Genomic DNA, 72,089 nt, shown 5'->3' with positions numbered 1-72,089 from the left:
TATTTTCAGCATTTCCAAATGAATCTAATAGGAGACCTTGCACATGAACTTGACTTTTCTCCATCGTTTATCCCAAATGAAAACCTACAAATAAAAATTATAGGTTGTGACCATGGAGGCTCACCTCCCAACCTAGGCTTACAAGAAGCCACCCCCGAGCTAGGAGAACCAAGGCTAAACGGGTTACAAACAAACTCAACCACAAAAGCAAGAAGAACTCAAACAACACATGAACTCCCAACCCAAGGATTTACATTGTCACCATGTGACTAATTTTGTGGGGTGAAGGTGGACCAAGTACCTAGAGGAGATTTGCAAGAAAGAGGAACAAATGTCTTCACAAGGCTACTAAAATATAAGCAACTCAAGTCACATACTTGACCCAAAACAAACCTTATGTCCCCCATGGCTTACAAGCCCATATCTCCTCTTATGACCCCCTTTGCATAAGCATAAAAATAATGCAGCAAGGGTCCCATAACCCTTGTGTATCTCTCTTTTCCAAGAAGAGAGTCTCTACACTCATAGGCTATCAAGCAACCCTTCACCCCCAAGGTTACTCTACCCTCACAAGGGTGAGTATGGCCTTGAAAAACCCATAACACAAATAATCATACAACTCAAAAACAAATACAAAGAAGGGACTTCCACATTCAACTCCACAAATCACATAAACAACAAAGCTAAAATACACAAACAATTTTTCTTTCATTTTAACAATGGTATTCAATATGCATGGAAGAACACTACCAACCTTTGATCCTGCAATTGGTATGAGGAATGGTTGAAGGAGAGCTGTCCAATCCAATAGTCTTTTCTTCCCAAAACTTAAAATTTAACTTCTAAAACCAATTTTCCAACAACAACTCTAAGTCTCCAAGATTGGAGAGTGGGTGATCAAAATCCTAAGTTTGAATCCCTTCCCTAAGCAGACTCTTCTCACACTTTCCAACCTCTTGGAAAATATGTGAGATCTCATATGTTGGTCTTCCCAAGCTCTTACATTCTTTCTAAAAATGGAAATTGAAAAAGGTAAGAGAAAGTGGGGAACAACAACTATCACTCAAATGGAAGGTTGTCTAATCAAGGAGAAATCCTCAAAAGTTGAATTTCGTCCATCTTGGAAAACTCAACTTTTGAGGTGACTTGACAGTCACATGTGAGTGGTCACATGGTTAAAATTGACCTTTACCCATAGGTATAACATATGGGTCTTCAAAAATACCCTAAACCTAACCTTAGGAGTTAGTTTGTCCCTCTAGAAGCTGACCTAAAGTTTACCTACGGGTCAAACTTGAGTTGACCATTCTAATGGCTCTCTAACCAAGGCTCTATTGGGACCACACTAAGATATTTTGAATAATCCATTGGTTATACAAATTCCCTCCAAGGGACATGTTATTGCCAACTCACTTCACAACACAAGTGTCAAGTGACACCATAAAAATACACAATACTTTAATACACATGACAATGTCCCTTTTTGGAATTAATAAGTTTAACAAATACAAATTAAACACACATTCAAGCATTCACATTTACAAATAAAACACATTACACACGAGGTATTGTCTCTCCAAATAGACAACCCTTGGCTTCACAAACGCACATAGGTTTAGCTTGATTCTCTGAATAGTTTCCATGGTCACATGGATTAGTTTTCCTGCACATCTCATTTCGCACATTAGTAATCTCAAATAATCACATGCAATATTATTATATGAAAGGAATACAAATTAGACACTTTGCATACAATTTAAGTCATAATAATCAAATTATCAATTATCCAATAGAATTCACATGAAATAATTTATTCAATGGCATCATCATAATCATCATGAAATTCAATCATTCATAAGGCATGCATCCATGATTTCTAACATCATAATGAATTACTGCAAATTCAAAGATAAATGACATACATCATATCAAGGTTATCCAATCACTGGATCATATAGAATCTATATCCATAACGCATCAAAATGTGCACTGAAGGGTAAAATGATTCCATAACATGGTTCAATTACTTTTCTCACTAATTTATCTGTCTAACATAGCCCATCCTATTGAATTATAGCATCTTTACATAGTGTACCAATCATCCATGCAAACTATTAATAAGGTCAACCATGGTCAAACTAAGTTAACCAGGGCTTGATCAGGGAGGGGCTCTACAATGGCGCGGTCACCTTTCTAAAATATTTTTGTCAGGATGAAACTGTCATATCACTTAATTTATTGGTTTTGAACTATTTCAATATGATGGAGAGCCTCTTTTCTAATTTCATCAAGAGCATTGAGTTACATTATTCATTCTTTTTTATGTTAATCATAATTCCATATCTAATTAGAGTGTTGTTCTTTATGTCGTGTATTCAAATTCAATGAGAAGGACAAATGTCATGCTAGAAACCATCTTATAGGTGTAAAATTTGTTTCAGTTTTTTAAGTTGTTCTATATGCCCAAATTACCTCAAGAAGATAATTTGCCCAATCCTTGTGATGGAGGGGAACTATCTTTATCAGAATTGATTCAATGTCCTTAATTGTAACATTTGCCTACTCATTAGATTGTGCATGGCATGGGGTGGACTTTTTCTACCTAATATTATACTTGTTGACTAGTGCTCCAATCAAAGTTAATGTAAATTAGGGACCCTGATGTATAAAAATATCCCTAAGCACTTCATATCAAGTGAAGATTTCCTCATATAATAATTCAACAACCTTATTATCTCAAGCATGTTCCATAGCATGAAATTCCACCCACTTGGTTAGATAATTAGTGCAATCCAATATATATTCCCTCCAATTTGAAGGAGGATCAGTGGGCCCTATAAAGTAAATCCCCAATAATCAAAAGGTGAGATGATCAGTTATGACTGTAGGGGCATCTCATCGTTGCATGTGGGATGACTCATCCTTTGGCATATGTGACATCTTCTAGTGTACTTGACTACATATTTATGTAGTGTAGGTTAGTGATAACCTATAATTAATATCTTTAAGGTCATTCACTTAACAATAAAATGTTCATTATAGGGTTCATCATGACAGGCATGTAGAATATTGAACTCTTCATCTTCTCTAATACACCATTAAATATAATTGTTTAGTCTAGTACAAAAATAGTTTGATTATCAAGCATTGACCCAGTTAGGTTTTTCTTTGTTGGTCAATGGACACCATCTTTAATTATACCAAACACTATTGGATAAAGAATATTGCATGAAACAATACACATCTATAGTATGAAGACATGTAGTGTATGGGGAAGAGCTTCACTACTTGAAACTTGATGCCTTACAAATATGATTTCTTTCTTATATTGTAAAAACACACATAAATTCCTTTAGTACAAACTATTATATGCATTATCTTGATAATCATTTATCCAAGGGACCTGTACCCACTGTACATGCAATCACTTGTTGAGGGATGTATTTCTACCATACATGTCATTCATCGTGGACCTTTTCATAACATGCCATGTTGTTGCCTTCCATTAGGCTATAGGAACCACAAATTAAGTTAAAATAAGGTGCACATTGAACCAATTTGTTAATTGCCAATTTATCATACTATGATCTTAAATGATCAAATTGCTTTCCAATTTTCTGAAAAGTAGGCTAGATTGATTATTTTTAGTATTTGGCATGATGTAATGAAGAGATATCCCAATAGTTCTCTTGAAAATTGTTAACAATGTTTCCATGGTAAAAATATGTGTGTGCTTGAAAAGTCGCCATAGTTAAAATCAGAAGACTACCTATAGCAAGGAAGGAGTTTCTAACACATGTTGATGCAATCATAACACATAATGAGTTCATTTTACCTACCTTGAAGATGGGTGCATGTAGATGTTTATATAATGAAATGATTAACTTGTGAGGGTAGGCATGTTGTTATACAATGCACACTTCAAATTGTTAGACATATAAATATTATAATTTTCTTTGCGATTTTTTATCCCATATATTATTGCTGCATTTTAAAAAGGCAAAGCAACTTACATTGTCACATCATGGTTTGATATAGTTATTGGTAAAATGAAGTTTAAATACTTAAATTTTGGATTTGTCCTGGCAAATCCTGTGGCACTAAAAAGGGTGAGTGCTAGGTCTTGCGGTCAACCATTGAGGTTTAGATAGACTACGAAAAGGAGCATTTGGATTGATTTATTCAAGGATACATCTACTAATTCTAACAATGTAACATCTCCTTCGATGCCCACCAATGTCGGGACGCTTCCCAGTCCCCTTTAACTTTCCTTTCTTGCTTCATTTTGGTCTCTTTGGCTCTCTCTTGCATCATCTGGCATTCAAAAACCTCTCTTGAACTAGCATTCTTTCTACTCTAATAGTTTCTTCCATTTTTGTTGGTTTATCTCTCCACCATTGTTTATCATAGTAAAGCTTCATCAACTTGCGAGATCTACGCTTTTCCTCACCCAACAAGCTTCTAATTTTCGGTGGTGAAGGAAACTTTCTCCTCTCTAGTTTATTAAATTATTCATTTCATCATCTCTAATTTAACAATTGTTTGCTGCATATTCTTCTTAATTTTCATTATTGTTTTATCAAATCTATCTATCTAGCTATTTATGGAGGTGGAAATACCAAAACGGGGTTTGGTTGTGGAAAATCTCCAAATCACAGTTGGCCAACATTTTTTCCTTGCTTGTACATGTGTAGGTTTGACAAGGAAGAACATAGTGTACACTCATTTGTTGGACCATTTGTAAGTATTCCTATTTTTTTCTTGTATTTTCATCAACCTTCTAAGTTCTGTTAGTTTCTAGTTTACTATTTTTATAGCATCCATAGTAGAAAAGGAAATACTAGTTATTTTGTACTTTTTTGTACAAATTTTAGTACCTCATTCGTATGATATGCTTTCTTTCCGTATTGTCATCCCCAACCTATGCCTACATCCCAGGAAAAGAGTATATGGACTTGTCCAAGCAATCTCAGTAGTCTATACCTTCATCATCTATAGTTAAAATATTTTTACCTATCGACATCACATAGTTTTTCACACTTTTCCATCCCAATGAACGAACTTAGAGGTTGTGGAATCCCAAATGTTTTCTTAGAGTGGAGAGAAGGATATTGAGTCCTCATTGGGTCTTACCACTCTTCACAGTGGTTTGATTTTTCTCCTCTACATAAGGGAACCTAAAATCTCTCCTAAGCTCACAACTTCTCTTGTTTATGCAACCACTTTCAAGCATGTGGCATCCCTTGAACCTGTAGCTCCTTCTAAATCTTCAACCTCCCCTTATGACTCAGGTCTTCTATTCAAAGTCCTTTTTCGGTTTATGTCATCAACCCATCCACATGCAAAAACCTCCAAACAAGCAAAACCCTCTATTCATGATAATCCTTCCAAACATTTACCTTTAATTGATGTTTCTTGTAGACTTAAAGCTACAACCACACTTGCAACAAAGAAATAGAAGGTAGCCCCATCATCTAATAAGAAAAAAAGAAACAAAAGGCTATCTTGAAACATCCAAGACAAAGAATTTGGTTTTAGTAGAATCAAACACTAGCTTTGAGCAATAAGATATATTTCTCAATTGGTACCAATCATGCCCACTCATGTCTTCCCTTGAGTCTAGTCATGATGGTACAAGAGGCCTTGGATATAATAACATAGCTAGTAAAAATCTAATCACGTTCACAACAAGAGTGTGGATTGGGGTAATTAGTATAGATGGAAGTTATTGAAACAAGGGAGGAAGTTAGACCAGTTCAGTAGAGTTACATACAATCAATTTTATGTATCTTGTCATGGCCAGCCATAAGGAAGGAGGTGCTGAAGATTAAAGGTCAGTGTACTACGATTGTGGAAGCAAGTGCAACAAGCCAAATTATAGGAAAATAAGTGGAAGGAAGAAAATGATCCAATGCAAAAAAAAAAGAATCTAAAATAAATAAGAAAGACATGGAAATAGAAACATTGAAAACCAAAGTGGAACAGTTGGCTACCATCACACCTAAAATGGTTAATTGCAGACCACCTACAAGGGTCTACTCACAATTTTGAGAGAAAAACTCTAAAGATTCCAATTTATGCAAACATTTGGTGATTTTCCATTCTTTATGGCTACTCTTTAAGAATTCTTTGAATTTTTTTAGAACTCTACTCTAAAATTGTAAATCAATTGTGTGAAATTTATCTCCATGAATATGACCTATCATACAATGCAAAGTGGAATACACTACTTTGTATAGGGGATTTACAGTTGAGAGAATTTACAATGATAACAATAGGGGGAAACATATGCAAAAATATACGAAAATGGAGAAGTCAATGTTCTTGAAACTTAGATTAGAATCTGGAAACCTAGACAAAATGCTAGATGAATGGTTCACAATCATTAGTAGACCTAAAATTCAATGAAATATTATGACATAAAGGTAGACAAATTATAAGATGTTTGGACAGTTGGCCTAGACTATAGAGAGGTAAGCCCCAAGATTTATTGCACCTAGATGGTATGAATTAACAAATGAGCTAAAAAAGGATCCACTCTCTCTTCATAATTATCAATAAGCAATCAAAAGAGATCATAAGTATATTTATTTTGTAGGAGAGTATGGGATACTTTAGTTTCTCTCAATGTTTCATCCATCATTGATTTGGTACCATATTACACATTGGTAGGAAGGAATGCCCTTTAATGAAGACAAAAAAATGCCAAATGAACTAGATTGGAAAGGTAAGCATGACATTACTAGAGATAACATGAAGAAATAACAACTCTAGATGACTTTAGAGTACTAGTGATGATGTATAATCAATGACCACCTCCTTCTTGAGGAGAAGTAAGGATAAAGTTGAGAAGAGTGATGTGCCTTTAGTTTGTCATTTTTTACCTTAGGATATTTACATGACATTTGTTGATATTCTTATAACTTTATATTAAATTTAAAAGCATTAAAATTAATCATTGATACTCTAATAAATGTTTGCATGTACATTTGATTATCACTAAAATGTGATGATATGTAATGATAATTGTGATGGATAAGTATTTCCTGAGAAGAATTAATCTTCCATGTAACCAAAAGGGAGAAAAAAATTATGGAATGTTTTCAACTTGCAATTGGCTATGGGAGTTGATTATTAGCCAAATGATTGCCAACTTGCAACAATGAGGATGAACACTTGTGGCAGAATTATTACATCCAAAAGAATCAAAGAATGCAAGATGGAATTTTGGTACTAGCAAATAATTATTACCATGAGAAATAAGGAATTTTAGATATCAATCAATTGTGATATCCTTCCCTTGCATGATTTTGCACTTGCCCATACATACTTCTATGATTTGATTATTCATTAAAAATTAAAAAATTACATTAGAATTTTATTTTTGAGTTTCTGTTTCTTGTCCTTCTAAGGAATAATTTTCTTCCTACTTTAAAAGAATGAGTTGATATATTTAGTCATGAGTCTAAATTGTTTAGATTTAGTCTACATTTCTTGTCACATGATTTTTAGCTTTTTTGGGCAACTACCCCAAGCAAGAGCCTATTTGAAGTAACTACCACTCTATTCTTTTAATTTAGTAATTAGTCTTATATCGAAAATCTTAATTGGTAATTTAATCATTTTGGTAGAAGTCGCTGGATAGTACTAATAATAAAACATGTAGCTGAATTTGTAGTACTAACCCATAGGCATAGGACTGTACCATTATCATGGCAAAATTCTTCAATTTTTTTCTTAATTTTCCTATTACTTAACTTTTTAGGTATCCTAAAATACACACAGTATTGGTTTCATCTCAAGAGAAAGTCCTTGTTGATAATTAAATGTAACCTTTTAGGATTGATAATTTATTGATAAGGGGTAATTTTATCCATCAAGTAGATGTGCATGACTTAGCTACTCCATATCATTAGTCATTAAAAGGAGATATACACAATTGTTCTTAGAATGTATGACACCTGGGAATGTGTTTACACCTTTAGGTGAATGTCAAGCTTGTATTTAACAATCCATCTAAGTTTTTATCAACTTCAAATTATTTGACCATGTTGATAGAAAATGCATTATTAAAAAAGCCTCATTTGCATTTAATGTAAGTGTGTCAAGGAGTCTTTTTTTTTATTTTTTACCTCATCAAACCAAACCAATGGCGCAAAAATTGTGGGTGGTCAAATTCTAGTAGAGGTTTCATTTCATTTCCGAATGGTTTTAATCGTTTTGGGTTACGTGGATCCAACAATGTCTCTTAAAAGATTTAAGAGCAAAAGAATGTCAAACTTTCATGGAATAATTCTTAATATTTGATGGACCTGGTAATGTTCCATTTGCACTTGTAAGTGGATGTTTGGTTTATCTATGATAACCTATCTCAATTTATTTTAACTCCAAATCATTTAACCATGTTGACAAGGGATGCATTCTTGCGAAATATTTTATTTGTGTTTAGTGTAAGGGTGCTAAGAGTCATATTTTTTGTTTTATGCACCATGGGAATGAATTGATGATGCTAAAAAGTTAAATTGGGTGGGTGAATGTTACTAGGAGCCTCTTTCATTTACAAACGACTTCAATCCTTATGGCTGGATGAATTTAGTAAAATCTCTTAAGAGACCCGAGAGTGAACAATTGTCAAATTTTGATGTTATAATTCTTAAAATTTATGGCACCTATATGGGTGCATTTTTGGTCCATCTATAATAACCTATCTTATTTTTTTAACTCCAAACCATTTGACCATTCTGGAAATGATGAATTCTTGAAATGGCCAAATTTATATTCAATGTAAGGTTATCAAGGGTCATATAATTTTTTTTACACCTTATGGTATTTAATTAATGATACCAAAACGTCAAGGTGGTTGGTTGAATGCTAGTGGAGGCCTGATTTTTTTACCCAAAGCTCTTGATCCCTTTGAGCTACACAAATCTAAAAAATGCTCTCAATAGACTTAAGAGGAAAAAAAAGAAAAAAAAGGAAAAAAGATAACTCAATTTATGTGATCTCCAAATGGTTTGACCATGCTAGTAATGAATGCATTCTTACAAAATAATATATTTACATTAAATTTTAGGTTGGTACTCCTTTTTTGGTTCTACACCTTGTGTGATCGAGCATAAAATACCAACATGTTAGGATGGGCATGTGAATGCTAGTGAAGGCCTCATTCTATTGTACAAGGGTTCCAATCCTTCTAGGCTACATGGATCCTACAATGTCTCCTAAGAGACCTAAGAGGAAAAAAAATCTGAAAATTTGACACGATGACTCTCAAATGTTGTGGCACCTAAAAAATATTCTAATTGTACCTATAGGTGGGTGTTAGGTCTATCTATAGTAACCAACTCATTTTTTATCACTCAAAAGTGTTTGACCTTACTACAAAAAATGTATTCTTACAAATGGCCTCATTTGCATTCAATGTAGGGGTACGAAGAGTCATATTTTTGTCTTACATCATGTGGGCCGAAATTTACAATTCAAAAACATTGGGTTGGGTAGGTGGATGCAATTGGAGGTTTCATTTCATTTCCTAAATATCCCTATCCTTTTCAACTACACTAATTCGATAAAATCTCATAAGAGACTTGAGAGAAAAAAGTTTCAAACTAACACAATTATTCTTGATATTTGTAGCACCTAATTTTTTTGTTTGAGCCTTTAGGTGAGCATTAGATTTTTATATAATAACATCATTTTTTGTCAACTCCAAACCATTTGACTATGTCAACAACAAATATATTATTGTAGAATGTCTTATTTATTTTTGGTGTAAGGATGCTAGGAGACATTTTTTATTCTAAACCTCATGGTACTTAAAACATAACACCAACAAATTGGGATGGGAAGATGAATGCAACTAGAGGTATAGTTTCATTTTCGAAGGGTCCTAGTCCTTCTAATCTATAGAAATTTTCTAAAGTCTATAGAAATTTTCTAAAGTCTCTTAGTAGATCTAAGAGAAAAAAAAATGTTTCAAATCTTGACAAATATTCTCAAAATATTTGGCATTAAGGACAAGGAGATGTGTGTAAGAATTGAATAAATTGAAAGAGAAAGAATTGATTAAATTATTTATTTTAAATAATATTATGAATTAGAATGAAATATTAGTCTCAATGAAGATACCAGAATTGAGTGCGTCAAATCCATAATAGAGAATAATCAATTTTTATTATAGTTGTTTCACTCCATCTCCGCTTCGCAAAGGTCAAGATAACACAATAGGCAGTGCAATAAGAAGTGTTATACTCAGAGAAGTAGAAGGAACATGTATCACACATGCTAAATTTCACAATATATCAAACAAATATTCCATAATAATAGGTATTGAAGAATCAATACATGAAATTTTGATGAATCTGAAAGAAATTGTACTTCAAAGTGATGCATATGGAATTTGAGAAGGATCTATTAATTTTGTCAGATGAAAAAAAGTAACAACTCAAAATATCATGTTGCCACCTTCAGTGAGAATAACTGATACTACACAACATATAGCTAACATAAACAAATCAATTACCTTAGATATATCATTACAAATTGAAAAAGGCTACATATTTATTATCCAAAATTCAAATAATTACAATCCTAAGGATGACATTTCTACTATAGGTGTTGCCTTTACCCCTATTCAAAATGTAAATTATAGTATTCACTCGTATTGGAGCAAAAATGGAAAGGAAGAGAGCAATGATGGGACAAACAATCTAAGTTACGATATTACTCCTTCCTTACCTATTCTTCATATATCAACTGACACAAAGAGAATAACTTATAATCAAATGTATATTGACCAGTTAAACTTATCTACTAGGATATATAATTGTCTCAAAAAGGCTAATAAAATACAATATTGGACCTTTTGAATTACAGTTGAGAAGATTTAATGAAAATAAAACATCTTGGGGAACAATTTGTTAAAGAAATCTTGGAATTTATGCGAATATTCAAATTGATTCATCAAGGAATCTGATTTAGATTTATAAGAGTTCTATTGAATCTCCCCATTCATTCCCTTCTTCTCAATTCTTCTGGAATAAATCTTTGACCATTTTGTAACAATATTAGAAAATATTTGATAAAAAAATATATCTAGGGAGAGACCCTATATCTTAAAGCAATAACTCTATAGATATATAAACAAAATATTTCCCTCCTCTCCTATATTAAGATATTCTAAATTATATAAAATTGGAAAAGACCTAAAGTTAAAGATTCATTGATAGGTAGAGTTGCCCCAATACCTAACCAAAGAGCTACTGTGGTATCGATTAAGAATATTGTTACATAGCTACTGGATGAAGAAATGGATTTTGAAATTGATTCACATTCTCCAAGAAAGGGATTGTAAATAGTCTTGTATATACTGAAGCCATTAAAAGGACACCTAATAATTTATTAGGTATTGTATGAAGTATTTGAAATACAGGGAAAAAATACCATTTGGGTAATATTTCTAAAGGAGTTACAAATGGATTTATCGGTTCACCAATCATTGATGGCTAAAACTATGATACATGCAATAGTACCAAAAATAACTACTAGAAAAATAAATAAGAGATCATTGGGCCAAGGGGGCTTGCCATAATAATTATGTCCCATGCCTTTAGCTAATTTAGCCCTTAATACAAGATCATTAAAGTTAGGTTTCTTTGTTATTGGAATAAGTAGATTTTTATGAATCCGTCTATCCCTCGAAAGAACCAGTCATGTCAATTTTTATCATCCGGCTCGAGCAATAGTTGAAATAGAATGATGAATGACATATCGTTAGAATAAGTATAACTAAGAAGATCTATAGTTAATTCATCATTTTCTTTTTTCATATGCTTATAACCCAAGTAAGCTCACAAATTCAATCATGATCAATATGCCTTTTGGATCATTTATTCCTTGCAATTTGTGTTTATCTCAACTCTCACAATTCTTTGAATACAAGGTATCGACTTGTTAGTGATCTAGCCTTTTTCCTTCTTTAGACCCCTTCTTTTACTTTGATAGTTTACCCTATTCAAATGCAAGGGAAATGCATACATTTTCATACTATGAAAAGGAAAGGATAATTTAAATAATAAATTTTACTTATTAATGTTATTACTATTACCTGGATCTCACAAAGCTAATTTGAATTCATCATACAAATAACTCTTTTGGAAGACAACAAAGTGTTCGCATTTTACCCAGGTTCTAAACTTCCTATTTTTGGAAAGAAAATTGGGACAAAGACACATTTCAATCTGAATCTTTATATGCAAGATCCTAAAATTGATTTGCACTGCCTAACCAATAGTTCAAGTCACACACTCCCATAATCCATTTTCTTTGTCAAAGATGAGTATCTACTTCAATTCTTTGTATAAAATAAAGAATACTTAATAATTGAAAGCGGAAATATGAGAAACATGCTTTTTGTGGTAGTGATATATCGTAATAATAATAGGCTTTGAATACTGATTCAAAATGTATATTTCCTTTTTATAAAGGACTTGAAATACCTTGCTTGCGGATCATTAAAAAGTGAATTAACATATTTTTTTACATGTACAACTATATTTTGGATGCATTTATACTAACCTATCTTGGTTTTTATCAACTTAAAATCATTTGATCATGCCAACAATAAATGCACTCTTGTAAAATGCCTCATTTGCATTCATTGTAAGAGTGCTAAGTGTAACAAGCCATTCTATTATACCTGAAATCACCACTAATTTTTTGTTTATTATTTTTATTTGGTTATTAAGTGACCATTCATTTGTATACTCCAATACTTTTATACACATATGATAGACATCCGTTCGTCTGAGACATGAATCCAACCATATGGGTCAAATATTTGTCCATACAAGATAGATTCATCTATCCATCTCAAATAGGCACGATCCATAAGGGATAGGAATATGCTCTAGCTTGAGACTTAGCCTCATTGAGACCATCCCCTATTGGGAGTGCACCAAGGTCATCATATTAAGAGTATATATAAATAAACAAATAAGTAGCTTGAATATCACCTCAAAATTTGACCTAAAGTTTTGGAGATCAATCAAATCCATCCGAATATACAAAGAGTATATTTTATCTTGAGATTTAAATATTTTGTCCCTTTCCGAGATCAAGGGGATTATTTTGAATTATTAATTTGTGTATTATTAATCAAGATAACATAATCTTTCTTACCAATTCCCTAATCTCCATCTATGAAAATTTGAGTATTGGGAATTTTTTGTTTCCTAGACTACCTATATATCCTGCTTCCATATAAGATCAAGATGTAAAATATATAGTTGTATTTTCTACTCTTCATTTGATGTGAACTATTGTGTGGGTATTCATCCATTTCTAGTGTCCCTTTTCTCCAAATAGTTCCTCTGCTATTGCTACCCATAAAGAGAAGCAATAGTCATAAGTAAATAGCCACCATGACTATTACTTGTTTCCTAAAATCAACTAATGCCTAGTCATAGAATAGTGTCACCCTTCAAACCATTGAAACTAAAATTTTAATCTCAAGATTGAATAGTAAATGAACTATAAATAATATAAATAAATAATGTGAAAGCCTATTAAATCCTACATGGAGGTTTGTTAAGTTTGAACTAGCGTATTCTATTCATTTAATTAATCTTTTTATATTATCAATCCAAGGGAGATTACTTGCCCCTTGGATTTATTATCATCGTGATGTCCTTTATTTCTTCTCGATGAATTTAAGGGATGATACTACAAACATCATTGTTGCAGATTTGTTAGACTATAGATGTAGTAGCTCAAGGGCGACGACATTACCCATAAACATGAACCAAAGACACTATTGATACTAAATACTGCTAGTTTTGGTTTCAATGTTTTGTTTAAAGTTTTTGACCAAGAAACAAAATATGATACCAATTATTTACAAAGTAAATTATACTAATACTAATTGCTTGAAAATGAAACTAATAACTTTTATAAGATAAAATTCAACTAATACTAATTGCTAATACAAAGTTACTTTAAAAGTAAACAATGGTTAGCAAATAAATTGAGCTGATACTAATTACCAAATTCTCTTACAAAATAAACTTATCAAATTCTACTTTTTAAATAATAAATATTTTTAAACAAAATAATCTATTTCATTTTCAAAAGATTTCTAATTAGACTACTTCTATTCACTTTTGAAAATAAATGTTCAATTCTTTTACAAAATAAAAGTGATAAAACTAATAATTTTTTTTACCTTGAAGTAAATGCTAATGTTTTTTATTAGTAAAGCAGCGTTAACTAGGGCGCTAACCCTTAACATAGTAAAAAATTATCAACAAAAACAAGAAACATCAAGAGAAATGATGTTGGAAACATGAACAACGACCCAAAGGTAGTTAGAAACAAACACAGTTAGACAGGCAAGGAATCCTATCCAACTGAAGAACGAAGAAGACCCCAATCAAGGGGAGGGAGAGACACCCAAACCCCTCCTCATTGGGGTTTGGGACAGGGGAGAAGACTTCCCCTTCCGCCTACAAGAAACCACAGTATAGGCGATGTTGTCATTAGGTCCATCAAAAGAGAGATCAATTGGAAGGGACCCCGCAGGGTTACAATCAGTGGTGTCAATAGAGTGCTAGAACCAAACAACAGGAGGTTGTTGTAGAGCAGCAACAGGCTGTGACAAAACAACAGCAGAAGTAGATCCAATAGCAGAAGAGCATGGTTGTAGAATAGGAGAAGCAGGAGTGGAGACCTCAAGAAATGAGGCCACAAAAGGAGCAACAAGAGCATCAGTAGTCGTGAGGGGAACGACATCGATATCATCCTCATGAGAGGAGCTAGCAGACGTAGAGTCAAGAGCATTAACTGTTAAGTGATCAACAGTAGCATTCTTCCACCAGGTAGAGACACCTTTGTGGCATGAAATAGAGCAATTCGAAGCAAGATGACCTGTAGAGAAGCATCTCCTGTAGTGGAAGGAGAGGCCTTCAAAATCCAGTAGTTGTGACCAAGGCCTATCCCCCACCATAAGATCCACATCTCCCGGGAGAGGAGAGGAGATGTCAATGTCCGCAAGAATGCGGGAAAAGGTAGTTTGGTCCATTGAGGACGTAGCTTCATCGACCTTCAAGAAATGACCAATAGAGTTATTGATAGCCTCATAACAAGAGTGCTCCCAAAAATGAAGAGGGAGATTGATGAGGCGAACCCAAACTGGATGCACATTAAGTGGTTCAGTGAAAGGGTTAAAAAAAGTTGTCCAAGGCTTAATAGAGAGGGAGTGCACTCCCCAAGCTCACAGCATGCCCAAAACTAAATCTCGATCAGCAGAAGAAGTAAAGGAAGCGACAAAAAATCCTTTAGCATGGGGGAAAAGCTCAATATTGTGAGCCACCAAAGGCTGCCAAGAGTCACTTACCTAGCAATGAAGGTCTGGTAGAGAAGTCCAGAGCCTAGAAAATCTGCACACAAGAGCACAACGTTGGTATAACCTAATGTTGTCCACAACATCTTGTCCATAAACCACCATAGGGGAGGATTTGGCACAAGGAAGAGGACGAACCCTCTTCGAGGGTTGGGCCGAAGATCTAGCCACACGAGAAAAGTTATGTTTTCTAGTAGGTTTGTGAATAGAATCAACAACATCAGCAACGGTTGGCTGAGAAGCATCACTAGAACTCAGAGAGCCGATAGCAGCAGGACCCTTAGCCAGAGAACCAGGGGGCGTGGGTGTTGCACTGGGAAAATCCCCTGGGGAACATGGGGAGCCGCAACAACAACCACCTGAGGAACATCAGACCAAACAACAACAGTGGCATCGAACATAACATGGATCACATGAGCATAAGGCCCCCCATGAGGAGGAAGGGGGGGAAGTCAGAGGATGAGGGAACGCCATAGACATCTGCAGCAGATAACACCGTAGAAGTAGACCATTGTCAAACCAGAGGCACCGACAACAACATTCAAATGGAGAGAGGCGGGAGAGTCGTTGGAGAGAAGTGAGAAAGCCATCCTTTCCGTTGCAAAATTATTTTCAAGTAAATGCTAATGTTTTTTATTAAAAAAGCAGTGTTAACTAGGGCACTGACCCTTAACAAAAAGCAACATCAAGACAGATGATGTTGGAAGAGAACCACAACCCAAAGGCGAAAAGGAACAAACAGAGGAACCTAACCAACCAGGGAACAAACCCCACTCAAAGGGGGGACGGGTCACCTAGACCCCCACGAGGGGGGGTATGGGGCAGGAGAGAATATTTCCCCTTACGCCTGCAAGCAACCACAGACCAGGCAATGCTAAGATCCACCAGAAGGGCTCCCGCAAGGTCAACAACACTGGTGACTACAGAAGGATGGAAGAGGGTCATAGGGGGCTGCAGAACAACAACAACAACAGGTTGTGACATAACAGTAGTAGAAGAAGTAGATCCAATAGCCGGGGAGGGTTGCAGGACAGGAGAAGCGAAAGTGGAGGCCTCTGGAGACGAGGCCACAAAAACATCAGTAGGAGCAACATGAGCCGTGGGGGGAACGACATCATCCTCATGGGAGGAGCCAATAGATGCAGAATCGGTAGCAATAACTATTAAGTGGTCAGCAATAGAATTCTTTCACTGGGTAGAAACCCCTTTGTGTTGTGGAGAAGAGCAACCCGAAGCAAGATGGCCAATAGAGAAGAATCTTCTGCAGCGAAAGGGGAGGCCTTCAAAATCTAGCAGTTGTGACCAAGGCCTATCCCCCACCATAAGAACCACGTCACCCGGGAGAGGAGCAAAGATGTCGATATCAACAAGAATGCTTAATTGTTTACATATGAAAAATAAATTTATCTAAAAACAAATTATCATAAGGAAATAGAACTTAATACTTTGCCTATAAAATTTCTTTATGATAAAAATTTAACTAAAATTTTTTGTCTTTCCAACTTAATGATCATATTATTAAAATCTAAATATAAAACAAATAATTTTTATATTTCAACTTCCATACCAAAATCCATTAATCAAGTGAAAATAAAAGATAACTAAACTTCTCTTTTAATTCGAGAGTTACTAGTTTTAAAATGAAGTCTCCTTATTTTGGTTTGTTCCATTTCCATTTACTAAGATTCTCATTAGATGAATTTATTATTTACCATGAACTTAAGAAAACTTGTTTGGATTTACTATTTCTATCTTGTAAGTAGTTTATGTTCTCTTTAAAATTTCAAAATATTTGACTCAATCATTTTTCAATCTATAAATTTAACAAATACTATATATCTTTATAAATTAATAAATTATACTATTTTCTTGAAACTTACTTTTGTAAAATAAATTTTAACTTAATTATTCTATTTACCTTTCCAATATGAATTTAATTAATTCTAAATCAATTAAGCTTAGCTATTTAATTTATTTTTGTAATATAAATTCAGCTAATTTTAAAAGATAATATAAATTCAGCTAATTGTAATATGATTTTTTCAAAATAAATGTATCTTAACTATTAATTATTTTTTAAATGTCATTATAACTAATAAATTCAACTATACTAATTTCTTATTTTGCAATATAGATTCAACTAATTACTAATTTTCTTTGAAACCTAATAAATTGATATAATTTAACTATTTAGTTGTCTTTGATAATAAATAAATACTAATTTAGCACCAATTGTCCTTATTTCTAATCAATTCAAACATTATTATAATTATATGAAATTAATTTTATTATTAGTAATTGTTTCAAATCATTATTGAGAATAATATAACTCATAATAATTATGTTTAAATGTTTATGTTTACAAATACTCCAAATAAAGGACACATTAAGGTCAAAGGACAAATCACTTCTACAATTAGCTATTTTCTTGGAGTTTTGATAGAATATTTCAATAGAATTTTTTCGTAAGATTGGATGGTTTTTTTTTCCAATTCCAATAGTGTTTGTTCTAGTTTAACATTACAATGTATTTTATCATGTTAAGCTTTGATTTTTTAGTTTTTCAACTTCAACGAGAAAACAAAGTATTTGGTGATAGTTATGTTGCATAAACTTCTCACCTCTCAACGAATAGGGGGAAAGAGACTATTGGAGTTTCAACCAATATTTGGGTGATTGAAAAATAACATGGGTTGTAAGCATTAAAAGTGTTTATAAACTATCTAAAGTTGTTAAAGATTAGGTAGATGTGTTGTAGATGAGGTTGAAATTAGAAACGAGACAATGAACAATGTAATTAAGTACTCTTCCAATGAAGCTCATATCGCAATATGGGTGCAACTTATCAAAGAGATGGATATGCATAGGATGATGCTCAATATTAGGGGTTCTAAAGTTTGCAATTAGTGTAGTCCACATGAAGCTAATGTATAGTTGCAATAGGCAATGTTGAAACATGTTGATTAATACCATATGTATAAATGGTGAATATGTTGCAACAAATGTTATTAGATACCTTTATAGTCATTGTGTTCTACATCATCTTTTAGTCTCATTTGAATCAAGGAGGGTTTCTCTTATAATCTAAATAGTTTTTAACTAACTTAAACTTTGTCTAAAATAATGTATGGGGCATGCATCTCATTTATGAGATACCTATTTCTTTGTTTCAATTAAGGTAAATGCTTTGAACCAGAGCTATGAATCGAAGATGAGTTTTGAAAGGACTTGAACACCTTTTACAAAAATATCAACAAGGAAATGGAATGGGGTCCAAATCCAATAACATAATAGCCTAATAGGCAAATAGAACAAATATCACAAAAGGAGACAAAAACCAAGAAAAACATCAGGGTCAACAAGGACCAACCCCTGCAACGACTCTCCCACCTCTCAATGTTTGAACGAAGCTTCTACTACAGGTGTCGGGAATGGTGTGTGGGTTTCTCCATCGGTGTCCATCTCTGCCCACATGCCCTCGTCTGCAGATTCCCCCCCCCCCTCCCTCCCTTGCTTGGGGGTTGCTGGCGACCTTCCCATGCCCTCCTGCTCTGTGTCGGTTCTCCCTGGTTTGTCTGTCGATGTTGTCTCTCATGACACAGCTTTGGTTGGCTCAGACCTTCCCCCTCCTCTCGTGGGTTCTAAGACAAGGGGTTTTCCCTTTTCTAAGGGCACTGCTACTTCTTCGGCTACTCCTTTTGCTGGCAAGGGTGTGGATTCTCCCAGACCTCGTCTTCTTTCTGGTGGAAGAAGTTATGCTCGTGCGGCTAGGTCTTCTACTATTAAGGGGGTTCGTTCCCTTCCCTGTGCCAAATCTTCCCCTATGGTGGTTTGTGGCCAGGATGTTGTGGATAATATTGACTTCTATCAGAATAATGCTTTGGTGTGCTGATTTTCTGGGCACTAGCCCTCTCTTCCAGACTTCTATCGTTGGGTGAGTAAATCTTGGAGACCCCTGATTGCCCACAGCATTGAGCTCTTTCCTTATGGGAAGGGTTTTTTTATTGCATCCTTTACTTCTACCTTGGATAGAAACTTGGTTTTGGACAAAGTGTGGGCTTGGGGAGATCACTCTCTTTCTGTCAAGCCCTGGACAACCTCTTTTAATCCCCTTACTGAATCATTGTCTGTGCATCCAATATGGGTTTGCCTTCCTAATCTCCCTCTCCATTTTGGGGAACTCTCCTGCTACGAGGCCATTAACAACTCCATTGGTCATTTCTTGAAGGTGGATGAGGCCACGTTTTCTATGGGGCACTCTACCTTTGATCGGTTGTTAGTCGACATCGACATCTCCTCGCCTCTCCCCAAGGATGTTGTTCTTATGGTTGGGGATAGGCCTTGGTCTCAGCTGTTGGATTATGAGGTCTTGTCATTCCGTTGTCGAAAATGCTTCTCAATGGGGCATCTTGCTTCAGATTGTTCTCTTCCTCACCATAAGGGTACTGCTACTTGGTGGAAAGATGCCACTATTGAACATTTGATTGTCAATGCGTTGGATTCTACCTATTCCTCCCATGAGGATGATGTTTCCTCTTGTGATGAAGAGTCTCTCACTACTGTTGAACCTTCTACTGATCCTCTCACTGTTGTTCAACAACCTTGTTCTACTACTGTTGAGCCTGCTTCTAGTGTTGCTCTGCTTTGACAGCTTATTGCACCCCTGCAACAATTTGTCGTTGTTTCTTAGCTTCTTGTTGCAGTTCTACAACAAACACTCTGTAGCTACTTCTGATCACAACTCTGCAGAATCACTTCCACCTGACCTCTCTCTTGGTCCTAATGAATGTATCCCCTGGACTATTGTTCATCATAGGCAAAAGGGGAGGTCCTCCCCCCTTGTCCTAACCTCTCCCTCTCAAGGCTTGGGTGTATCTTCCCCTCCTTGAGTTGGGTCTAATTTGTTTTTTGATCTGAGATTGTTGTAAGGGGGCTTGCTCCCTTGGTTTGCTTTGTCTTTTTTATAGTCTTAGACTATGTTAAGGTTTGGTGCCCTAGTAAATGATGCTTTTTTAATAAAAAACAAATGCTTTTGACTGGAGCAAAGAACTAGGGCTAGTTTTGGAAAGAATCCAAAACCAATAATAGATCCTAGCAAAATGTCAAGGTGTTTTGAAACCAAACTTCACCAAAGGCCATAGAAGAGGGGTAAGGTGGGGATGGAAAGTCTTTAAATCTTTCAAGAGAGAATTCACATCATTAATTTTTCTTTTAGCCTTAGATGGGGATCCTCTTCCCATATCGAAGTGCTCATTTTTCAAGTTTTCTAATGCATTCATGTCCTCAAAATGATAGCCACAAGCTAGCCCAACTACCTTTGAAGAAGAACTATTCTTGAAAGAGGGGTTTTTAAACACAACTTATTCCTTACATGAGGAACCTAAAAGTTTTCCCAAGAGGTCACTCCTAGTATATACATACACTTCATTAAAGTGCACCTTATCACATGTGAATATCGTGGCATAACAAGGATAAATTCCCATTATTGTGGAAATGGTACAATTGCAAGGTCTCATATTGAAGTTCCTACTCCCTAACACTAATCTTGGAGCATAGCTTAACATTGTTGGGAAAATCATGGATTGGAAGGAGAATAAAAAGAATGTGTTCATCAAAGTCATCACAATCAACAAACCTGGAACAAGCCAACAATCAAATGCCCAGCTATGAATGAAATCAATGTTTGGTCTACAACCAAGGAACCTAAGAGTAAAATGTAAGCTTGCAGAATATTTGTCCACCCACACAAGAACACCATTTTGAAAGAAGAGAGTAAAAGATTCCACAAAGTAGGTGACTTCCACAACACTACACTCTTGTATCACACCTTCCAATATAGCCTAATCAACAAAAAGAGTGATGGGATTCTCCACCTAGAAGGAAACCCTAAACAAAAGCCCACATCAAGAAAAGTGAAGACTCAACTTCCACATCACATGCACCAAAACCAAGGGAAGTGTGACAACCATATCCAACAAAGGAGCCAAAGCAAGATTCTCCAAGCTCACAACATGTTGAGGAGGAGAAAGCTTGCGCTACAAAAGGTTAGGGGAACACAACACCATGGGGTTCTTGGGAGGGTGAATCATAAATCTCCTCCTAAGAGAGCTACCAAGGGCACATTGTAAGATCGACGGAGATCAAGAGAAGCACTCCTTTTAAAATTTTGTTATTTATTTATTTTATTTTTTGTTAAATGGTTTTTCTTCTAAAAGTAGGTGGGTAGTTGGAGTTAAATAAATGACATAGCCTATATAAAGGCTTTTGACATAATGTAAAACTATCTAACATAATATAATATCAAAATATTCATTTATATTATTTGTAATGTACTTTTGTCTCTATTCCAATTTCTAACGATATTGTCGCAAATGCTGAAGAATTTATGTTTTTTCCAATATGAACATTCCTTTCCTTCTAACTCCTCTAAATTTGTATGTTTTTTAATAAGGGAAAATAGGTTTTAAGGGGACCAAAAACCCCATACAATAGGTTTTGAAGGGACCCGAAACCCAAAAGATTTTACTAGGATCTAGAACCCAACAAAGCAAGTTGTGCAAAGATATTAACAATGAAAACCACAGCCAAAACCAGCATAGCTGACCCAACAGCTTCCAACAAAAGAAACGAAGCTATGAAAAAGAATAGACATAGAAAACCAGCAAGACTACCAGATAAAGAAAGGGTAGAAACCCCAAAGAGACAAGTTGCCTAAGGAACTACAGGCACCCCAAAACAAACAGAGCACAACTGCCCACAAGGGTTAAGACAACCCCCTCACTTAGGATTTCCCTTTGGGACCCTTCATGTGGATCGAAGGGTCATGTCAAAAGAAGGCGAGGACCTCTTAGACCGTTTACCTTTTACCGTTATCCAACCATCTTCAACTTTAGCAGCCTCATCTTGCCACTCCAACGAATTTAACGCAGTAAAATCAGCAACTAAGGGATAGCCAACAAACAACGAAGCTCCAGCAAGCATAGAAAGACTTGGGTCAGAAACACCCCTGGAAACAACAACAGGCATAGGGACCGCTCCAGCAACCTCCCTAGCCACATGAAAATCACCCTCAGACCTGTCAAAACCAACAACATTTGACACCTCTGAACCACCGATTAAGGGATAGCCAGCAAGCAACGAAGCTCCAGCAGGCATAGCAGGACTTGGATCAGAAACACCCCTGGAAAAAACAGCAGGCACAGGAACTGCTCCAACAACCTCCCTAGACACATGAACCTCAGACCTGTCAAAACCAGCCACAAGGGCAGATCCAGCAGCATTTGACAACTCCGAACCGTCAATTGGCTCCGAACGAACCATCTCACTAGAGGCAAGAGGAGCATCTTCAACAACATTTTCAGGAGAAATATCAGGCCCCGTACCCATCTGAGAAGATCCCTTTAACATCGTGTAATGGTGGGAGGAAGCCCCAATCCACCAAGACGGAGGCTTCTTTGCTTTAAATTTGTGTAAATCACATTTAGCCGCTACATGACCTATCTTGAAGCACCTTATGCATCTGAAGGGAATGCCTTCATAATCCAGAGGTTGGATCCAAAAACCCTTGGGAGTCGATAGTTTAATCTCCTCAGGCAACCCCTTAGAAGCATCAATGTCCACCAAGATACGAGTGTAGGTAGAATGAAAGATATCAGAAGACTCAACATCTACCATCAAAAAATCTCCCAAAGCATCCCCCACAACTTCAAGAAGTGGAACTACCCAAAAGTGAAGAGGGAGGTTAGGGAGTCTAAATTTGTATGTTATGTTCTTCATGAGTGTACTATTTTATGTATGAAATTTGCATGTAATGAATCTACTTATATTAATTATCTTACATAAGTATTTTTTATTAAAATATTATATTTATATTAATATTATTTATTAGATCAGCCTATATTCATCTTTGAATGTTTACAAATAAAAGTTAATCATTTTTTTCTTATCTTATTTCTATTTTACAGCATAAAATGTTTTCTCTTATTTGATGTTTTTTTCGTACCTCTACAAATTGATGTTTTTTTATCTTTTTATTTGTGAGGTTAATATTTTTTTCCAATACAAACTTAAATTTATAATATATGATATTAATAATGCATATGATAGCAACATAAAAAAACACTACTATTTTTTTTAATATTAAACATACATATAATTGTAAAAACTAGTGATGAAGCAAAATAAAAAAAAATTGAAATAAAACGAGTAAAGTAAATATAGAAACCATTTATTATTTGCAACATTAATTTGAATATGATCTTTTTCAATTTGTGCCATAATATACAATTAGAAATCAAAGTGCAATACTCATAACATACAAGTGCCTATTGGAGAATAAGGACTTGATTAGTCATGCATAGCAATCTAGTTGACCAGGCTCTTGTTCTCTATCTTGTAAGTGCAACAAACCATAGTTCGCATACTCAACGAGTTATTAAGTGCTCGCCTTTTTTCTTGCTTTGCAAGCTTTGACGAGGTTTACTTGACGAGTTTATTTTAGAAAATTTTTATCAATTTTTTTTGTGAGTGCTCACCCAAACTCGCAAAATAATTTTAGGTTTTTCCATTTAAATCGCAACATATCAAAATTGACTTTATAAGCAAACTTTTTTTTTTTTTTAGCCAATTAAAAATTTATGAAAATAGTGTACCCCAATCCCCCATTAGACTTATCTAATATATTTTATAGCTGTATTTTTTTAATTTGTTTTTTCAAAAGTTTAATGTTTTTAAGGTGCCAAGTTTTGTTGACTTTATGTCAAAAACTCTTTGAATCAATTTGTTTTGGCTTGCCAAGTAGTCTCCGAGTGGAAAATCTTTGACATGTCAAGTACTCTCCAAACCCAACCAAGTGAACCATTGCTCCATTCACCTCAACCAAGTGGACCTAGCAAGCTATATTGGAGAAAAAACCTATAGTGATGGTATCTAGGCAAATCTTAGGTGGGGATTGAAGACTAGGCTTTTTATCAGAAGAACAACTAGGAAGAGGACTTCAATGTATCACAATCTACGCCAAGAGTCCACCCTCATTTGAATGGGGTCAAGAATGCCATCAAACAATTGGGAAGAGGACTATGATATAGCCCATGCTACATTAGGGGTCCATCCTTAATATCAAATGATATAATAAGCATAAGAGTTATTTCCACAAACAATGAACCTTTCCAAGTTGACGGATTCCCACTTGTCCCTAGGTCACAAGAAACAAGTATGTCCACCCAAGAAGAAGTAGCATCGCGACACACCATATTGTGGCCTTGGTAATATTGTTAACTAGCCCCTTCACAATATGGGTAGACTCAAGACATCGATAACTTTTGTGCTATAGGTGACTACTTGCTAACCCTCATGATACAATGGTTAACTTTGATTTCCTCACCTACATGGTAGGGATTAAAACCAACTCAACTACTCTAGTATCACATTTAGGATAGTCCCTAGCAATCTTTCACCTTCGCAATATAGGTGAATGTAGCTCTAGGCATTGATTATTGGCATGATGCAATGGTTGTTTGTTAGTTGATCTAATACCCCAGTGGTTCAAACTTGATGTCATCTACAACTTGGAATTCTATTCTAACCATACTAGGCTTAAGATGGAGGACACTCCATTGCGAATTTAAGTTGAATTAAGATAGTTAGAGACAAAAGATCATTTTTCAAAAAAAATGAACTACAACCACCTCAAGGTTGTCAATGGACAAATTTTTCAATGTGGATAGGATGTTATGGGCTATTTCTCATATCCAAACAAGAAGGTCTGAATTGACCATAGGTTGCTAGGAAGACCAATAATAATCGATTTAGCTTACAAGTCTACTTCACTAGTGAAATACATCCCTAGGCTATAAGATTCACATAGGTCATACAAAATTTTGGGTCAATTGTTATCACATCTAGCTTAAAAAAAGGGAGTCTCACAATGACAATTGCATGGCCAATTGGAAGAATATGCACATCAATTTTTATTTATAAAAAAAAAAACACCCAAAGAAATTATTCGAGCACTATCATTCCATTTTCTAGGCTTCTATCAATTTTCCTACTCATTCCTTCTAAATGGAAGTACCTTACTACTTTATAAGACTATAATAGGAGAAATAGCTTGTTGGTTGTTGCAGTGAACATTTTCTTCAGGGAATACCATGACTCTTGTTAGGATTTAGGTGCCATCAACCTTGTAAATCCTTTAATTTATTATTTTCCTAAACCCATTTGTAATTTATCCATAAGAGGTTAAACTATTTAACCAATGGTGGTGAAAGAGACCATGTAAAGGCAAAGTTACTTTTATTGTTTGTCCTCTAGGAAAAGGACAAAATAGTTAGGTGACTCCTCAAAGAATTTCATTTTGGGGTGTTTGGACACTTGTCAGGAGTTGTAAGAGAATGTATGCCTGTTATGATAGTCATTATTGCTATGATAGCATCTATGACAATATTTATGACAAAATCCTTACACAGGTGCACATGCATGAGAGATGCCTTATGACAATTATAAGAGAATCTATAAGAGGCTATTTTGGGAGGTCGGTGTGAGTTTTTCCAGGTTTTTTTTTTTTGCATGTTGTTTGGCGATACCATAGTGGTAGTCATCCTCATAAAATCCTATAGATTGGTGCCTTGATCTAGTGTTCTTTATTTTAGTCTTGTTCAGTTTGCAAGGTAACAAAGTGTTGTCAGATTTTATAGAGGTCTAAAGAGAAGTGTATTGATGTTGTATTCTTCATTGGATTAGTAGTATACTTGCCTCTCTTTCCTTGGTGGATTTTTTTTCCAAAAGGCTTTCTACACGTAAATTTGGTGTTTCATATGTAATGGTTTTGTTGTTCTTGTTTTGATTCTGCAATCACTATGTTAATAGTTAATCTTTATGTTAATAGTTAATCTTTAGTTTTAGATTTGCAATAACTTCAAGTTTAAGTTCATATGCAAGATTTCTTCACCTTTTTTTACAACATTTGATATTAGTGTTAATGGTTCTATTGAGGGAGGGATGCCTTTCTCTTCAAGTGTTGAAGGTTTATTGTTGCATTATGAGCTTTTGTTTTGGGGTTTTTTCGCAGATTTGAGAAAGATTGTATAGCATGGCCTCCACCTCTCGTCAAGATATTAAGGAGTTCAATGTTAGTAGATACGAGATATGGAAGCTAAAAGTTGAGGATCTCCTAGAGGAGAGAGACTAGTGGTTGCCAATTTCAAAATAAAAGAAACCAGAGGATTCTACCTTGATAGATGATGAGTGGAAAAAGTTAGACAAGAAGACACGAGGAACCATTCAGTTGTGTCTCACTGACATTGTCCTCATGAATGTCTCTATAAAAGACAATATAAACAAGCTTTGGAGGAAAATAGGTGATATCTATCAAACTAAGAGTTTGTCTAACAAGCTATATCTGAAAAGACGTCTATATTCTTTGAAAATGAGGAATGGTGATTCTATTGTTGAACATTTGAACGTTTTTTATTTGATGTATAGTCAGCTTGCATCAATAGATATTAGTATTGAAGATGAAGATAAACGAGTTATTCTACTTTTCTCTTTGCTTAATTCTTTGGAAAATCTAATTGTTGCCATGAGTAGTGGTGGTGTAGAGCCTAAGATGGACAGTGTGATTCTCATACTTCTATTAAAAGAGATGAGGAGAAAGACCATGATTGTTGGCTCCCAAGATGCCTTTCATGTTCAAGATGTAAAGAAAAAGGGCCCAAACAAGATAAAAAGAAGGATAAATCAAAAGGATGTTCTAAGACCCTTGAAAAGAGTAGAGTTAAGTGTTGAAACTATGGTAAAAGACGGCATGTGAAGAAGTGTAGAAACAATAAAAAGAATATTGAAACTTCCATGGATATGTCCTCAGAAGACAGTGATTTTGATGCTTTGTTTATTTCAACTAATTGTATTAGTAATGATGATTGCCTTGTTAGGCGCTTCTCACCATATGACTCCTCAAAAAGAGTGGTTTTTTTAGTATAAAGGATATGATGGAGGAGAATTTTTTTTTTGCTAATAACACCTTAGTGAAGTTTGTTGTCAAAGGAAAGGTAAAGTTGTGTTTCAGTGATGAGAGAATTGTTTCCATTGATAATGTTTTATAGATTCTAGATCTTACATGAAGTTTACTTTTGATTTCTAAGTTATATGATTATGGAATGCATGTGACATTTGATAACCTGGTTGCATGTTGATAAGGGGAAGTTTGGTAGTGGCTAAAGGATCTTGGACAGGGACTTTGTTTAAGCTTCAAGCTTCTACTTTTTGTAATTCAGCTTTTGTAACTAGGACTAAAAATGCATGTATGTTGTGGCACCATAGATTGGGTTACATTGGTGAAAAAGGTCATAAGACCATTCTAGATAAGAAACTAATTGAGGGGATTTTTTATTATTCTTTTTGTGAGCACTCATGTTTGGTAAACAAAATAGATCTTCATTTCCTAAAGGAGTTAACAAAGTTAAGAGACTTTTAGAGATTATTCATTCGAATGTATGTGGTCCCATCGATGTTGACTCTTTGAATAGATCTCGAAATTATGTTTCCTTCATTGATGATGTCTCAAGATATACTTGGATTTAGATTTTGAATGACTCTTTGAATAGATCTAGGAATCATGTTTCCTTCATTGATGATGTCTCAAGATATACTTGGATTTAGATTTTGAATGACTCTTTGAATAGATCTAGGAATCATGTTTCCTTCATTGATGATGTCTCAAGATATACTTGGATTTATTTTATGCATTCATAATCTAAATTTTTCACCAAGTTTAAGAAATTTAAGGCATTGATTGAAAAGCAATCAGATAATAAAATAAAAGTATTGAGATCTAACAATGGGGTGAATATTGCTCTAGAGAATTTGATGAGTTTTGCAAACATGCAAAAACTATTAGGCAAAAGACTACACCTTACATTCCCCAACAAAATGAGGTAACAGAAATAATGAACCATACATTAATGGAAAGAGCTGGGAGCATGTTAAGTAGTGTTAAACTTGATAAATGTTTTTGGGCAGATTTTGTTGGTGTTGCTTGTTATTTGATTAATAGATCTTATTGTAAAGCTCTTGTTGATAAAACAACTTATGAAATGTGGTTTGGTAAAAAACCTTCAGTTTCACATTTAAGGGTCTTTGGTTGTGAGACTTTTGTTCATGTGCCTCAAAAGAAGCAATCTAAATGTATCCAAAAGCACATAAATGCATCTTTGTAGGATAGGGTGAGAATGTAAAAGTTATAAGCTTTGGAATCCTCTAACCCATAAAATGATATTTTCTAGAGATGTGATTTTTAGGGAATTTAGAGCTAACTTAGGTAAAGAACAACCAAAGGAAAAGTAAAAAACGGTGCATTTTGAACTAAGCAAGAAGATGCACATGTAAAAGAACAGAAAAATGGACAAGAAGATGAAGAAGAAGAAGAGAGTTCAAATTAAAGTTCTAAAGATTCAGTTGTGATAGAAGTGTAAAATAATAAAAAAGAACAGCAGGAAGAACCTCTTACTACACTTTGAGAAGGTCCACAAGATAACAGAATCTAGTTGACAGATATAGCCCAACAATTTTTTGTTGTATTTTTGCTTTATTAAGTATTGACGATGAACCTAGATCTTACAAGGAAGCACTCTCTTCTGAGGAAAGTGAGTCTTGGGTGCAGGACATGTAGGAGGAGATTATAACTTTGGATACTTGTGACACCTGGGATCTTGTTAGTTTGCCCAAAGGAAGAAAGTTCATTGAATGCAAGTAAGTATTTAATTAAAAAATTGGAGTAGACGATCGATTAGAGAGTTACAAGGCCAAACTAGTGGCCAAGGGCTATTCCTAGATAGAGGGAGTTAATTTTGGTGAAATATTCTCTCTTGTTGCTGAGCTAACCTCTATTAGATTCCTATTATCTATTGTCGTTGCTTTTGATTTTGAGATAGAGCAAATGGATGTTAAACCTTCTTCTTGCATGGGGATCTTGAAGAAGAGATTTATATGCGACAACCTGAAGGTTTCGTTGAGAAAGGAAAAGAAAACTTGGTTTGTAGGTTAAAACAGCCATTGTATTGTTTGAAATAGTCACGCAGGATATGGTACCAGAAATTTGATGCTTTTGCATTACAGTTGAGTTATGTTAGAAGCGAGAGGATCAGTGTGTTTATATTAAGGTTATAGATTATCAGTTTTTAATTATTGCCTTGTATGTTGATGCCATGTTTAATGGTAACAAGGTGATGATTAAAGAGCTCAAAACTCAACTTTCTGGCACATGCGATATGAAGGACTTGGGAGTTGCTAGATATATTCTTGGGATGAAAATCAGTAGGGATTGGGTTCACATAAAACTTTGGTTTTAGAGTATGTTGGTACATTTTTGCAGAGATTTAAAATGTAGGACTATTGGCCAGTAACCATTCCTTTTCTAGTTGGTACTACTTTGAGTTTAGACACGTGCTAATCTTGATGATGATATTGTAGAAATGTCTAATGTTCCTTATGTTAATGGCATCGGTAGTTTAATGTATCCAATGGTTTGTACTGAATAGATATAGCCCAAGCAACGAGAGTTCTAAGCAGAATTATGTCTAACCCAGGTAAAGAGCATTGGACTTTCGTTAAAAGGGTATATATGATACTTGTGAAGTACTTATTATTACTATTTGGTTTATGATGGTATTAATGACGTGGATAAGTCATTGGACATACAAGGTTTTGTTGATGCAGATTGGGCAAGTGACTTGGATAGTCAAAGATCCACTAGTGGCTATGTGTTTACTTTGTTTGGAGATCCAATGAGTTGGATGAATAAAAGATAGCCTACAGTTGCATTGTCTACCACTAAAGCAAAGTATATGGCTACTACATGTACCTCCAAGGAGGCAGTTTTGTTACAAAAACTTGGTAATGGTACTGGTTTTGATTGTAGGATAGTAAGGATTGGCTATGATAGACAAAGTACCATACGTTTGGCTAGAAATCCTATGTATCATGCTCATACTAAACATGTTGATGTTCACTATCACTTTATGCAAGAGATGGTTGAAAGTCGACAGGGCATGATTGAAAAAGTTGACACTTTGGATAATGTTGCAAAGCCAATAACCACGAACAAGTTTTCTTGGTGCAAGAAGGCCATGGACCTTGATCACTGTACTTGATTTGTATCATGTATCCCTATGGGGTAATTTACAATGTATGATGTCAAGTGGGAGAATGTTAGGACTTAGGTGCCATCAACCTTGTAAATCCTTTAATTTGTTATTTTTCTAATCTCATTTGTAATTTACCCAAAATTGATTAAACAGTTTAACCAACAGTGGTGAAAAAGGCCATGTAAAAAAAAGTTACTTTTACTATTTGTCCTCTAGGAAAAGGGCAAAATGGCTAAGCGACCCCTCTTGGAATATTCTATTTTGAGGTGTTTGGACACTTGTCAGGGGTTGTAAGAGAATATATGGTGATTATGACAGTTATTATTGCTATGACAATATTTATGATAAAATCCTTAATAAAGTGCACATGCATGGGAGATGCCTTATGACAACTATAAGAAGCTATTTTGGGAGGTGGGAGTGAGTTTTTCCAAGTGGTTTCGCTGAATGGTGGTGATACCATAGTGGTATTCATCCTCACAAACTCCTATTAATTGGCACCTTGAGCTAGTGTTCTTATTTCACTCTTGTTCAGTTTGCAAGGTAACAGAGTTTCACTGAATTTTAGAGAAGTATACAAAGAAGTACGTTGTTATTGTATTCTTCATTGGATTAGTAATATGCATGCATCTCTTTTTGTGGTGAATTTTTTTCTCAAAAAGGTTTTCTCACGTAAATTTGGTGTTTCATGTGCAGAAATTTTTTTTCTTATTTTGATTCTACAATCATTGTACTAATGGTTAAAATATTTAGTTTCAGATTTGCAATATTTCATATTACAAACTTTCTTCACCTTGTTTTACAATTCACTAAAAATTTATCCCAGCATATGAGTATAGTTCTAAGGAACTAGTAAGTGAGCGTTAATATTTGTGTTATGAACTGCATAGTATTTAGTCTCGCAATTAAAAGTAATCAATAATAAAAGTCATAACAGATTTTTCCTTCCAATTTGGGAAGACAACAAATTTATAGTAATTGCATTCACTGAGAGAGAACAGTCGGCATTAAACAAGAGCCGAATACATGTTGCTATAATTCAATTTGGGAAGAAAACAAATTTATAGTAATTGCATTCACTGAGAGAGAACAGTCGACATTAAACAAGAGCCAAATACATGTTGCTATAATTTTAGGCTTAAAATTTCCTTACACATCTTACCCCATAGATAGTTCAAGAGGAGACTTGGACCTGGAATTTTAAACCAAAAGCAAAACTTCATAACCTCTTAAAACGTTGTTATGCTCGTAAGGTTTTACCAAATGTTTAAGGTACTGGTTTGAAAACTATGAGTGCAAGGAAAGATAGCTTGTTTAGTTAATTTGAGGGCTGCACCCTTTTCTTCTCAACTGAGTGTTTAGGATCTATGCCCCTTTCATAATTCCCTTTATTAAATATTACCCTTAACAAGGAAGCCGTCTATCAATGATAGAGTTCATATATTTCTCCGAGTTCTAAATTTTATTCCATGGTTGTGAAATTATTTCTATTGCTTTCTAACCAGTGATAATCATGGTTCTTGGATTCTACATTTCTAGAACCTTGCAGCTGTTGTAGATCTAATGTTCATGCAATTACAAAAGAGTGTAATACAATAGAAACACATGTCATGATGAGCTTGTTAAAAAAAAAAATCAAACAATTTGTACTATGTTTACAGCACTAAACACAACTCAAATAAATGCTTTGCAACTTTTTGCCATAGGATAAAATATAAGAACTAAAATATTAAGGCCCTAAGGACAGGGAAATCGACAACTATCTGTTGCGTATGCAGACTAACAACTATTTTTAAGTAACAAAGGAGCAGCGCCTAACTTGACAGGGAGACATTCTACCTGTAAAAATGTCATCAATCTATCGCACCCCCAGCCCTTAATCGCCCCCTTGCTCTTCTTTCAATCTAGTATCATCCCTTCTACTCATGTTTTCTGGATTTTATGGCCCACAAACCACTCAAAATTCACGCTTTAAGGAAGTTATTGGTCTTCCTTCTGCCCTGTGTGCCAAGCATCCCCTTGACCTGCGATTTGTCTTGCAAAAGGAGGGGCAACGTGCACCCTTAATAGTACGAATGCCCTTCTCTTTCACCCATGCCCTTTCTCTGCATTCCCATGCCATGCCCATTTAATTCGAGTTGCCTCCCCTGCTGGCTTTGTGGTGTAAATGCCACAACCCAACTCTTTTTCTTAATCTTTTATTTTATTTTATTTTTTTAATAGTTCTCTTTAATTTTTTATTTTTTTATTTTTAATTTGGTTATAACATAATTTTCAGTATGAAGGCTTCGAAGAAGGTGAGAGATTTCATCGACCAACCTTATAGAGTGAAGTGATTAACTGCAGGTCAAAACAATTACTTGCAATTGGCAGAGAAATTCATAGATGAGTGGTCTACCTAGAGCAACTCGACCTATTAATTATGAGGGAAGGTTAAAAGCTTGAGGACTATTCTCCAAATGGGTTGCTAGTGTTGGTTATGGTGTGTATTCGATCTGCTGAAGATGTATCTCGACTGCTGTAGATATTTGATGATGATGGAGAGGGAGAACCGATCTATGCATATGCCCATACGTGGGTGTCTCTTCACGAAGGGTCGGCTTAATACTAATCAACACGTCTTACACCAAGGGTGGCGGACTATAATAAAATAGTTATATTTTATTAACCAATGGTTTATTTAAATTGGCAAATATAAATATGCAAAGCTGATAGGCTACTTGCATATTTGATTGAAGTCGGCTAAGGAGACTCCCGCCGCTACAATCAACAACACTCCCTCTTAGATAGGGAGGAATCCTTGTTGATAACTATGTCATGGAATGACATTCACATGGCTACTCCCAAAGGGTGAAACAGAGTTCATCACGGAGGCATTCAATGTGATGACATCCATCATGGCTACTCCGATGTATGGCTATGGAAATGTACACAAGTGTTCATCACGGAGTCACTCAACGTGATGTCGTCATCTCATCATGACGTTCACCATGGCTACTCCCAGAGGGTGAATAAACACAAGTGCTAAGTCATGGAGTCTCTCAACATGACATCCACCATGGCTACTCCCAGAGGGTGGAACACGGGCTTTCACCTCAAACTTCTCTCTCATAAAGAATAATGCATTAGCAAGGGCTGGCTTGCACCTCAAACTTCTCTCTCACTGGGAAGAATGCATTAACAAGGGCTTGCACCTCAAACTTCTCTTTCACAGAGAAGAATGCATTAACAAATCCTCATGATGATGTGGCTCCCTCTGAAGCTTCAAGTTCTTGCATCAACCTCTTGACCTCCTCGTCCAAGATTGCCTGCAATGCTTGCCTTGAGGTATGGTTTCCAATGCACTCCTTTGGCACTACTGACAAGCAAGAGTTCAGGACTGTACTTCTTGACCTCAACCTAGATCACCCTATTATGAATAGGTTTGCGGAGCTACCAATGTCACATCTCGATTGACTGTCTTGTGCAATTTTGTTCCCTGCAGCTGAAGAGGTCTTTCAAGGACTTAGTACCTAGCCTTGCAACACTGCAACCTTCTTAGCTGACACCACTTCTTCCCAGTGAGTCACAGAACTCCCTCTTGATCCCTACCTCAGAGATTGCAAAGAAATCCTCTGGAAGTGAACTCCCCTCCATTGACTGATCTTTAGAACATTAATCCTCTTCCCGGCAAGGTCTCAACTCGTGACTTGAATTCTCGGAATCTAACTCCCTCTGAATGGCACGAGTGTAATCGAGGGATGAATCCATAAGAGCCTCCTGCTCCTCACTAAGGACCAACACCAAAGTAGCATATCAACCTAATATCAATTCATCATTGTCTGGTATCAGCATTAGCGGCAGCCACTTTTGCTTTCATACGTTTGGCGGTCTCCCTTTGCGCTTCCCCTTTTGCATTTTCGCTCGATTCCAATGCCTCTATGAGCTGTTTTACCAAGCCTTCAATTTCTTGTTATGGTACATAGGGAGACAACAGTGAATATGGACAATGTTCACACACAAGGTAGGGAGCGTTAAGCAACATACTCCCCAAAGGTAAATGCCCACACTATGTCACAGGCCCATGAAGAGCGCAATTACCTTGATCATCATAATTTCACCGAGTGCACAGACCAACTCACTAAGTCATCACAAGTCGAAATACTCAAGCCACAGGTTGCTCAACAATTCAATGACCACGGGCTTCAAGCACACAATCAAGAGCCAAAACAATGGTGCAAGGGCCATAGTCAATAAAGAACGTGGGCAAAAAGATGATGTATGGATCCACAAAGATCGGCAAGTACTCAAGATGCCATTGACCAATATTAAACAAAAGGTCGATGTGAATGGGTCACGATGCAAAACACTATCGGAGAAGTAAACATTCATATGTGCTGACAAGGAATGGACCTGGCTCACAAACTTTCGATCTGGCTGACAAATAAAATCTGCCCTATCTTATCAGATACGTGGGCCAAGGCAGTTGAATGTAGTCAAAAAGCAATATTAATTGCCCAACTAATATGAAACGTCGTGAATAATATGTGCATCAGATACCATTGAATACAGGCTCTCAATCAAGCCAACATGTAGGAAACACACTTCTGCTACAGCCTGGATCAACAAAGAAAGAGGAAGGCACAGCAAATGAAATCACGAGGCAACTACACTTTCAAAGGCCAATGTAGATAGACGTTTAGGTTGGCAGACAACAATAATCGAGCCGATGGAAATATCAAGTCATCCTGGCCAAGCATAGGTTGGTGTTGGTCAATGCTGCAAACTCCCTTCAGAGAAGGCCGATAGCAAGATCAAAATCGACAGATCAATAAGGATTGATCAATAAATGATGCAAAACTTCATGTGGGCCCAAGCTCCAGATCAGGTAAGAATATCTGTCACTGATGCAAAGAAACAAGCCTGACAATCTTCAACACAGGCTTTCTAAGAAACTGTAGGCTCTTCAAGGAGCCAACCAAGCAAGGAGGCCAATCCAAAATTTAATACCATGTGCCAAAGATCTCGGCAGAATAAGAAAATCGTTTTACCACAGAATAGGCACAGAATCGAATTCGCTCTGATACCATGTTGGTTATGGTGTGTATTCGATCTGCTGAAGATGTATCTTGACTGCTGTAGATATTTGATGATGATGGAGAGGGAGAACCGATCTATGTATATACCCATACAAGGGTCGGCTTAATACCAATCAACACGTCTTTCACCAAGGGTGGAGGAATATAATAAAATAGTTATATTTTAATAACCAATGGTTTATTTAAATCGGCAAATATAAATATGCAAAGCCGATAGGCTACTTGCATATTTGATTGAAGTCTCCCGCCGCTACAATCAACAAAAGCAAAGCTAGGTTTGCTTTTGTTGCACCCCTAGCACCTACAAAATAATCTAGGTTAGCTTGTGTTGCAGTCCTGGCACCTACAAAATAATCTAGGTTCGCTTATGTTGCACTCCTAGCACCTACAAAACAATTTCATTTCTCATACACACATCACCACAAGTCATCAATATCTAGATAGTCTGAAATGCAATATACATCGATGTTGTAGACTAAAATAAAACTAATCAATTCATACTTCAATTACACGACCATTATATTAATTAACAATTGAAGTGTTAAAATCTAAAGCATCAATTATGAAATCCATAAAACATTCAACAAATTGCTCCGTGATGAAAGGTCTAGATTACCGCCTTTTTGGCAATGCCTAATTATGGCATACTGCTGCTACATCATTCCTAACTCAAAATAAATGATAAATGATAAAATGTCTAAATGAAACTGCCCCTTTCCTGGTATTCTAAACCAGCGTATAATGCTGCCCCTTTTTGTAGCACACTAAATGAGGGTGTACTTCGGCTGCGTGATTCTACCCAGTACACTAAACGGGGGATGTACTGCTGCTGCATGATTCCTACATCCAAACTAAAAGCATGCAATCTGTGTTGAATCAGACAGTGGATGTCTAATTTAACAGTCCTTGCCAACTCATACTAAATGAACATATTATCCATATCCATTAATGATGTAAATTGTTATATTTTGAGTAAAAAATATCAAGAATTCAAACCCACTACAGGAACAACTGTTCTTATAAACTTAAACAAGTCTAATTTAAGAGGCTAATATGGGAAAAAAGCAGATCCATGAATGATGCAAATTGTTATGCTAAGCAAGCACATCAAGAACTGAATCCCAGTATAAAAACAATTATTTTTATGAAATAAATAAATTAACTCCACAGACAGGAACAAGTGATCAACTGAATTTTGCAACAAATATATCAATTCTGAATGCCATCAAACACTACAAAAGCAAATAATGAGTCTCTGGATAAATAATTTTCTGCAAGATTTCAAAACTGGCCAACGTGGGTGAGCAGAACAATAGCTATATGCTCAAAAGACTCCAATTAATGAATTATACATGAGTGGGAACATCGAGCCCAATTCAGTAGAGAATAATGAGTCACCTTTCAGTACTAACTTTTCATGACTTATTCTGTCCTCTCTTCCGTCTGGATGGAACAACTGACCATCCATCTGCGATATCATTTTCATTGAGGTTATCTGCTGTGGAGCTCTCCACTTTGTCTGTTGTTGCATTTTGTCGGTCTGTATCTATATCCATCTCCAATGTAGGCTGACCTTCCTCACTTGAGTTGTCATCTTCCGAGTCATCTTTTGACAACTGGCATAGCCAACAAAAAAGTTGACAATGTCAGTATAGCTGGTAATTCTTACCAGTTGACCGAGAACTAATAAAAGATGGCATAGTTAATATTAAATTAGCAAATACATGATACACTGACCTATATAAATGCAAGAGGGCATTCCTTGCATGAAATGTTTCAAGAGACCATCAACAACTATATACAGGAGAGCCATGCTTTAAAACTTAATTATTTATGTCATTAATATGCCAGCAATATAATTTGTAATAGACATCATGAAGATTGCCTCGGCAATTTTTGACCTTTCGTAAGAGAGAAAAAATATAAAATATAAATTTTAGAAGTTATTCACATATTTTTAGTTCTTCACTTTAGGAAATGTTCCTTCAATTAATAATTTCCCTGCAAAATACAAAATTAAAACGTTCACTGGATAGAAAGGCCCATTGCAGAACCATGAGCGAGATAATGAAACCATATTTTATGTCTGCTTGAGTATAGAAATCAAAGCTCTAGAGGATTTAACAGTGTGCCGCAGCACCAATTATACAGGACGTAAACATTCCACACATCTATGTCTCAACTTCACCTTAGACTTTCATGTCAACTTATTCCCAGATCACTGATTCCCATCTACTTGTCCTATATAAATCAAATTCTACGTTGCTTTCTCCAATGGAAATGAAGCAAGCATCTGTCCTTCCATCTCTGGATGAAAGAAAATAAGCTTGAAGAGTGAGTTATTATTGCTATTAGCCGGAAAAGGATCCTGCCAGCAGGAATATTTACTTACTAACAATGGCAAAAATATCAGTCACAACTGCAACAGACAAATAATACACAATGAAAACATGTATTACTTATAAAATGACCCAATTCATTAGATCAAAACCTGGATCTAAATTCACGTGTTATCCCCAACTCTTACTCTTGGGTCTCTATAGTTACTATTAGTGATGTGTAGGTCCAGCAGTTCAACCAGTTAATCCTGTTGTCAACTATTGTGCATGAGAGATACTTATCACTAAGCCTTCAGCGTGCATTCTGATTGATGTAAAGTATTTGGATTATGGACTATGACTAATTAAAATCTTTAACACAGTTGTTTTGGAAGATATACATAAACCACTGGCTAACCTTTGCCTCAAACTGTAACTCCAGGCCACAAGTTAGTTACATGATAATTCACAAAAATAGCTCCTGATAATATTTCTCTTGCATATCATACATTAGGTCATCCTGAATTCGAGTACGAGGCACAGCATATAACGTTTGGATATTAAAATTAAAATACAATGCAGTTGTGTTGGTAATTACAGAACTTTACTAGAAACCGGCCTGCCTGGCTTGCAACTGCAGCAGCTTCCAAGTGACTGATAGATTTCCAAATTATAAACTAAAAAGCAATATAAATCAAGTTACATAATATCCTTGAATTGGAGCCTCTTGCTAAAGACTACTGTGCAGATTATACATAATTTAAATCATTGCTTTCTCATTTCTGGAATTCTGCATCCAGTTGTTCTCTTTTAACTTCTATACAGTCAACCTTTCTCATCCAGACTTCTTTGTATCGCTTTACTTAATCCCCTTCTGCTTCTCCCTCTGAAAGTTTCTCTTTCCTGGAATTTATTTTCCTATGCATTGACTTGGTGCAAATTGTACATGTGAGTAATCATATACTCCTGTCCTAAGTCACAAGGTCTGTGATAGTATTCTAGTTTGGCAAAGAAAAAATTTGGAACAAGTTCTCAATTGCAAAATTTGAAAACAATAACAGCTGGTATTGACATAGTGTGATGGTTAAGTTGTGATGGTTTTGTTCTTGCCATTAAGGTTCAAACCCTACAGGGGTGTTATTGTTGAGTGTTTATATTAGGGATGAATTCCATCATTTGTGACCACACTGATTCATTGTTCAAGGTTAAAAGTGTTCACCCCTTAAAATAAAATTAAGAAAAATGATGTGATTAAGTTCAAATAATATAAATCTGTGATTTTTATTTTAAAATAAGAAATAAATCCACAAGACTGTCAAGATAGGTAAATATTTCTAAATAGATTTGAAAGCTATATAGAAAGATGCCCACACTAATAAATCACGATAAACTTACCAAAGTCAAACAATAAAAGACATGAAAGCAAAATTTTAAAGGTGTTCTTTATCAAGGACAATCAAGAGTAAAGACTTTAAAGCTTTATAGTGTCCCCTCTTGAAACTAAACCTAGATTAAAATCCTCCAAATCAATTTGGTAATTCCTATTTTTGTATTACAAGTATACTTCATTGAATTCAATTATAAATATTAGTATTTACTATTTTGTAAAGGCGATGTGTGAAGGATTAGAAGAATTTGAAAAGGGACGCAACCGTGAGTAGTCGCTTCAAGACAACAAAGAATTGCACTCTAAACAGCTGCTGATTTTAGGTGCTGAATAAGACGACCAAATCAGCAAGTAAGACAAAGGACAAGAGTCGCAGCTTTTTATCCTAAGCATAAGAAGACAAAAAGATATAAGGGGGAAAAAATCATGGAAATTAAAAGGCAGCCACTAGAAGACATAAGTTTAAATGCAGCCACTTGCATTAAATAATATCATCAAATGAAATTATAATGAGTTTTTAATTAAGAGATATTTGAGTAGTGAGTTTTTGAGGAATACTCTATTTAAGATAGTCCAAACAAGGAGAAGAGGACATTATTGAGAAACATTTTATACTCTAATTTTACGCCTTGTAGAGCATGAACTATGGTTCAATTAACCTAAGGACGAAACCCCTCTAGGTCTGGAATTGGAGGACAAATCCACAATTTCATAAAGAAATTCCACATAGAGATCACTATTGCACGAATTCAATATATCTCAGTTTGAATTAAAATAACCTTACAAACAGCAGCTATTATTTATATATATTATGCACATTATTACAACTGTGGAGCTGGGGTTTATTATTTCATTTTATTTTAAATTAAAAGGGATATTACAAGCTTCAAAAAAATCCAAGACGTTAGGAGCACCTAGTTGAATTGGCATAATATCATCATCAATAGATGCACTAATCAATTTATCACCAAAAACATCAGGATCATCTGCATTGGCTGTCTAATAGAATAAGTTGGAGTTGTGAGGAAGAGGTGAAGTTTTTTGTTACTTTGTTCGTTCACACACAATCATAAATTACTCAAAATAAAGTTTCCCAATCTTCTAAACAACAATAAAGAGCTTCATGAAGGCCCCAATGAAAATGTACAATGCCAACAATGCTACAACGATTGGATTTGAGTGGATCTAATTTGATCAACTTGATGACTACAAGAGTTAACAAAGATAAACAAACCATAGAAGCATCAAACTACAAAAACAAACAATTAATCGCACTTAATCAGCACTAAGGGTCGGGATATGTCAGGTCAATGAGTATGTCTTTGACCCATCTAATTGGTCAAACCCAATTTTTTTTAAATGTAATATGTGAAAATATATGGACTATTAAATGCATTTAAAATACAATTTATCAAATAATCTGTGTCGTTTCACTTTTTTGAGTTTTTTCAAAAAATAATTGTCAAGCTTTAAGGTTTAAGGTTCAAAGTGTCGTGTTTTTTTGCATTTTAAACCCATGTAATAAATTCAATTTACACTTTCAATTTGTTGTGTGAATGTCATGCAGATGTAATGATTCTATGGGACATGAACAAACCATGGACCAAAACAAATCAATTAGCTAGTTATAATTATATTGGTCTCTATCATTGCTATTTACACTTGTCACTCACCTCCTTTTGTAGGTTTCTAGTTCATCTCCTTTTAAGAGGAACTAGTCTATAGAGAGATTTATCCACTCTATCAAAGGAAATAAATTTACCTCTAGGAGAACAAAGAATTTTGTTGTTGTATATAGTGCCTTGCATTTTATTGATAAAAAAGGAGTATAAGGAGGGTTATAATGCCCTAATAGGCAACACACTTTTTGTAGACATATAAAAAGCATCTCTAGATTATGAGATAATTATTTTGTCTCCTCAATTTTCACAAGATTTATGCATTCCAAATAAATAAGGTTATATAATGATGTTGTAACACATTTAAGTTTGAACTATGATGCTACGACTTGGACACATTTATGCGACTCTTTCGATTCTAGTTATTTTATGTGTCATGTTTATTAAGATTGACATTTACATAGTTAACAAGTAATTATTAACTATGACATTTTGTGTGTCTTGTTATTTTAATGGTATATGGTGATTATATGACTTGAGTTGCTTTAGTTGACAAGTAATTATTTGATGAATATTATTTTATATTGTATATGTAGGTATTGCAATACTTTCTAGATTATCTGTAGATTACAAGATCCATATCTGTGGCCATGTTATCATGTCTTTTTGAAATTGTCTACATACATTGTGGTTCTCAAAGTTAATTTTTCCTTCTTCCAAGCCTTGTTCACCTAATAATTGACCAATGTCATTAAATGCATGTCTCTTATTGAGTTAAGGCCATGAGTCACTCTAGCAAACCTTAAGTTTCAACTTTAAAAAGAAACCGAGAGTGTTGTTCCTAAAATGCATGCTGTGGAGATGTGGAGTTCACATGCATCCTTACAAGTAGATGCAGATTTGCTTGCCAATCCCATAAGTCTACAAAAACTTAAAAATAGGATGTATTGCCAAGTTTGAAATCTTGCATGCATGTGATGCTAGTCCAACTTGCCTTCTGCACTTCAAATGTTTGTGTATTTGGATGTGAGGTCTAGGCTTCATGTTGACTTCTCCCTTGCATGCATACTTTTCCAACTCTTGCAAATCATATGCTTGTTTCCGCATCTCAAGCTCCCACCTCTCTACATGACAATTGGAATGATGAAGTAAAGCATGGTCACACATATCTTGCAAAGTTAACTTGTGTTTCCACCCATCCTTTCATCACCACCACTTGAAAAGAATAAAATCAATTTAGTCAAATGTGGAACCATGATAAAAATGCACGTCTTTTCAAACTTGCAATCCACTCTCTTGCTCTAATTATTCACCTCTCCACTTGCCCGTGGAATTAACCCTTTGTTTTGCAAAACTATGCTCACACAACCCTTGATCCTAAAATAGCATTGAACGCACAAAAATCAAAAAGTAGAAACACATTAATGGCAGCTCTGTGTGACCCAAATCTTTATCAAGGGACCTTCACGATTCATTAACACATTCAATCATTCCTTTTCGAGCTCTCTAAGTTTTTCCTCGTCATTGCAAAGCATCCCAATATAGATTCACAATCAGATCCATCTAGGATCTATTTGATCAAGTGAGATCCTTACATTTGTACCACTTCAACCACACAAATCTGCTTGCTAATTGACATTTACAGGTATTCCTCCAAATTGTAGGGTTTCCTCAAACCATTGTTTCCTTGGCTCAAAAAAAACATAAAGATATTAGTTTATGATTTTATGGGGAAAGGCTCTGATTTGGGCAACATTATGGATTCTTCATGTATGATGCTTAACCTCATTATATTTGCCAAACCCAAGGATTGACTCTTGTTAGTCTTAGTTGCCTTACTTTTCCTACCATTATCCTTATGTAGCCCTTTCCCTTTCCATGGATTCTTTATCTATAAATGCAAAACTTTCGTTGTGCATAGAAAATCATGCTTTCTCTTCTTCCACCTCAAAATCAATCAAGGATTTATTGATCTTACATGCACATAAGTATTTTTTCCATTTTAACAAGCTACTCTAGGTCATTGTAATCTTGCAACGCCTATCCTACAAGTTTGTAGACCCAACATACAAATTTGCAAGACATGCCAAAAAAATGCTATCTTGCTCTTGCACTCCCATTTCCATGAAGTCTATACAATTGCAATTTTGCGAACCTCCAATGTATCTTTGCAAAACTTGCAAACCATTAACCTACTTCAGCACTTTGCACTTCCACAAAGCTTGATCTACTTATCTATTCCCTTATAACACCCATCTCAAGCCTACTACCTGCTTGCTCATTGCATATGACCTCTCCCAAGTCTAAAGACGTGACTAAGAGATAAATGGGATGAGTACCCAATCAAAGATCACATCTCTATTGAATTAAGTGTTAGACACAGACGTGGGGCATGTAGATATGGAAAATTTCCTGAAAAAGAGTATATGTAGATGACAAGACAGCTCATTTAGGTGCATAGCTAACAATGACATAGTCTAAGCTGCTACTTTTCCTAAATCTGCCCAATCTCTAGAATCGCTGATGACACGTGGCAAGTATTACATCTCCCAAATGAGGAAAACAATTGGTCTTGCAGGTAACATGTTTCTAGATATCACCTTGGAGAGCATCGAGAAGACTTTCCAAATCCCCCATCATGTGGAGTATGTTGCTTTGACAGTTGCCTTAGGTTTGAACTTTTTCAACTTAGACCCTAACCTTTGTTCAAATTTAATAAATAAGAACTAGCTAGCAAAGGCTAGGTTATCCACTTTGAGGCAACACAAAGCACTTTTCAAAAGTGATTTTTCAAGCAAAAATCAATGAATTGATAACTCACTTCAACAAGGTAGCAGTTAATCCTAGTGCCAAAGGATTTGAGCCTTGGATGTTCACATTTATTGCCACTGTTTTAGAGAACGAAGGGAGGATTGAATGGAAAACATTTATCAGTGATAGCTTGCACAAACAGCTATCCAAGGTGCAAAAAAGCAAGAAATTTTTAATGACCTCTTACATAGTCTACCTTATGGCTAGAAGAACAATCTTTCCTAAGTTGATCAGACACAGGGTAATTGCTCCTAAACAGCAACAAGTATATGAATTCTACCCTCAAAAATTCGAATTCAAAGAATTTCAAATTTTTTTAAGAGGGTCAGAAATGTCTGTCTTTTACTTGACTAGGTGAGTGGCAAATGATTTGAATAAACGTATGTCTTTGCAAGCCCTAGCCACCATCACAGAATGGGAATGTTTTACCCAATTCCCAGCTTCCACGTATATTAGTGCAAAAGGATTTATAGGTGCACCTTTCAGGTTGCCTAAGCGTGACGTGATAAGGTGGTGCTCTAAGAACTCACGAGGCACCTATGTGAAATCCACAAAGTCTTATCCAAAAAACACAGGCCAAGTGTTCAATTCCCCAAAAACCTCAATGCATATTAATGCTCCTCTCTTCTTCATTCATGAAATCAAGAGGATGAGTTATCTAAACTCAACTTATACATACATGATACATAGGTTGTATTTCATCTCGAAGGACACATAGAATAGAATGCAAGATTGTCATTCAGATATCGACACAGATTGGAAGACTTCTGGGCTGACTGCAATGATGAGAAGATTCTCAAGAATTATCGTTTTCCAGATCAGGACATTCGGAATTGCTGAAATACCCAAGAGAAAATCTGATAATTGAGATAACTTAGATCCAGTTTACAACCAAAGGGGTGTCTTCAAACAGCTAATCCCCAAGCCCAGCTAGTCAAATGAAGAAGGTTATTCATTAAAGGCAATAAGCAGATAAGTCAATAGGAGCTTAATTTAGCTCAATAATAATATGAAAGAACTTAGTCTTGATAAGAAGGATGCTATAAGCGTGATGATGCTTCCAAACCTCCTAACAAGCAAAAGAAGATAGTTGCTAGTCAAAGGAAACCTCCTATGCAAGGGCCTTCCAATTTGAATGTGCTTAGTCATGAAGAAGAGCCACTTAAAAGTAAGCCCAAATTACATGTTCTGGGCCTCTTGTCAACCCTATTCAAGAAAAAACTTTTCCCACTTCCTCATAGGATCCCCCTTTTGGAAGGATTGTTTCCTATAAAATATCAACCTCAAGAGAGCGAGTTCCTAAGAATCCTGGTATTGAGGACCCATCCACTCATCCATCTCCTGAAAAAAATCCCCTAACCTTTGTCTTCACCTGTCTCTTCTCCTCTTTTACAATCTCATACAAATTGTTCAAGATGTGCATAACTCTCAACAAATTCTACAACAAGATGATTCATCTCTTGATGTCCTTTGACACTAATTCCAAGATCTTCAATTGGTTATGAAAAACATAATTGTCTCACACCATAAAGGCATTATAGAGGTTGCGAGCGAATACACCATGCCTTTACTAGAAAATGAGATTCTTACCAGTTCCATATGGGGAGCTAAGATAATCGATGGTATAAAGTCCAAAGGTCTAAAGAATGTGATCAATCAAGTGGTGCCTATGGTGGAGTTGGTTACAATGCCATGCAATGGGACTCCTAACCGTGCATGTTATTGATGGAACACAGCTCAAGATTGTGTTGGTAGCGCATGCTGGGGTGTCTCTACATTGCTTGAGATACTGATTGCTCTGCACTTATGGGTTTTATTGCCAGGGTTGCTATGCTATTATTTTTGTTTGTTGGAATAGCAATAGACTGTGTTAGGTTATGTAATATATTAATGCAGGTTTGTTAGTAGACTTCTTGTTTATGTAAGGTTTTTGCAATCATGGGGTTCTATTAATGGGGCCACATAATTGCAACAACCTTACATAAACAACAAACATACTACAAAACCTGCATTAACAGCCCTGTATTCAGGCGTAGCTGTCGGAAAACATATTACATAACCTAACACAGTCTATCGCTATTCCAACAAACAAAAAAACCAGCATTGCAGCCCTAGTAATAAAACCCGTGTGTGTGTATACACACACACACACACACACACACATATATATATATATGTATATATATTGTATGTATGTATATATATATATATACATGTATGTATATATATATATATATACATGTATGTATGTATATATATATATATATATATATATATATATATATATATATATATATATATATATATATATATATATGAATGCATGTATGTATGTATGTATCCCATGCCCTCCCCCTCAAATAAACACTGGAAATCAGTAATAGATTCAGTAATATGCATGTTTTTTCAAAATATTTTTCTTCTATGTTTGGAACATTTTCCAAACCCCAAGTCAGTCGAATTTTAGGCCTGATGAATTTCTACTGAGACCAAGTTTTTGAACAATGTAATTAAGGCTTTAACTCACCTCACCTTTCAAACAATCTAGTTTAGATTTTGTTGTAAGAAGAATGAGAACAATCTAATTTCCAGTATTCTGTGTCAAGCAAATAGTTGCTTGAAAATATCATAATATCAATTTTTGACATGGTCACTGCCCAGTCAACCATTGGCAGGTTCACTCTTTGCACTGGCTGTCATTGGTAGCTTCACACTGTTACATGTCCGAGAATGTGACCTCTATGATGTTCCTCTACTGCTTTCATGTCTATTACACTCTCTTACCGCTTTGGTCCTGAAAGATAATGTAAGTCACTTCCCTTACCTCATTCCTTTCGAATTGTCTCTTTGAATACTCAACTCCTCAAAAGTAGGCATCTTTGATCTCTTCATATTTACCACTTTACTGTCATTATTTGACTGACTTTCCATTATTTTCTAAGGTTCCACATGGACATGTGAATGAAGGTTAAGTCCATGCCACATACATTTTCCATTTCCAGGAGACATGGAACACCCATATGGGCTTCACCTACATCTTGGGTACAACAATGAACAGAGGAAGGAATCACCTGCCAATAGTGTGTTATTGCACTACTGATGCAAACGACTGTACAAGCATGAAATCCAAGGCCTCTAACAACTGAACTTAATATATTAGCAATGCCAATTTTTATGATTTTTTAATGCTTCGAGGACTCTGAAATTGGAAGCTGTTTGCACCCTGACTACAAAAGCTCAATTCAAAAGTTGTAAAAATGCCCAGGTCAGCTTAAAAACAGGTTGATGTACTTTTAGTTATTGGTTCTGCCACCTGTTGGCTTTGGTTCTTATTCGGCTCTACTCTTTTCTTTCTACAAGAGACCTTGTTTCTCTTCAGGGCACCAGGCCCTTTTGTTTCACTGAAATTCAAATGTTGCATGGCTGATCTTTCATATCTTCATTTTTTCATTGACTATCCTATTTCTCTTTAAAAAGATCAGATTCAATTTTAGAGGTGTATATAAAGTTATAAACTAGAAGGCTGATAAAATTCTAAAATTCTAATTGCAAAGTTTGGAACCAGTTTTGTGTATACTCTACAAACATGTCATTCGGTGAAATTAAATTATTGTGAGAATTTCAATAGATTGTCCTGTTCTTGCATCTACGCCTTTCCATATAGCAAAAGTGTCAACCACATAGAAAGCTCAATCTTATACATGCACACACACATGCAGCAGACATGATATTAGATAACATTTATACATAACAGGTTAGAATACAGACAACTTTTTCCCTTGATTTGATAAAAGAGAGAGATTTTCAAATATGGCAATAACAAAGGGCAGACAATTCACTTTATTGGTGTATAATAAATAGCTTTTACAATAAATCATGCAATTGTTTATTTTAACAATCAAATGTGTTAAATTCAATAAACTATATAAATCTGAAAACATGGAACCCGCTTCTATGCTCCATGCTAACCCTAATGCTATTCCCGTGGCAGCTTGCAATGTTGGGTCTTTGAATCCTCCAGCAGTTTCGTGACCTGTGGCAGTCAAACACAGTTTAGATGGAATCTTGGAGTTAGGGTGGAGATCTACATCAGTTGGTTCAGCTGCTCCTACAACACCCAGACAAGCCAAACCGCTTTCTCATTTCTGGGTCCTGTGTCTCCAAGTGGGATGCAAAATAATGTTTGGCCAGTGTTGATGGTAGTGGTTTTATGACAACAATGTCTACAGTTCCTGTTGGCATCCATGCCCTGTAAGCTGCGAAGGACCTTAAAGACTTTGAGAGAGCTGTCATGGTTCCCTTGCAGCACTCTTTTGCAGATGTAGCTGGGACAGCTGTGAATCCAGCCCACCCTGTGGTTAAGGAGGATGTTTCTAACCATAGAGCTGCAAAACAGATTTAAAAATCCATCTGCTCATCTTGGATTCTGATGTTTTCAACAAAGAAGCACAGTATGTTGAGAAGGGGTTGATTTGCAGATTTGACCATCTTTGGCCTAGCTTGTCTGACCTTCGTTCTTCGTTTTCTTAAACCTGGATACCCTCTCTCTCAATGTCTGTTGATATTTATCCTTGTGCCTAGATTTTTTATGTTATCTATTGTGAATCCTTAAATGACCAAGTAAAAATTCACAAGAAGGGGCCATGGTATGAGGGGAAGGCTATTCCATTAATAAAGCCATGGTATCCTATGTTCAAACCTCTTTTGGGATATTTCTTGGTGCTGCCAGTTTGGGGCAAAATGCCCTATTTCCCATTATAGTTTTAGATCAACTTTACCATTGGTAGTACTCTCAGCACCTTCATGGCTCTTTCTGCAAAGACTGATTCTCTTTCTCAACCTACCTTTGCCCATATTCAAGTAGAGATGGCAAAAGGTTTGTCAACTAAAATTTGGCTCAAATAGAAGACTGTATTTGGAAACAACAATTTGACTCTAAGAAGATGGCTTTTATTTGTCCTAATTGTTACAGCTTCGACCATTTGATGGAAGCTTGTACAAGCGTTAAGCATAAAACTGTTTGTTAGGCTTCTTGCTGCAAGGAAGTCAAAACCTCAGTTAGGGTGTCTTGGCATCCTTCTTTGGTTCCTTCACACTTTCCTGCTTCAGCTGTGGAGCCCCCTTCTTCTGTTGGCCTTCCCTTGTTTGATGCAGTGCTTAGTGGCCCTTTGGTTCCCACACTTCCTTACCCCTCCAGACCTTCCAATGGTTGTTTCTAATGAGCTTCCTTTTGCATATTTCCCTTCCACAGTCATGTTGGCTCCATCTATTCAACATAAGGTTTCTTTGTGGAGGAGTGGCCTTCTCCATTATTGGATGCTTTGCCTGATCCTCTTCCTGGCTTCTCTTCAATATTTCCCAACCCAGACCTCCACTTCCTATTTGTCGTTTAGATTTAAGACCTTCAGTATCTTCATTCTGGGTTCCCTGGGTAGATTGGTTAATCACGAGAGTGCAATTGATGCACTTAAAGCAGATGTTCAGAGGAAGATGTTTGGAATATGGTCTCTTCAAAGAAATCTCTATCTAGGAAGAAGGCTTCCTCTCAAGTGCTTTTGCAATCTCGGAAGACGGATCAGTTGGCTAATCAGTTGTTTGCTGGTTAATGTCTTGCTGTCTGTGCTGGGATGGCTGTTTGTTACGGCCCATTGTGTTTAGGCAGTTTCAGTCATTCTTTGTTTGCAATTTGGTTTCTTATCATTTTTCTTGGGTGAGTACCCCATAGAACCCCCATCAGCTTATCAAAAAATAAATAAACTATAAAATTCCAAATGTAGTAGAAATTCTCGAAAATAACTAGATGAAAAATCCACTACTAATAGAATATGCACAGAAACATCGATGATAACAATCCTGCCTTGAAATACAAAATTGCGCAGTATAGCAATAAAAATCAACAGAAAATCCTAAGATGATGTAGATTGACATAGTAATTCATAAACGGCATGAATTGCTCCACCAAAAACTTAAGATGTACACCCTAAAGGTTAAAAATTGTCTGAAGGTGTGTATACCTTGAAAGTGAAGAACTTGTCAAAACATATTTGTATCAATGCTGGATTTAGGTACGATATACAGAATTCCATGGAATCAATAATATTCATTATTCTAGCATCAATTAACATGTGCACTTCATACATCACCTGTTGACTTTGGGCAATAGATTGCACGGCTGACCCAGACATTTGCAGCTTACTGATTGTTTCATAGTTTCCTTGGAGGCATTCCTCGTGCAATAACATCAGTTGTTCTGCTACCTGCTAAATCTTGATGTCAGAACTTGTCAAAAGCCAGAGCTAAGCTTACTTAACATCCAATAAGCATAATCTACATGGTGTTAATCATTGTTGCAAAAAATATTAGAGGCAGAAAGATTCTCAGATTACAAGGTCTCAAAATTTTATCCCCCAACCTTAAAACAAGAGGCCTGCTAAGCACATATAAGATTTCCCCCATTAATTAAAAATAAAATTTCCAACAGCTTTCTAAGAGAAAATGAAATTTCATTGTTTTAATACCATGGAATAAATGCTCTAACGCACAGGCCCAACAAATTTAATCACAATAAAGCAAAAACAAACACAGTCCTGGCTGAAATGAACAATTATTATGGCCAACACAAAAAGGAGGAGGAAATTGTATCGATGTCGGTGTGCCCAAAATCTGTTAACGAAACTCAAAATACAGAGCCAACTGATAACAGTGAAACGAGCATATAAAAACTGAGCATACAATTCCAAAATAATGCAAAAACTTAAAAATCAAAAGGGTTAACAAAAGAAAGGCTTCAGAAGGAAAACCAGAGAACTTGATGTATATAGGAGATGAAGCTAGCAAGATTTGTGCCTTGCAAAATCCCAAATACCAGCTTCTTTTCAATGACATGAAAAGAGACCGGTTCTATGGTAATTGGAGCATAACAGGGGAAAAGGAGATGCTGAGGAAAGCATTAATTCAAAGATCGTGCCATTTTCTTCTAATTAAAACCTAACATGTTCTTAAAGATTTTTGAAGCCCCATTCTAGTGGGTAAGGCTTCCAGATTCAAAAACTAGAGAAGTAAGAAACCAAGAATTTCATCTCAAAACTCTCAAGATTTTCAGTTGTGGCTTTCTCCCCATTAAATGTTTTTGTTGAAGTTTTATAGAATTGGAACAAACAGTCTCGGTCATTTTGTTTTTAACTTGACAACTTTGTTCTACAAAATCATTAGTCTCCTGCTCTTTGTGAGCTTGCTGGAAATGGTATAGCAAAGTATTTAGTGGTCACTCACAGATTTTCCTCTTGACAGTAACCCAACATAGTAGTTCACCAGGAATTGCCATGTTAGGAATGAACTTTTTATGCTTTTGTTACAACAGTTTAATGAGAATAACATAAAAAAGCAGAACCTTCAAAGCATACCTCCTCAAGACTACCATCCTCTGTTTCAGTGTTGAAAGAAAGCAGCATGTTCTCATCTAGCATCTCCTCCAATTCATCGATATATCGTGGAACTGATTACCAGAAAGCAACAAACACAGATTACAGATGGCCCTAACCAGATATTTAAATCAATTGAAGACAACAAATCAGTCACCATATCAGCGTCTCCATTAACATATTTTTCCATAAAGATAACTCACCATAAAATTTGGCTAGTGGATTATGTATCCTTGGTGACAAATATAAGTGCATTTTTCATGAACATATTAGTTTTATTTTTGGACATAAGAAATAGCATCAGACAGAATATACTTGTTCATATAGCACAAATATGAGCATGGTTTCAAAACAAATGAATCTTTCAAGACATGAGAAACAGCTTTGCTTTGTAGATATTTCAACAAGTTTGTCTGAAATCTTTCATCTAAATTCAACACTACTGCTGCTAATTATTAATGGGATGATAGCATAAAGCAATAAAACATATGTTAAGTAACTACAGCATTAAAAAGAATAGTTTGGATCCTTCTCAGGCATAAGATAAAACCTCAACAGTCCATGTGAGTGACACCACCATCACCAATTATTGACAAAGCTTCCATGTAGATCACTTGTTTGGTAATTATTCAAATTACTTGGGTCAGGCATGCCCTGCCGACCAATTGCCATTCATCTATAAGTAGTGATTATTTTGACAACGCATGTCCATAACATATACAAAGTACAACCTTTTCATAGAAAACTAATATGTTACGACCCTTATGCCCTAAACTTTTCTATCCTAAATTTCTAAGCATTGTAATAATCATAGTTTAGTCACTTAGCTAGTATTACATTGTATCAATTTACCCCACATTGATTGCACCTCATAAGTCACTTCTTGTGGGGACTTTATATGTTCAGGTTGTAATAAAGAGAAGATCATCCTGAAATCATATTTTGTATTAAATCTTTGCTCTTAAGAAGGTTCCCCCTTGAAGAGGTCAATGATACCCGTTCTCCATTATTAATATATTTATATTTGTAGCTCTTTAGTCTTTTATGAGCACCGTATTGGTTTTTTGCATATTAGTGTTTTGATGCTAATATTTTGTAGGTGAGATCCTAACAAGTGGTATCAAAGCTCTTGCCAAAGCCACATTCCACAGCAGCAGAAACAATTTAATGGCTTACTACTACTACTACCCGCATATACTCTCACCTCAGATCATGGTGGTTAGAGAGTGTTTAATGTAGTGGGATACCAACCATTTTTCACCAAAAAAAATTTCTGCAATATACACCCTATCTAAGAATTTTTAAATGTCTCCAAAACAGTTGGGGTTCCAAGCACATTGAATGAGTGTGTGAAATGAGATAGGATTTGACCCACCAATACCCAAGCCTCAAACAACATCTATCCACAGCCTTGATCTTTCACATACCTCCACATTTATCAAGAGATCCTCTAGATTTAGGAGAAGCTTATCATCACAATAAGCTTCTATAATCTATAGTGTAGTTAGTGCCAAGAAGTTACACTCTTTGTATCTCAACTACGAGATAGTGCAACTCTATCTAAATGTCTTCTGCCTTCATTTCTTCTTTGGTGCATTCATTATAAATGTCTTGTGATAGGGTTTAGTAAATTAGTAGTTACTGTTTTATTTTTTATTTACTACTAGAGTTTAATAACTAGTTTTTGTGCCGTTATTCAAAATATTTTGTACTCACTGATAGACTACTAGGGTTTTATTTTTGTGTTTTTTTTTGTTTATTCCATTTTGCTAGTGTTTATTTCTTGTGTTAATGGGGGACATGTCATCGGCCCTCAAACGCCTGTCCTTGTCCCCAATGGTGTTTCAGGTATGGTGGGATGACAAGGGACATCCCTGGCTAGCCCCAAAAATTGTTGAACTTCTAAAACATTTCAAAAACACAATGTATTTGAAGGAAATGTCTAGGGGCCATCTAGCCATCCCTAAGGCAGCCAAGGACATCAGAGACATCTCTTAATCGTTCCAAAGGTAGCCAAACATTCTTGATATCAAAGTTTAAATTATTATGTTTTTTTAAAAAAAATTGTCTGTTGGCAAGGAAATATATTGGTTTAAAAGGGGCATGGGGTCCCACAAAACCTTCCACACCCCTTATTCAACTCTATATCACAATAAGGAATAATCATATAATGACAAAGGCACCTCCCATGAAAATTTTCCATTAGCAGGTTTGTTTACAACACACTTTACATTACTGGCATTGCTGTTGTTGGAGGATATTTACATTTTTTAAAGCTCCGCTGCCAATTGTTTTTTGTGCAATAGTCACTCAACAAGTGCTATTAGCTTTTAATCATTTTAGTAGATTTTAAGGAGATCAACATTCACAATTTAGGGGTTCGCTAGTTCAATCATTAAGGTACTTATGATTTGAGTCTTTGATTAGTTTTTTTAATTTATTTTTTTTCATACATAACACTTAGCCTATTAGGGAGAGTTTGTAATTATTTTTTTAATTTTAATATTTTTCAGTTTGTTGTCACGCAGAAACTTCCACAATATAACAACACCATAAACCTTTGTAGCAACTTTGACATTAAAAAATGAACCCTCATAGTAGTGATGACAATGTAAATGAGATGGGCAATGAATAAGTAAATAGAATGGAAGTTGTAAGGAGTGTTGGTGGTTCTTGTTCTTCTGAAAATCCAAAACAAGTTCTATTGGAACTCCACAAGGCTGTTTTGCATGCCTTTCATCCTCTCATTAAAAATTTACAAAAGGACCTTTCAAACACAAAAAACTATTGCTACCATTTCCCACCAATTTAAGCACTAATAATATTAACAATTTAGGGAGCAGCAAGCATTGGTTGTGTAATGTTTGCAAAACTAATTATCACGGTGTTGTGACGTATTCACACATCGCCCCATTGCAAATGGGGACCCCTACCTTTTGCTTTCTAGGGTTAGTTTTCTTGGTCTTCTAAGTTCTTGTCTATTGACCTTTTGCATTTGGAGGGTCGCCAGGGGGCTCATTAGGATAGCAGGCTCTGCTTGAGTCAGGTGGATCTACTCAAGAGCTCAGGTCAATTGAGTGATTAGGGGTAATTTAGATCATTCCTAGGGTGTTTTTTGTGTACTATCTGGTCGCACTTCAAGTTGATAAATCAAACCTTGGTTGAATGCATAATGTCCTCCTAGGTCCCATCCCTTACATCAAGGGCGGAGTGAATTCGCCTTGAGAAGTCTGGAATGTCATCCTGATCTTTAAATGTCCTGAAATTTGACTAAGTCTGGAAAATTGAAGAATCCTCCAAAAACTAGATTTTGCATTATAACTCCTGGAGGTCCAAAACCACTCTCAAACATCCTGACAATATATATGGAATATAACTTAAAGTATAAGTCTTATACTTAAATGTTATATTCCATATATGAATCCTGACGGAGAGGCTAAAATGTCAAATTTCGCTCCTGACCCTTCCAAAGGGTCCAGAGCGAATTCCTCTATAGGACACTCTACATTGATCAAAACTATGAACTAATCCATGTCCCAGGTATTATTGAAGGCAATTCACTTGTTTGGATGAAGAAATGTGAAAATGAAGTCAGGATTTGAGCCAAAGGGTGAATTTCGCTCCTGACCCTTCAAAAGGGTCCATAGCGAAATTCTTGTATGACCCTATTTCTTCACAAAACCTTGAACTAAATGCGAACTTGAGGAGCAAATTCACTTGATCATGAGGGAAGGAGGCTTGAGAAGTTATGTCCAAGGCATGGGAAGGAGAAAGGAAGTTAGAAATTAGCTCAAAATATGAATTTCGCACATAAAGGGTCCAGAGCGAAATCCTCAATTTGACCCCCTATTTGGCCTAAGGCATTGAAAAGTGAGGATTTTGAGCTAAGTAGATGGCAAATAGACTTGATGGTGGTAAGGAGAGGTGAGTGTGATCAAGTTTGAAGGGGGATTGGATCAAAGAAGTGTAAAATCAACCTAGAATGTGAATTTCGCTCCTGACCCTTCCAAAGGGTCCAGAGCGAAATTCTCCATAAACCTCATTTCCTTCCTTGTTTTGGCCAACATCTTAGTTCCTCGGGCATATTTGGAAGTGGATTGACATGTTTTTGCCTTAGGAAGTGATTAGAAGTGGAGGAGTGAAGGATTTTGTCGTAAATCATGAATTTCGCTCCTGACCCTTCCAAAGGGTCCAGAGCGAAATTCTTGAAAACACCTATTTCCCCCTAGATGAGGTCAAGACCTTGGTTCTTATGGCGTGGATGGAAGTGAAGTGATGTGTCCTTGCCTTTTGAGGTGGATTGGAGTTGAAAAAATGAAGAAATGAGCTCAAGACATGAATTTCGCTCCTGACCCTTCCAAAGGGTCCAGAACGAAATTCCCAAAATCTCCTTTTTCTCTCAATTTTGTGTCAAGCCAAGTGTGGATCAGGGTGAATTAAGATTGAAGATGTCCTTAAGCATACCTTTGAATAGCTTGTGACCATCAAATATGAAGGAATTGAACTAAAACTTGAATTTCGCTCCTGACCCTTCCAAAGGGTCCAGAGCGAAATTCTCTAAAGGTCTTGTCCTTGGCCATAATTTGGAGCGAATTTCTCCTTTCAGGCCTTCTTAGGGATCAAACAAATGTTGCTTTCATGAGAGAGGGATCTAAAGTTGAAAGTCAAAGGAAAGCAAGGTATGAAGAATGAATCTAGGTGAAGGAAAACAAGCAAATCTTGAATTTTGCTCTTGACCCTTCCAAAGGGTCTAGAGCGAAATTCCCAAAATCACCTAGTTTGCTCATGATGAAGGCCAAGAGATGGATTCCTAGGCCTTAGTGGAGAGAAGACTAGTGTATGCTGGTCTTGGGAGGAAATTTAGAGTAAGGAAATGATGGAATTTAGACCAAATCATGAATTTCACTCCTGATCCTTCCAGAGGGTCCAGGGCGAAATCCTTTGAAACTCCTATTTTTCACCTTGTTTGAGCTAGGCAAAGGGCTAGTTGTGAGATTATGATGAGAAGAGGTTTGAAGGCTAGGCCTAAGATTATGAAAAGATGAAATGAGGTCTAAATTGAGCAAAATAGCAAATTTCGCTCCTGACCCTTCCTAAGGGTCCTGAGTGAATTTTATTATAGGTCCTGTCCCTGGAGAGGATCTTGAGCGAATTTCATTCTAATGCCTTCTTGCTGATGATTTAAGGTAGGAAATGCTATGTTAGAATGAATTTATTATGTGTCCTTAATCACCTTTTGGTTTGTTTTGCAAGTGGACGAAAATCAGGCCAGGACAAGGACGACCTATTACAAGCCCATCATCAGCAAGGACATTCCAAATGCATAAAGGAGGACTCAAGGTGTTCTGAAGCATTGGAAGACTGCAAGTGCTCACGGAGTTGTAGGCTATCTCCAAAACCTTCACTTGGCCACACAAAGGAACCACATGATGACAGAGAAGAATGACCTTACCAACACTTCAAGGCGAGACATGCTACCAGAGAAAGAACACTTGATAGTGAGGAAGCCTCATCAAGCACATGGAAGTTTAAGAGGTACATCTTTCTTCGCATCAAGAACAGAGGAGGATCAACCAAGATACAAACGTCAGACAAGGTGGCATCCTAGTCACTTTTCCTCCAGTCAGATTGGTCCACCTCAGCAGGTCCAGATTCAATGTACCTGACTCATCGGGGACGGCATAAACTTCGGTGTACCTACCCCTGCTTTCTATTGGTTCACACTCATTGAATGTAATTTTCTCATTGGCTAGAGGAGTTCGTTGTAACAAACCCTAATTAGGGTTTTTCTATCTTGTAATCCTAGCCATTGATTCTAAGTCAATCAGAGCCATCAATTTGTAAAGGGGTTCTCTAAATAAAGCCCTGGCTCTTCATTTGTAAAGGTTAATAGTCGGTGAATAGTTAGAGATAGTCAATAGTCAGTAGTGGTAGTTCAAGAGCAATTAGTTTTTAGAGTAGAGTAGAAAGAGAAGGCAAATATTGTTATCAAGACATTGTTGCAAAAGACATGTAAACTTCATTGAAGGAATGGTGAATTCTATGTGTCGATTCTACAATTTGCATGGTCTCTATACTTCTCAAATTTAATTTCATGTTATTAGATGAGTGGAAAGAATTTGTATGATCAATGGTGAAATTTGTAATATCCATACTACTAGTGGTTTGTTGATTGCAAACTTGCCTTGCGTAGTCAACTGGAATCATTCAACTTAAGCTTAACTTCAATTATCGCTTCTTCATTGATATGCATCAACCTCAAGGTGTCTATGCTTGTAGCGGTGATCTGAACATCATAAAGCTATCCTTAGAAGATCGCACTAACCTTGTGGAGATGATCATAGCATGTCAAAGCAAGACTTAGTTAGAGTTTCATCAAAGGTCATCTATTGCTCCTACATTCTTAGCATTAGAATTAGATTCCTTTCCAACCCTTATCCTTTTCTTCCTTTTTTAAAAATCAAGGATCAGTAAAGACCCACGTTCTAGTGATATCCAAAGTAAATCAAACGCTCAAGTCATCAACGTAAGTCCCCTTTGTGATTCCAGCAAATCACATCATACTGCAAGAGCTTATCCACAAGTAGAGAACCTACATACAAGAACCTTGGAGTTGCCTCGATTGATCCTTCGGCAAAATCTTCAGCATTCAGGGAAACTTTGATCAAGAGAGGATAAGATACTTTGGTATTTTATTATGTGTTTGCATGTGCATAAAAAACACATCAACACACGGGAGCTATAGTTGATTTGCACACCATTTATTGGGTGAGAGTGGACATGGCATTAGAGAATATGATGATATAACATTGAAACAATAGGTTAAAATGGCAACGTTGGTTGGGGAGAGTGAGGAAAAAACTACTAGAGTCTAGAACTATTAACAAATATTTATCCAAACCATTGCAATCTATTGATGAGTATTCCAAAATATCAATTTGAGAGGGTTGTGATAGAGGAAAGAGAAAGGCCACTACTACTGGAGGTGAAAAAAAATAATGGTAGCATTATTGAATTTGAAAAAAAATTGATTCAGATGATGATTCAATGGCCAAGTTTTTTTTTCCCATGCCATCCCATTTCATTTGGCAAGGTCTCCTTATTTCAAAGGTATGTTGAGAGATGCAATGGCACATGGATCCTTTTATTTTCCCCTTAAAAACACAAATTGTGTACCTCCCTCTTTGACAAACAATATTCGAAGATGAACATATTAGTGGAAGAGATGTTAGACAAGGATTAGAAGTGGTTGTTCCATTGTCATTGATGGGTGGACTGGTATTCAACATCAACCATTGATTAATATTATTGTTACATATCCTGCTAGTCCATACCTTCTTAGATTTGTTGATTGCTTTGATAAACATAAGGATGCCATTGCCGATTTGGCCTTTTGAAGGAGGCCACAGAGGAGATTGGGTCTATTGATGTTGTGTAAGGTTATAAATTCAATTCGTGTTTGTAAGTTAGCTAGTTTGATGGTTGAGAGCACTTTCAAACATAATTTTTGGACTCCATGTTGTGCACACACTTTGAATAATGTTTTGAAAGAGTTGGCACAATGACCAAAGCTAGAGAGATACAAATGTTTGCATATAACCATCACACTTCACTTGCATTCATCTGATTTTATTCAAAAATAAATAAATCCTCAAACCAATTGAGACTAGATATGCTCATTATTATATTTTATTGGAGAGGATGTTGGAGGTGCAAAATGCTCTACAATCCATGGCAATTTGTGAAGAGAGGAAAAAGGTGATAGAAATAGTATTTGTTGATGTTTGGTGGTCCAATGCCAGGTAAGAAATTTTTACTTCATATGTTTCTACTTTCTTTTTAATATTTTATTTACTTTAAAATTTGAACTTTTAATATTGTTTAATGTCTTGAAATCTTTTAAATATTTCTTGCAGATATATTTGCTCTATCATATCAACTATTGTTGAGGTACTTAATTATGTCAATATAAACCTGGAAGAGATTTGTGGGACTTTTGAGGTACTTAATTATGCTTGATCAAATGAGGCAAACAATTCGTGACAAGGATCCTAGTTTACAATTCTATGAGGAGCATATCATGTTTATTGTCACAAAAAGGTGGAACACAATAAACACCCCTCTTCATATGGCTGCCTATGCTCCTAATCCCAAGTGGCACAGGCCTAGACCTGGCCAGATTATTTCTTCCAAGTATGATGACGTAATGAAGGGGTTTATGAAGGAACTCTGTAACATGTATAATGTTCAGGAGGCAACTATAATTTGGGAGCAATGGCTTCAATTTTCCAATCTTCAAGGTCCTACATTCAAAAACTTGAAGCTAGGGCAGATGGGGCCACTATTGCACGAAAACCCCATTAGATAGTGGAAATTTCATGACACATTAGAGTTGAAGCAACTTTATATTTGTCTAATCTCATAGATTACTAGTTCCTCTATAGCAAAGAGGAATTGGTCCACCTATGGTTTCATCCACTCAATCAAGAGTAACAAACTTACCTATAAACCAAAAAAAAGCTAGTTGCAATTCATAGTACCTTGAGACTTCACTATCAACAAACTACTAAGTATCGACAGACTCCAAAACACATTGGGATGTTGATCCTGAAAACATTAGTCAGATTGGCAAAGGGGAGAGGCAAAAGGGATTGGCCAGGCTTCCATTGACTGACCACAGCTTCAGCCAGAGGGTGACATAGATAGCTCTTTTGATATTGATGGCCCAAATGAAGCATAGTTATGTTTCGAAGTTTGAGACAAACTTTCAACTTAAAATTTGAACAATGAAATTGAAATCAAAAGTTTTATTGCTGTACATTGTACTGTTGTCATGATTAATTTTATTGCTTTTATACTGCTGTTAACAGTTATTATCAATTATATTATAGTCATATTGCCGTCACGATATATTTAAATATTTTAAATTTATTGCTGCTGTTATAATCTCTCTCTCTCTCTCTCTCTCTCTGTACATATACACGTGTATGTATAAATATAAGTAAATATGTATATATTGCCATCCCCCTACCATCCCCAAAATGCCATGGAACACAGTTTATTTCTATTTTTATGAAAACAAAATGGCATTTACAAGTAGAAGAGGTGGTAGGAAGCATGGTGATCTTGCTTGGAATCATACGCCGACAAGTAAAATAGCTAAAACCTTGGAACAGAAAATGACATTAAACTCCCATACATTATATTATATTGTGGATAAAATTGATAGGAAAAATGCCTCCAAACCTTTTTGCAATTAAACTTAGCATAACGCTAACTACTAAACATGTAGGTATTTTCCATTAACCCTTCAAGGAGAACATTGCAGAAATCAAATCTACAAAAATTTCATCAAACAATTAGAAATAAGAAAGAATGAGAGAAGAAGAATAAAAGCAACTACAAGAAGACAAGAGACAGATATGCCCTAGGAAAACCCTTTAAGAAAAAATCCAACTCAGTGTATTACCAAATATTTTATTGTTGCAATATATTCAAAAAGCTTCTATATACAATACTTCAATGTGATCAACACTCCTCTTGCATAAGAAAACCAGTAACATAACCCTACAAGATATATTTCTTACATCCCATCCCGTGCCTCCAATAAAAATATATAGACTTAAGAAGGCCCAAAAAACCACCAAACACGATACCATGAGACCAAACAAATTCCCAAGATACCATGGTATGAATTTTCATGACCCTCACATGTGTGGAGCCATCTTGGAATAGGAAATCTATTTTACACAAGCATCATTGACCTCCACTATGCAAGTTGACTTATGTTACTCCCAAGCATTCTCCCGTGAAGCACTAATTGCATTCCATGCCCACTAAATAAGGAGACTTTCTATGTAATCCTCTATTCAATGCGTCATTACAACAATATTTCCGAATCCTGGAGAATAATAAATAAGTACATATGTGCCCACCCTCACATAGGCATCCCATTTTCCCCACTGCATGACCTTCGCAGATGTGTTATAATTAATTGTCTATGAATAGTTAAATTAAAATGGACCTTCGAATATGGAAGGTGAATAGAAAATTTAAGCCTAACAAAAATAAGGTATGTCATGAGAGGTTCCGGGTACTTAAGCTTGTCTTTTATACTAAGACCGAGGGATCAAATGCTAAATGACTAGAATAGAAAACAAAGGACTTCCTCAAGGTGTTGGAGTTGTAGGCCTCATAATACTCATAATACAGAAAGGAGAGAAGCATAATTGGAAAACTCATGTGGACTAGACATGAATTGTGAGTCAACTAGAAAACTGTGTTGAGTCTCTGCCGAGTACTCACTGACTCTTGGCCAAGTCCTATAAAGAACTCACCAAGTGTCAAAAAAAACAAAAAACTCTCTGCATCCTATAATGAATGCATAATTTATCGGTCTGAGGGTTATATGACTATTATGGCATATGCAAACTTTTAATTATGAGAAATTGATGATCAGAATATACTAATGTTTTCTAAATGCATTAGTTTTTGTTTTCTTGTAAGTATATCTTTTTTCTTTGCCAAGTTTTACTGAAATTTTGCTGAGCCTTGAATCCAAGTCAAAATTTTGGGCTGCCAAGTTTGTGAGTTTTCCAACTATGGAGAGGAGTATCTCATTTATCCTTTCCCTGCTACTCCAGACTTGCACAATACATAGAAAGACACCCTCTCTAAGACTGATCACAAATTAACAAGTGCTAAGATCAGGAGAGGCCCATAAAGGTATATTCATAATTGATCTGATTAAGGATCTATGACTGATTGCATAAAAATGCTAACATTACAATACTTAACAAATTGAAATTAGCATGTACATAATTGTTTAATTACAAATAAATTGAAGTGATGAAATAGAAAAACTAGAGAGGAAGAGAAAGGAGACACAAAATAGGATTTGATTACGGAGTTCGCCACAAGGTGACTACGTCTCCGGGTCTGCCCAACTGGGTGAGACCGATCCAATTATGCTCCAAAAATGAGTTTACAGAGAGTCACAAAGTTTCCTCATGTCTCCTTGGACGACAATGAATTACAAAAGTCCTTCTCCAACAAGTACAACAAGCTTGACTTCAAGCTCCCAATGCACAAAGACGAACAATTCACTATCACAAGCTAGCTCTCCAAATTGCTTAGCTTTCCAAAAATTCTCTCTTCAAACTCTCACCAAATTTCCTCTCCTTCAAAATCACAACATACCCCCTTTTATACAATTTACATGTTAAAATGGGGTTAAACAATAATATTTTACAATATCCCCATATCTCCTAATTACATCCATAAATCTCCAAAAATAAACCTGCCCCTTTAAAAACAATGACCCTTATAATTTCGGGCTTACAATAAAAATATATATCCCCCCTAATTCCCGAGCCTTACATTATTAGTAGGGGCTACATATTATTTTTGGCTTATTTAACAAGCATTGCATTTTTTTAGCCTTTTTAAGTTTTGCATTGTTTAAATATGAACCAGGCCTATACTAATCACGAAATAATCGCAACTGATTAGTTTGGAGACAAGTGCAGGAGATAGGCGGTTAGGGGTTTCATCCCCTACGATCCCCTTTATGTGGATTGCTACTTGTTATATAAAACACGCCTCTAAAATAAGGCAACAGAGATCTCGTAGTATAATGCTGGACATTGAAAATAGGAGGTGAGAGAGGTTAGGGGTTCAAATCCCGTAACAAACATATTAACCAACCAAATCTTGATTTACTTCTATGAGGTGCCACATGGAATTTGAAACTAGTTTGAGCATATCCGCCTGGATCAATAATTATTCTTATTTAGTTCTGAAAGTATGGTTTTTAGAGCAGACCAGTTGTCTGTTAGGAATACCAAACAAAAGAAAATTTATCATTGGATATTCTGTAGCTATTTGGGGTTTTCTGTTTGAAAACTGAAAATCTCCATCATCTTAAGTGGGCATGCAAACTCCTAACAGTTAAAAACTTAAAATCTAATCTCCATCAACAGATATGGTTACTGTGGATTCTGGAAATAAGATTTTGGAAACAAGAGCCATTCCTTGGGAATTACTGAGAGAAAAGGACTAGTAAGCATGTTTTTCCCAACTATGGCATGCTGTCTTACCCTTCTTGCCATAGCATGATATAATAAAGAACTGTTGTAGGCACCCTGGGACTACTGTACATGTAGTAGTCTCCTAGGAAATGTTTGTTTTCAAATCGATGGGTTTTTTAATGATAGTAGTTTCTGTAGCAACCTCAATCCCTAGTCAGGTGCCTCTTGGTTGTGTGACATGGAAATTCGCAAGAACATTCCTGTTAGTTATGGATGGATGAACAGTGTAATCTCCACATAATGATAATAGTAGAACAACATGGTCGTATGTTACTTTTGATTGCATGTTACTCTGTAATATTCTCCATGGTTACTCTTAAGCTGTACCGATTTATTAGATGCAAAGAATTTAGCAGTTTCCTTCTGAGAGCTGGTGTTAAGATGTGATCACTCTGTAATAACTTGCAACATGCATATGTTTAAAGTGGCTTTAAACAGTTATAATTAGGGTGGGAATCACTGAGTTACCTAGCAACAGACTAATAATTTTATAAGCAGGTTGTGTAAACGAGGTACTAAAGTCTATAACTCTGAATTGATGAGCTAACACATTTTGGATGAGAAAAAATTGGACCCCTAAGCTCTATAGCCTGTTAATCCCATACAAACCAGGTATAGGAATCAAGGTGTCACCCAACTGTACTAATCCCTTCAGTAAATAACACAGGATTATTTATTGTAAGATTTATCGAATAACTTGTTTGATTCATAAATAAATAATGACACATAAATCTTGATCGTTTTTGACACAATTTTATCTAATAACCTATTTGGTAACCAATCTTGTGAATTGGGAGATCTAATGCACAGTGAGGTGAGGATTTATGCATTATGCCGATTTCCTTAATGTATGGACTGGTCAAGTGATAGATAATAAATCATCATTAAATATGAAATTTTACCAATATGCATCATTATGTTGGCAGGGTGTGGAAAACTAAAGTTAGAAACATAATCATGCATTCTAATTTTTAAGTTGACACTACATATAATGTAAAAGCAGGATTTGCGACAAAAATTGGCAATTATTTAATTTTCGTTCATTCTTATAAGCAGGGGCTTGCTTTTAATCCGGTAACCGTTCAAATAAATGAATGTGTAAATATCATTTAGATCAATGAACGGTAAATGGATTTTCATGGTCATGGTCAAAAGATATAAATTCTTGTGAATTGTCAATTCTAGGTCAATAAAAATTGACATGAAGCTCTGCAGTTAAATTCCAATAGATCGTCACATAATTCATTAACCCGTTCATGGAATTTTTGGTCTCCATTTCATGTCATCGGTCAAGTTAAACACTTTCCTATCAAAACGAAAAATTGGAACAACGTTTGTTGCTGAAAATTGTAGAGAAATAGAAAGAGAAAGAGAGAGATAGCGCGTACGAGTAGAGTGAGCAAGCCAGGCAACGACATCAACAGTCAATTGATGAGCTTTCTGAGCAGAAGTTCTTCCTCCCCATTCGTTCTGCACAGCCATTTGCAGGGCCGTCCAACGAGAAAACACCAATCTCACTCCTTCCTCAAATTTGCTCAAAGCCTCCGGTGAGAGCACTCCTTTTGGCTCCATACCGCAATATCACACCAATAGTTATTTTCAGATTCACTGGACCAGGTAGGGTGTATTTATTAGCCTTACCTGACCAATAAACCTGGAATCGCGCGAGTACAAACAACCAGACCAAAGAAGACTACCCTAAAAATCGTTCTTCAAATTCAATTTTTCAATTATTGTGTGTACACACCTACGGATTTTCTTCATTAGGTTTCCCAATTTTCACGAGAATTTAGAAAAAGGGAAGGATAATTTCTGATTTACCGTATCTATGTAGTGTGTAAGTGTATTATGAAAAATACTGAGTGTTAGTATGAAAAGTAAATGTGATAATAAAGGTTTTTAGTTCTAGATCTAATGAAAAATAAAGGTCTATATAATTTCTACTTATATCTTATCTTGAGATCAAGAAATTATATCTCTGTTTCAATGAGTTGGGGGTCATAATTCAAGGTTGATTTTGTAAATAATGGTCAAATGTACACTAGTAAAGATATACTATTTTTGTATAATATTCATGTATAGGTTAATTTGTATTTGTTTTTTCATTTGAATCTAACAATATTTAAAAATATTTTTATAAGAATGTTTTTGATATTAATAGCAGCAAAGTATGGGTGTTGTCTCAATAAAAAACAGACTAAACAACACCTACAGCAAAAAAGACTAACTATAATTGTACTTCGATAGCATATAATAACAGTCTTAGAAATTCTAACTAAACTTATAAAGTAAGCATAATAAAGAGTCTTTAGAGTCAAGCCATAACTAGCATAAAGCAGTAAAAGAGAAAATAAAAGGGATAGAATCCCTAACGGTTCTTTCTAATCTTACATCCAACCTGTTGTAACACATTAGACCAATCTTCAATTAGGAACTTGAAGAGTTCTTTACAATTCTCATCATTTTGTCCTTCTAGCCAATCATCTCTTGTTGAAGGAGACACAGGGTGGTGGTCGAGCTATGCATCACTCTAAGACCAAACCTGGAGAGGCTAGCCATTTTTCTTTCCAGTTCGATCAACCTCACATTGGTTTTAGACAGCTCCGCTTCCAACTCCACACATTTCAATCAAGTCCTTATCAGAATCTTTTGACGCCTGTCCCTTCTAAAATCTTAGCAGTATCTTCAACCTCATCTAGCAACATTTCATGGGTGAGATCAATAGGTCCAACATTGGCAGAGTCAGAAACATGTGTTGAGTTGTTGGCAGTCTCTAAGTCCTCCCCATCCTTATCCACTTCCTTATTTGATAGCACCTTCTTACACTTATTGACAATCTTCTCAATTTCATGTTCTTCCTCCTCTTCAAATCTCGAGTTTTCAATAGTTCTTTTTCTCCCCTTCGTAACAGGCTTAGAGGTGAGCATGTTAGATCTCCTTGGGGTATTGGTTTCCTCAGTTGCTTCATCCTTCGAACCCACTTCATGGATGGTGAGTTTGGTTCTCTTGGTCATAGATTTCCCCTTCTTGTTAGGTGAGGAAGTATTTTGCTTCTCTTCAGCAATATCAGACTCAAGGGTTTTATGGGTAGGGATTTCAGGAGGACTTTGACAAGACCTAAGTTTCAGTTTCTTGATACATTTTTTTCTACCTAGGTCATGGGATGTCCAAAATGCCAAGAGAGGGGGTAGGCGAATTTGGGGCTCCTTGGACCACAATTGGTCATGGTGGGCAGAGGGCCAAGTGAAAATGATAGAGGCAAAAAATAAGGCCTTGGTGAATGGGAATGGGTTTTTTACCTTGGGACTTAGCACCTTCAACAACCTCCAAAACAGTAATCTCCAAAGAATATAATAGGAAAAAATGAAAGGAGACCAAAGAGTGGTTGCAGAAGTGATTGAGCAAGGGGAAATAATAATGATAAAAAATCTTAAATCTACCCTCAAGTGTAAAATACTTCATTATCATGAGGCATACCTTGTCCCAGGGGTCAGGTAGTTCTTTTCTGTTGAAGTCGCCATGGAGTTTGACAGGGTTTTCATCCTCTCTGAAAAAATGGTTAAGGCTTTCACTTTCTACAACCCGACTCGTTTTCTTCCATTTTCTCCCCTTAGTAGGGAGGCTCGTAGCCTTGGCAATCACCTTCTCATTGATTTCAAATGAAATTCCTTCCATAATCACTCTGCAAGCAACCCAAGATGAGGCAAATTGGGTGGACAAAATTTCATTGTGCCCATTCATACTCTCGATGAACTGGGCCACACCACCTTCCTTACAAATGTGCCAAACAGTGGCCTTGTTCTTGAATCTTCGTGCTTATTAGGCTCAGTTCTCACTTTGTCACCTCCCAATTTGTCACCTTCAACAACAGTAAACTTCACACATTTTAGAAATTCACTATTGACACTATTCTTTAAAAAGAAAAAAATACCCAATAGGAAGCTTGTAGAACGAATGGGGTAATCGAGGCCATCATTATTGTGCATGTTATTAAATCCCCCTTTTCTTGCAATAACAGTCCACATGTGCCAATCGACAAATCTCATCGATAAAATGAGAGCAAAATAGAAAGCACAATCTTGCCAAATTTGTCTATCGATAAATTGTCTAATCGCATTCTTTTCTCTGTCCTTTGGATGATGTCATCTCACTATTGTAACGTAATCACCTCTATGAATCTTTTTGTATACATTAGGCCACATCATTTTACCATCTAGGGTCTTCACCACGTCCTCTTTCCATCTATCAGTTTCCTCCTATCTAGTCATGAGGTTTAACTTTTTTCCCGCCCTCATCAAGTGCTACCAGTGTGTTGAATTATTTATTCTCACATGGTCTTTGTTAAGACACAAAAGCAAGCCAAAGAGGAAATACCAAAGCCAGCTAATCTTGGATTGCATTTCACAATTTATCAATCTTGTTCTCCTCTCTAAGGAGTTTTTGTACTAGACATGGGAGGGAATCCCACTATCTCCAACATCTGATATCATCCATTTGTAGGCCTATAGTTTCCATTAAGTCTGCAATTTATTACCCTCCCTATATATATGTGTGATTGTAAATACATCTAGGCTTAAAAGGAGTTTATTAATGTCCTTTATTATATCCATCATAGACTAATGTATTTTGGTTAGACCATTGGCTACATCAATGACCAACTTGGAATCCCCCTCAATGGCAAGAGATTTAATGTTCATAGAGGGCAAATTTGATCCCCCAACAGAGGGCCATACACTTGGCCTGATTATTCATAAGCCCATTAAGATTTCGTAAGAAAGCCGCAATCAGTTGCCCTTTATCTCCTCTGATAACTCCACCTCTATCCACCTTCTCTTGTCTTGCCACTCCATCAAAGTTTAACTTATACCATCCAGGATTGGGGGGTTTCCACATAGTTATCTTCATAGCCAATCTTTTTGAATTGTCAAAATAGCCTAATATTTGGACAAACCCCAATTTTTAGCCACTTTGTCATCATATGGAGTCAGGGGATAGCTTGGATATTTCCAGGTAGTGATTGAAAGATTCTCAAGAAGCAGTTTGTACATAGCTCTAAAAACCACCTCCACTAAGTTTTCAATGTCTCTAAGGATTCTATTGTTCCTTTCTTTCCATAGGCTCCAACAAACATAACAGAAAATTTGCCTCCATAGATGTTGAATCAGCGAATTATGGGAGGGGCCTTTCCATTCTTCTAGGATATGCTGAAGATCTCTATTTTTGGCCCAAGAAACTTCAAGTTTTTCCATGACTTTCAACCACAGTTGTTCAACAAAGTGACGATTGATTATTAAATGTAAGATGGTTTCTTTCTTCTGCTTACACAAAGAACATCGTTTGGGGAGTTGGAATCCTCTTTTAATAAGATTTTCCTAGGTGAGGATATTACCATGCATAATCATACACCATAAATAGTTAATTTTAGGGATCAGGTGGGGGTTCCAAACCTTCCACCAACACCTAGGTGGTAGGTCATTTCTCAACAACACACTATAAGCAGATTTAACTGAGAATTCTCCTTTGTTATTCTTTTTCTAGATGAACTTGTCCTCTCTAGGAAAGAGTGGGATTATGATTCTATCTATCTCTTTCTAGAGCTCCAAAGCTTTCTGAGTCAGATAGGGGTGATTTTGACAGCATAGTTGGTGCAGGGAACCCTCTTGGTTTTTAGATTTTATTTGTTGTTTGAGTGTTGGATAGGTGGTCTTAGACCCTAGGATGGTGTTTTGGATCAGTTTGGAACCTGTGGATGTAATTAAGAACCTATTTGTAAGGTCAATTGACTCTATGGTCATTTATAAACCTAGAGACCAAATTTGGCCATGAGGTTCATGTAGGATAGGAAGCATGTTGCTAGGTTGTCTTGATTTGTTTTAGGCATAGGATAGGACTAAAAAGTCCATTAGGGACTTTGGCATGTCAAATTGTCAAAAGTTGCAAAAGTTGCTAAGCAACATTTTCCACCGATTGGGAAAAGAGGTTCCAATGGCCATAACCAATTGGAAAATAGTTGTAGGCATTGGGGGAAGGCATATTTGTGCCTCTCAGATCATCCATGTTGTTGGTTGAATGAAGCATGTAAGATTTGGTGGTTTGAATAACAAGAAAACTCATATTTTTCCCAATTTCCACTTGCTTTATGTACAGTACGATCTGGTAGAGGATTTGCTGGCATGGAATTTTGAATTTTTTGGATTGTGGTGTGAGTGTAGGTTCGAATGCAAGTGGTCTAACTCCAATTGGTACAGTTTGGAGTGAGTTGTGAGCAGTTTACCAAAAATTGTCTTTCTAAAACTCGGTTCATAGGGTTTCACCAAAGAAATGGCCCTAACTTGCAAATCCCAGTGAGGAATTCAATGATCTTTTGGGAAATATAATTTAAGGGTGTATACACTGATATTTCAAAAGGGTGGAATCTGGGAGTGAGGGTTAGTGTGGTTTCCACCAAAATCTAGGTTAAACAAAACCATGTGTTTATCCTAGCCCATAAGGAGGAATGAGAAAAAAATCACCTAGGGAGTGTTTGGTGACCATTCTAATGGTTTATTTGGTCTAATATAAGCCTAAGGAGCATGTCCAAGTGGTAATTTTGATTCTGCAACCCCATCTTCAAGTAGTTGCTTTGGAAAATAGGCCTAATTAGGCCGATTAGGTCTGCAAACTTAGTAGGTGCTTAGGGGTGTTGGAGCAGATTCAAGTCTCTATCTCTCGGGATTGGATGTAAGTCCCAAAAGGGTACTTATATATGTAATTTTTTCCTAGGGTGTTTTGCGAAAATTTTGAAAGATTTGGGAAATACCAGTCTGGCGAGGCTACAATAACTAGGCCTAAATAGGGGTTTCTTGACCCGGGTGCAAAAAGAAGTCTTCCAAACTTGGTTGGAAGGAAAGGGTGAGTGATTTTGGTTGTTAAACAGTCAAAACCCTCCTTAGGAAGTGTAGTAGGTGATTGTTTGCATTGGTGTGTGTAGAGCCCTAGTTGTGGGGGTTGTAATAGGCCTTAGACAAGGCATAGAAGGGTGATATTTGGGTCTTCTTACCTTCTTGTTGCCCACTCTGCATCAGGTGGTATCAGAGCCATAAAGGTTCTTGGGGAGGAAGAAGAAGATTGACAAGATGATAAAAGGAGAAGACACTAGTGATGGAAGAAGGATGACCAATGTTTAATTGGGCAAGTTGGTAAGGGAGCAGGCAACAACCAACAAAGAGATGAGAAAAGAATTGGATAGGTTGAAGGGTAAGATGGAGAAGAAGCAAGGAGACTCTGATGAATAAGAATAAGGGAATGAGGATGATTCCCTTTTGCAAGCAAGAGAAAGGATACCTGCAGATCAGATAAGTTTCCTTGAAGCCCTTGAGAGAGTAGGTAGCAGAGATGACAAAGCAAGCCTACCTATGTTCACTGGGAAGATGAACCCAGAGGAAGTAATGGATTGGTTGGAGGCCTTAGAGAATCACTTTGAGTGTGAAGATGTGCATGAGATCCAAAAGATGAAGACTACCAAGTCTAAGATGAAAGGATCCGCCCTTAGTTGGTGGAACTTCTTGCAAAATGGGAGAGTAGAAGAGGGGAAGAACCCCATCTCATCATGGAAGAGGATGGTTGCAAAGGTGAAAAGGAAATTTTTACCCGAGGATTACGAAGTGACAATGCACAAGAAGTTGCATAGCCTGAGACAAAAGGATTTGGATGTGAGTGGATACACAGAGGAGTTTCATAAACTGTCCTTAAGAGAAAAGGTGCCAGAGAATGAGAAGCAAAAGTTGGAAAGATACATGAATGGCCTCAAGTATGCCATTCAAGATGAACTAAGTCTCTTCAGTACTGAGACAGTTCATAAATTCTATCAAATGGCATTAATAATTGAAGAAAAGTTCAGAAGAAAAGGAGACCAACAAGGTAGATGAAGAGGAGGAAACTTTAGAGGAAGAGGCAGATTTGGTGGAAGAGGAACATCTCCTAAACCACAAGGAGATTCAAGTAATCAAGAATCAGAAGGAGAACCAAGTCACAGTGGTAGTTTCAAAGGAAGAAGACCAAATGGATGAGGTAGATTTGGAGGTAGAGGAGCCAATGTGTTCACCGGAAGGTGTTTCACATGTAATCAAGTTGGCCATCAGTCATTCATATGCCCAGAAAAGCAAGGCTCTAAACATTCAAGGTGGAGAAAGAATAGTTCATTTGGCACAAGAGGAGGACACCCAAAGTGTGAACTCACCTTCAAGACATGCAGATCCAGAGCAAGGGGAGTGTCTGATGTTCAAAAGGACCCTCTTGAAGGTACCAACCGTCAAGGAGCCACCACAGAGGAAGGCACTTTTTAGAACCACTTGCAAGGTAAGTGGAAAGGTATGTAGAGTCATTGTGGACTCAGGCTCGACTGATAATCTTGCTTCAACTGGGATGGTCAGCAAGCTTGGATTGAAGAAACTTCCTCACCCCTACCCCTGCAAAGTCTCCTGGTTGAGAAAACAGTAGCAAGCCTTGGTAAGTGAACAAGTTTGGGCTGATTTTCAAATAAGTGAATATAGAGACAAGATCTTGTGTGATATCGCAGAGATGGATGCTTGCCATTTACTCCTTGAAGACCATGGCAATATGATGTAGACTCAAGGCATGATGGGAGGAAAAATGTCTACAAGTTGACCAAAGATGGTGTGCAATACACTATGACCCCACTACCGGATGATGGTAAGGATAGTCATGTTGTGACTAGTGTCATATTAGTGGGTAAAGAGGAGTTTATGCAGACAATCAAAGAGAAGGATACCCCATGCTTTTCCATAGTGGTGAAGCCAAGAGAATAAGTGAGGAAGAAAGAGGAAGACA

At 36.1% G+C, this 72,089-nt stretch overlaps 1 protein-coding gene across 1 annotated transcript; it reads right to left on the bottom strand.

Annotated features, from left to right (window-relative positions):
• Positions 1-36,742: 36,742 nt before the first annotated feature.
• On the bottom strand, positions 36,743-65,059 carry LOC131039429 (uncharacterized). The gene is made up of 4 exons (XM_057972195.2): positions 64,649-65,059; positions 51,154-51,245; positions 49,894-50,007; positions 36,743-37,231 (listed from the first exon to the last, which is right to left on the bottom strand). The coding sequence occupies exons 1-4, from the start codon at positions 64,830-64,832 to the stop codon at positions 37,031-37,033; spliced, it is 591 nt and encodes a 196-aa protein (XP_057828178.1). The 5' UTR covers positions 64,833-65,059; the 3' UTR covers positions 36,743-37,030.
• Between the last annotated feature and the right edge of the window lie 7,030 nt (positions 65,060-72,089).

Source organism: Cryptomeria japonica, chromosome 10 (assembly GCF_030272615.1).
Source record: "Cryptomeria japonica chromosome 10, Sugi_1.0, whole genome shotgun sequence".
NCBI lineage: Eukaryota > Viridiplantae > Streptophyta > Pinopsida > Cupressales > Cupressaceae > Cryptomeria > Cryptomeria japonica.
This window is presented reverse-complemented; position numbering and strand designations above follow the sequence as displayed.

What these genes read in the sequence shown, in the direction of transcription:
- LOC131039429 (XM_057972195.2), bottom strand. Translation starts at nt 64,832, where the DNA reads ATGGAGCCAAAAGGAGTGCTCTCACCGGAGGCTTTGAGCAAATTTGAG. An exon ending in AGGATGGTAGTCTTGAGGAG is followed by an intron (nt 50,008 to 51,153) that starts GTATGCTTTGAA and finishes AAGATTTAGCAG; the next exon opens with GTAGCAGAACAACTGATGTT. An exon ending in CTATTGCCCAAAGTCAACAG is followed by an intron (nt 37,232 to 49,893) that starts GTGATGTATGAA and finishes TGGCTATGCCAG; the next exon opens with TTGTCAAAAGATGACTCGGA.